A 60,948-nucleotide genomic window follows, 5' to 3' on the forward strand; every position below is an offset into this window, starting at 1 on the left:
ACTACTCACCCCATGCTTTGTCCACACCGGGCGTCCTCAGTCTGAATGACGCCTGCTAATCCTGTTACACTGCTACGGCTTCTCATTCTGCCACTGCTTTGTGATCCACCGCACAATTTTGTCAGCATAAGGACAGTGCTGAGGTGCCACAAAAGTCAAAAGCTAACTACATTTGATTAAAAGAAAATCTAATTTTATGCCTGAGTTGTCTTCAAAGACATGATCACAAGTGGTCACAGGAGGAGCACTGGAAAAGCCACTGCTGCCCAGATGGGTTCACCAGTTATCTTACCAATTACAACTGAAAGAAACTACAGCTAAAGAATGGCAAGAATTCAAATCTGGCCGGGCGTGGTGGCTTGCACCTAAGCACCACGCCCAGCCAGCACTTTGGGAGGCCAAGGCAGGAGGATCACTTGAGCCTAGGAGTTTACGACCAGCAACATGGCAAAACCCAATCTCTACAAAATAAATATCAAAATTATCCAGGCATGCTGGTGTGCACCTCTAGTTCCAGCTACTCAAGAGGATGAGAGGCGGAAGGATCACTTGAGCCTGGGAAGCATGATCATGCCACTGCACTCCAGTCTGGGTAAGAACAAGACCCTGTCTCCACAAAAAAAAAAAAAAAAAAAAGATAATTCAAATTTGAAGAGAATAGAACAAATATCAGTTCCTCCTACCTCATTGTCACTCTTTCTTGGGATCCCTGGGGTCCCCGCTCCTGCCCAGGGCCAGGCCTGGGGGCTCTTTCTCTATTCAGACCACGCCCTTGGGAAGCTCACCCACTCTTAGACAGCTTTAATGTCACAACCATGCCAACACCAAATTACCACCTCCATCCCAACCTCTCCCCCAAGTTACGTGGGTATGTACCTGCATGCCTAACAGGTATCTGTAATTCACCATGTCCAAAACTCAGTTCCTGATCTCCCCTCACAAACCCACTCCACCCACAGCAGCATCCAGGTGCTAGCAAAAAGCACCTGTGAATCATACCTGCTTTCTGGCTTCCTTGCACATCTCATAAGAAATCCCATCAGCTCTATCCCAAATATCAGAAGCCAACCAATTCTTTCCAACTCCAATAATACCACCCTGACCCAAGTTACCATCACCTCTTCCCTGGATTGCTCTAAAAGCACCCTACCGGTTTCTGCCTTACAAGAAACTGTCCTTCAGTGCTTTCTCAACCCAACAGCCAAGGTGATACTGAATTCTTAACACAGAAGGCAGACCATGTCACTCTTCCGCTCAGACTCTCGTCAGTCAGCATGTCCTTACAATGGCCTCAAGGCCCTACGCAACCTGACTGCTCGCTACCTTCTGCTTTAATCTCCTTTTCTCACTATGCACCACATGGACCGCCTCTCAGTCTTTCATACACCAGGCTCATGCGGACCTTCGACTTGAGCTCTTGTCTCTTCCCCAGATACCCACTTCGCTGACTCTCTCACCTCTTCCCAGTCTATATTCAAATCTCTCCCTCTCAATAAGCCCTATCCTGATCACATATTTAATTCTGCAACCAGCACTCCCCAACCCTAACTCCCAGCCTCCTTAATCTGCTATTCCACCTGTAGGGTGCCATCTTCTAACATAGGTCCGTGGTCTGTTAGGAGCTGGGTTGCACAACAGGTGAGTGGAGCGTCAGCCAGCAAATCTTCATCTGTATTTACAGCCACTCCCCATCACTCACATCACTGCCAGAGCTCCACCTCCTGTCAGATCAGCGGCGGCATTTGATTCTCATAGGAGGGCCCTACTGTGAGGGATCTAGGTTGCATGCTCCTTTTGAAAATCTAATGCCTGATGATCTGTCGCCGTCTCCTATCACCCCCAGATGGAACCATGCAGTTGCAGGAAAACAAGCTCGGGGCTCCCACTGATTCTACATTATGGTTTACTTCATTATATATTATAATAATAATAGAAATAAAGTACACAATAAATGTAATGTGCTTGAATCATCCTGAAACCATCCCCTCCCCTATCCAGTCCGTGGAAAAACTGTCTTCCACCAAACCAGTCCCTGATGCCAAAAAGGTTGGCATTTACTCACTCACACATTGTTTATGGCCATCATCTCCCTAGCAGAATGTCAGCTTCTCAAAGGCAGATATCCTCCATTGCTGCTGTTCAATGGTTATGTATCAAGCTACTAAATAATCCCTGACACAGAGTAGGCAATCAAGAAGCACTTGCTGAGTCAATGAATGTAGCATGTTGGGCATTAACCTCCAATGGAATTATAACAACCCCAGATATATCAATGCACCTGATGTGTCCATTGTGAAGTTCCAATTTCTGAGCCTCACTTGAAGCATTAACCATTGCACTACGGCTTTAAAAGCCCCAAACCTGAGGCCCTGACATCTACTCACATTAAAACATACTCATATTCATTTATACCCAAGTAATTCACTTTTAAAAATTCATCTCAAATACCACCACCTTTTTAGGATTGCTGCCATAAAGTATTTAAACCAGAATCTAATCATAAGGAAACAACTGGACAAATCCACAATGTAAGACATTCTACAACATGACTTAATTTATGTGAACTCATTTAAATATTAAAATACACACACACACAGCATGAGGGTGACTATTCTGAATTATTAGAGCAATATGACAAGTAATTACAATATATGATTACTGACTTGACAGTGATTGGAGGGCTGAAATTTTTCAAAAAAAAGTTTGGGAGGAAAAATTAATCTCAAAAAAGAAAACACACACAAACTTTGTTGCCTGGTTTAGGAGTGGGAAAAGACAATGAAAAACTCTAAAAATAGAAGATTCTTTTTGTAACAATGCTAATTTAACTCCAGATTTTTCTAAACCAAAAAAATAATTAGAAATTACCATATGGTTGTCATCATTTACTTCTTTAGGCAGAGTCAGGTATAAGGGAAACCGGACTCATAAGCCAAGTGTTGGTTACCAATAAAGGACTGAAATTATCAGCACAGGCCTCTTTCTTTACTGTCACTACAGCCCTGGGTTGTGAAGTCACAACCCAGCCAAGTGGGAATGCATGAAGAATCAACCAGCTATAGCTGATACTAGACTAACACAAATGTCTTGGTTCTTTCACTTCGTTGCAAATTCTAGGTTATCCACAAGCTTTGAAAGCATTTACCTATTTAATGCCAGGGGAGCAAAATTGCTTTTTAAAAACCTTCACACCACAAGCCCAAACATGTGGCTGTATTCCTCTACATATACCACAAGACAAGCACTGGGTAAAGATGAATATTTATTCACTTTACAAAGAGAATGGTATTAAATTGCCATAAACAGCTCCATTTATAGACAAATAACTGTACATTACACCAGCAGCTGGTTCAAACTTGCTTTCCCAAGATGCTTATATGGCTCTGGCTCTTAAGTTGAGCACACAAATCTCCATTCTGTCATTGGTATTAAAAACTCCCTCAAAGATAATGGTTTTGTTTTACATATTCACAGGTGGGAAAAAATAAATCCATCTGCCCAGCCCTTTCTTAGAGGTGAGCTTCCATGTGCATGTCCCCTAGTGAGCACTAAGCCAATATCGGCTCATTCTTTAAAAAAAAAAAAACAAAAAAAAAACTACTGATAATTTGCAAAGGCTTTTGTAGCACACCAAAATATTTATACATACATAAAAAATCTTGAGTGAGATTTATCATTTTAAAGGTAAACAGATACCCTAACACTGCCAAGAGTAGGTAATGAAAAGGAAGAAAAACATTAATTTATTTAATTATAAAAATATTTTCTTTGGAAAAAAAATTCCAACAAGGTTATCATTAATATCTAAAACCAAAGAGAAAAAATAAACAATTGTTCTTTGATCCATTAGTAATTTAAATAAAAATGGAAACCTCTTCAAAAGCAGCTATAACTGAATTTTTTTTAAAAGTTGCAGGTAATGAGCACTTCTAATCTATATACTGATGATTCTTTAGAAGTAATTTGCAGTCAAGAAAAATCCTTAATATGGCTAATTCTCTAGTTTTTTAATGATCATAATTTTTGTTTTGTTTTAAAAAAATACTTCACATGACAGCTTAAAAAATAAGTGGTTATTCTGGGGAAGCACTCCAAATATTCAATCTGACTCGAGTCAGATTATCACAGTTAATAGACAAGCTAGGGATACTGAGGATTTTTTTTAATTACCATCATTTTTACTCCAGTTTGTAGTTATCCCTTCATATTTTATGAAAATGTACCAAATTAAATGTACTAAATTAAAAAAATTTTCACTAGTGCTGCTTTGCATCTGGATTTGATGAAAGACACCAACCTGAGATAAGAGCTGACTTCTTCACAACAGTCCAGTTCTTGAACTCCTATGGGAAAGGTCTTTATCTGCACTTGTCAATTCTTGATATAACCAATCATACTAGGATATTATATTATAAAAATATACCATATATTGGACACTGATGTCAGTACATTGCAGAAAATGTGTCTATATACTGTGTAAAGTTTATTAACATTTGAATGAAACACTCTTATTTACACAGTCAAGTCTGGGGTGCTCAGGACAGCAAAGTGGCATGGGATCCACTGCTGTGAATTTGGAAATGTGCAGCGGTCCTTGGCATCCTGGCACAGAGGCAGCCCTCACCACTGGGCAAGGTGAGCCAGAGTTTATATAGTTTGACCGGCTTGCTTTGCTGTCTTCATTCTTCTTCACTTTCATTTTCAGGATCTAAGTCAGAATCTCCATTTAATTCTTTTTCACTTGCTGTATCTCTGTCCTCGCCATTTTCTTCATCTTTTCCTTCGGCATCCTCATCTTCCTCCTCAACGTCCTCATCTTTTTCACTTTCACTCTCCTCATCTTCATTCCAATTATCCTAGTCGAAATACCAACAAGGAAAGCATTCATGAAGGCCTCATTCTTACAGAGTATGAGGATATAAAGGCCAATGTATATACAGGGAACAAATCACTCACTTCAGAATCCTTATCTGCTATTTCATCATCAGACTCCTCTTCAGAAGACTCTGTAAGGGGAGAAAGAACCCAGCCTTAATTTTAGAACAAAACAGAGGGTACAGCCTGGAAATTAAGCAGAACCAGATTCCTGAATTTACTTTTAGAAATATTATTTATATTTAGCAATCATCCAACTAAGAAATAACATTATTATTATTATTATTTTTTTTTTTTTTTTTTTTTTTGCAGGCTGGAGTGCAGTGGAGCAATCTTGGCTCACTGCAACCTCTGCCTCCCAGGTTCAAGCCTCAGGCTCCTGCCTCAGCCTCCTGAGTAGCCACCAAACCCAGCTAATTTTTGATAGAGACAGGGTTTCGCCATGTGGCCCAGGCTGATCTCAAACTCCTGGACTCAAAGGATCTGCTCACGTCTGCCTCCCAAAGTGCTGGGATTATAGGCATGAGCCACCACACCTGGCTAATTTATTCTTACATGTATAAAAGTATATTCATTACATTATTCCTTCAAGATCTCACTGGTCCAAACCAACTAGCCAAACCCTTAAAAAAATCTCATCTTTAAATACTAAGCCCTATCAGGGCCACCAAATAGCCCCAGTGGATGAGGAAAAATTCAACACAGAAAAGCTGGCTTATAAATGAAATGGAAGAATTAGCATTATTTAACCCATAAAGTACTAATAATGAAATATTAGCAACTGATATATTAGATGTATGATTGTTGGGGGAAAACATGCAAACGTTAAAACAAAAATTAACACAGCTAGATTATTTTCTAAGCACTAAGGAAGATATATCTCACAATGGAGAGGAAAAAACTGTGAACACGCACAATGTGGTTCTTGGTGTGATGCAATATGAACGATCAGCATTGATGCAACCCTCCGAAAATAAAATCCAATCAAACCTTTAGACCTCACATCCAGTTTAAAGGAACTGTAGCTTAGAGGAGCAAATTAAAAGAAACCAAAAGGAAGCAAATCCACAACCATAAGGTGGGGCATTCTGTGAAATACACTTCCCAGTCTCTTCACCAAGTCCATGTCATGAAAAAGGGAGTTCTTAAAGACTAAAAAGAATCTTCAGAAACACGGTAGCCAGATTCAACCCCATGATGCAAACAGCTTTAAAGGATATTTTATGGATAACTGGAGAAAGATGAAGATAAACTGGGCATTGGATAAAACTAAGGAATTGATTTCATTAGGTGTGCTAATGTTATCCAGTAATACAGAATGGGATTCCTATTTTTTTAAGATATTCTAACATTCTTCTTCTATCTACTTTTTCTTAAGAAAATAAATCATTATCTCCAAATGAAGTTCCCTTACATGCCCATCTCCCTAAGCCCATTCCCCAAAAGAAACTACTATTGTGAGCTTCTCATTCTCCAGTATGCTGTTATAACATACACATCATACTACCCATGAATTACACATGTACATATTCATGAAAGACATATGCAGCAGTTCCCCCAATATGCGTTCCTTTTCCCCAGTTTCAGTTTCCCCTGGCAACTGCAGTGCAAAAACATTAAATGGAAAATGTAACAAATCCAGGATCCCTAAGTTTTAAATCGCGCCCTGTTATGTGCAGCGTGATGAAGTGCCGTGCTATCTGGCTCCGCCTGGCCGGAGAGGTAAATCATGCCTTTGTCCAGCTTCGCTGTCTACACTAACCACCCGTTAGTCGTTTAGTAGCCACCTCAGTTATCAAATCGAATGTTGCAGTATCGCGGAGCTTATGTTCAAGCCACCCTTATTTTGCTTACTAATACAATTACACGATGCTATCCAGAAGGTATCATTTTTTGACTTGGTTTTGTAATCAAACTTATGCGTGCTAACTCGACCTCGACTCCAGGCACTCTCACTAATGTAGTGTTATGCTAAAGGAATAAACCATTTTAAACATGCTCCCACTAATGAAGAATTATGTTGTTCACAAGTCTTTTTCTTAATTATAAAGGCTGCAATGAACATACTTATATAATCTCTTTACATATATGTTTTAAAGCTATGTTGTCAAGCCTTTTAGCCTTAAAATGCTTTCACATTCTTAAAAAACTGAGGGCTCCAAAAAGTTTTTGTTTATGTGGGAAAAGTCTACCTATATTTATCACATTCAAATTCAATTTCTAAATTTAAGAATATTTAATCTGTTTACAAATGCCCATCCACTACATGTTAACACAAATCATGTTTTAATGAAAAACGGTATTTCTGTGCTCTCTTCGGCAGCACATACACTAAAACTGAAAAATGGAATTTCCAAAACAACAACAAATTCTACTAAGTAGAGTGGCACTATTAAAAACTTCTCATATCTGCTTCTCCGTTCTATTTTTTGGATATGTTGTTTTATTTGAACTATATGAAGAAAATCTAGCCTCCCGCAGATGACTGATTGAAAAGTGGAGGACATCATGAGCCGCTCAAAGAGTCCTGGGCATCCCCACAGGTCCTCTGTTCATACTTGGAGAAGTATTGGTCATTGGGATACACACAAGCACTTTGGGATCACTTTGGGACTGCACTTGATGAACGGAAGGATATGCAAATTGTCAACTTTGAGATTACAAAGTTGCTCTCTAAAAAGAATGCACACGTACTCCCACCACAGCATGAGTTCCCATTTCCCAAATCATGGCCAACACCTGACCATTTTCACTCTTTCAAATTTATCCATTTCTCACAATATGGAATGTGATGTGTGATGTGATAATGGTAAAATTTTTTGTTCCATATAAATTATCAGTGTTTCTAACAACTTACTGAGCAGGCTATCTTCTCCACAATGATACAATACACACCACCAATAAACACACTAAGAGTCCACAGAACTACGGGTTTTTCAGGGGTAGCTATGCCAATCTATTGGTCTAGCTGTCTATTATTGCACATTAACTCTGTAACCCTACACTTCTATAATCAATTTGCTACTCAGAGTATTTGAGGATGATCTAAAATGTTCCCTTTTTGACATTTCCAGGTTTTGTTATCAAGATTATACTTGGCTCATAAAATGACTAAATTGCTAGTACATGACAAAAAGGACAGCCCAGTGTTGTGGGTCATGCTTCTATTCCCAGCACTTTGGGAAGCTGACGCGAGAAGACCGTTTTTGAGGCCACGGTGTACAAGATCAGCTTGGGCAACAAAGAGACCTCATCTCTACCTTTAAAAAAAGAAAATTAGCCAGGCATGGTGGCTCAACAGTCCCAGCTACTCTAGAGGCTGAAGCAGGACGATCGCTTGAGTGTAAGAGTTTGAGGCTGCAGTGAGCTATGATTGGCCTCGAGCCACTGCACTCCAGCCTGAGCAACAGAGAGAGTCTGTGCAAAAAAGAAAAGAAAAGAAAAGAAAAGATTTGTTCTTTGAAGGCCTGATCAAATAACCTTCAAAATATCTGGGCATATCTTGTGAGAAGTTTTATAAAGTCAATTTTAGAGCTACTGGCTTTTTCAAACTTTTTCTTTCTTTTAAAGTCAATTTTGGTCATTAATGTTTCCTTAAAAATTAACTATACCACCTAGACCTTTAAATGTCTTTACACTAAGTTTGTTCATATAATGTTCTTCTATTTAAATATTTTCCATACCTGGCCAGGCATGGTGGCTCACACCTGTAATCCAAGCACATTGGGATCACTTGAGCCCAGGAGTTTGAGACCATCCTGGGCAACATAGTGAAACTCTGTCTTTACAAAAAAATACCAAAGTTGGCCAGGCATGGTGGTGCACGCCTGTAGTCCCAGCTACTCAAGAGGCTGAGACAGGAAGATTGCATTGAGCCCAGGAGGTCGAGGGTGCAGCAAGCTGTGATCACGGCACTGCACTACAACCTACGCAACAGACTGAGACTGTCTTTAAAAAAAAAAAAGAAAAGAAAAAAAAATCTTCCATAACTAATGCCCTTTTTTGTCACTGTATTATACTTGTGCCTTTTCTTTTCTTATCTGATGAATTACAGATTTTTGCCACGGACTTGCCTATTTTAATTAGAGGAGGCTTGCCAAAGGAAGATCTTACGTTGACGTTTTCAAAAAGATAACAGAACTCAGTCACTGAAAACTGAATGTTATAATTCTAGACTCCATCCCATGCCCCCAATCTTTACCTTCTTCATACACCAACTTTGCCTTCTGTCCAGGGGAAGTTGCTCCCTTTGTTTTCTCTGATGCTGTTACCTGGAAGAAGATAAAGTACTGTTCTGAAGTAGAGTGTAAACATATCCCAAGTATCACGACCACCAGCATACCCAACCTTCCCCACTGCTTGCTGCTAACTCACCCTCCACCACCACAATGGAGAACCTTCATACAATACAGAGCAAAAAAATCCTTCAAATACAAGAGGGAAAGAATTACTCTGTAAAGCTGAAAAACTCTGAGGTGATTAAAATATCTTTCTGTGCCAAAATTTTAACTGTATAAATATCCTATAACTTACTAACTGTGTAACAACTGAAACATAATGGTGAGAAAAAGATTTGAGTGAAAGTTGAAACAGACACAACTAAACTTTCTTACTGTCAAATTGATAAGCTTTCCAAGTTAAAGACTAGATCCTGATTTACCAATTTCTTACTGAAATAGGGAGCTCTCAGCCAGGCGTGGTGGGTCACGCCTGTAATTCCAGCACTTTGGGAGGTCAAGGTGGTAGGATCCCTTGAGCCTAGGAGTTCAAAACCAGCCTAGGCAACGCCATCTCTACGAAAATTTAAAAATTAGCCAGGCATGGTGGTGCATCCGTGTAGCCCCAGCTACTTGGGAGGCACTTGAGCGAGGCTGCAGTGAGCTATGATCATGCTACCGCAGTGCAGCCTGAGCGACAGAGCAAGACCCTGTCTCAACATGATCCTTATTCCTCTCTCCATTCCTACCATGTCCAAAAGTTTTAGCCCAGAACAATATGATTTACTCACTTGTGTAATTAGAAGAATAAGCTTTCCATGAAGGTGTGAAAGTTTCTGAAAAGTTTTGACTCTGCTTTCCATTAACTGGTAGAGTGTCCCCAGCTGGGGTACCAGGTCAGGCAACTAGAGAAAAAAATGATCATTTGGCAATATTAACATATTAGAGATGACAAACATGCAAATCATGCTCAGCTATGCCTCAGTATTTAGCCACTGCACCACACACATCTGCTTACAAGTACTTCCAGTGGCAGTGGCTACTCGCAATACAGCCTAACAACATCACGAATTTTCACAGAAGACCCTCAATGTCCTAAGAGGAAAAAATAATAGTCTTATTTTAAAAAATGATATAAGGGCAAGAGAGTGAAACTGCAAGGTGGCACTTTTCTGTATTGATCAAATTATTTCAGATAAGGCCAATATCCAATATAAAGTAGACAGGAAATTAAAAATGCCTCTACCACGTATCTCCAGGCTAAAGAGGCTTTCCTCTGAATCTTATCCTCTGATGCTAGCATATTATCTACCCTTACTGTAAGGCCCCAAAGAGGTATAGAAGCCTTTTCCCAGCTCCCAGAGACCAGCAGAACAAAGTACAAAGTTGACCTTTTGCATTTTAAATATACTTCCTGTTAATGAGTCCTCTGAAACATATTTAAAAAATCAAAGTAGGACATTCTCTTTTTTGCTCCCATGTTGCTCTCATCAGTCTTTTGTATTGAGAATATAGCTGTTATATTTGGAACACAACACGACTGATAAAGGTCTGGCTCCTCCAGGTTCGTTGAGGAATAAAACAATGGTAATTTGCCTTTCTCATAAAATCTTAAAGCCCCCTTGATCATTTTTAACAATATGAAAGGAAACCATGATGGCCATAATTTTTCTATCCTAGATCAACTATAAAAAGCAACTGGAAGAATGTAAATGCCTCTTTTTAAAGAAAGCCATTTGGAAGTCCAGAACAAGCCTCTTCCTGTCCCACTGCCTTCAAATACCTGCCTCTGGTTAATTTTCCTCCCATCTGTGGGCTCTAAGAACGCTGGCAGCTGGGCACGGTGGCTCATGCCTGTAATCCCAGCACTTTGGGAGGCTGAGGCGGGCAGATCACCTGAGGTCGGGGGTTCAAGACCAGCCTGACCAACATGGAGAAACCCCATCTCTACTAAAAATACAAAAATTAGCCAGGCATGGTGGCATGTGCCTGTAATCCCAGCTACTCGGGAGGCTGAGGAAGGAGAATCATTTGAACTCAGGAGGCGGAGGTTGCGGTGAGCCAAGATCATGCCATTGCACTCCAGCCTAGGCAACAAGAGCGAAACTCCGTCTCAAGGAAAAAAAAAAAGAAAAAGAACAATGCTGGCTTCCCCACCTCACCCCCTACCCCCGTGATATTCTGATATTCTTTTATCTGTCCCTGTAGCACTACAGAAAAGGGGACTCCACTCTTTTTTTTTTTTTTTGAGATGGAGTCTCGCTCTGTCGCCCAGGCTGGAGTGCAGTGCCATGAACTCTGCTCACTGCAAGCTCCGCTCCCCCAGGTTCACGCCATTCTCCTGCCTCAGCCTCCCGAGTAGCTGGGACTACAGGCACCTGCCACCACGCTTGGCTAATTTTTTGTATTTTTAGTAGAGACGGGGTTTCACCGTGTTAGAAAGGATGGTCTTGATCTCCTGACCTCATGATCCACCCGCCTCAGCCTCCCAAAGTGCAGGGATTACAGGTGTGAGCCACCGTGCCTAGCTGGGACTCCACTCTTTACCTCTGATTAGCCTTTACCTGCACTCCTATTTCTAATACTTTAGCAAAAAGGTGTTTCATTCAAATGTTAACTTTAAACAGCAGACACAAAAATTAGTAAAGCAAGGTTTAAGGTCACTGCATTCCAATTTATCACCTCCCTTTTGTGTCCCTGTTCAGACTATGAGCTCCAAGAAGATGGGGACCAGAGTGTTTTGTACATTGCTGAATCCCCATGCCTGGCATAGCCCTTGGCTTAGAGAAGGCACTTAAAAATATGTGCAAAGGAAGGAAGAAATGAAGGAAAAGAGCGAGGAAAACCATGGTTTCCTTGATAACTGCTATGGGCTGAGAGAGGCCCTCCCTATACCATTCTTTCGTCTGTTCTGCCATGACCTTAAATGTTACACAACTACTCTGGTTATATCTCAGGAGTTGATTCCAGAAAAGATTTCACTAAGGTCTCCTGGGTCTCTCCTCACTTCTAAGCAAGTAACTGAGGCCACATTAGTGTCGCCCCATTTGCCATCCAGATTCCTAAGATCTGATGTCTGCTGGGATCGTTCATGCAATTGCAATGCCCCTTGGCCACCCTCTCACCAGTGCTCCCAAGTCACCTCCCAAAACCCCTCTCACCAGTGCTCCCAGTCCACCTCCCAAAACCCCTCTCACCAGTGCTCCCAGGTCACCTCCCAAAACCCCTCTCACCAGTGCTCCCAGTCCACCTCCCAAAACCCCTCTCACCAGTGCTCCCAGTCCACCTCCCAAAACCCCTCTCACCAGTGCTCCCAGGTCACCTCCCAAAACCCCTCTCACCAGTGCTCCCAGTCCACCTCCCAAAACCCCTCTCACCAGTGCTCCCAGGTCACCTCCCAAAACCCCTCTCACCAGTGCTCCCAAGTCACCTCCCAAAACCCCTCTCACCAGTGCTCCCAGGTCACCTCCCAAAACCCCTCTCACCAGTGCTCCCAGGTCACCTCCCAAAACCCCTCTCACCAGTGCTCCCAGGTCACCTCCCAAAACCCCTCTCACCAGTGCTCCCAGGTCACCTCCCAAAACCCCTCTCACCAGTGCTCCCAGGTCACCTCCCAAAACCCCTCTCACCAGTGCTCCCAGGTCACCTCCCAAAACCCCTCTCACCAGTGCTCCCAGGCCACCTCCCAAAAGCCCTCTCACCAGTGCTCCCAGGTCACCTCCCAAAACCCCTCTCACCAGTGCTCCCAGGTCACCTCCCAAAACCCCTCTCACCAGTGCTCCCAGGTCACCTCCCAAAACCCCTCTCACCAGTGCTCCCAGGTCACCTCCCAAAACCCCTCTCACCAGTGCTCCCAGGTCACCTCCCAAAACCCCTCTCACCAGTGCTCCCAGGTCACCTCCCAAAACCCCTCTCACCAGTGCTCCCAGGTCACCTCCCAAAACCCCTCTCACCAGTGCTCCCAGGTCACCTCCCAAAAGCCCTCTCACCAGTGCTCCCAGGCCACCTCCCAAAACCCCTCTCACCAGTGCTCCCAGGTCACCTCCCAAAACCCCTCTCACCAGTGCTCCCAGGCCACCTCCCAAAACCCCTCTCACCAGTGCTCCCAGGTCACCTCCCAAAACCCCTCTCACCAGTGCTCCCAGGTCACCTCCCAAAACCCCTCTCACCAGTGCTCCCAGGTCACCTCCCAAAACCCCTCTCACCAGTGCTCCCAGGTCACCTCCCAAAACCCCTCTCACCAGTGCTCCCAGGTCACCTCCCAAAACCCCTCTCACCAGTGCTGCCAGGACACCTCCCAAAACCCCTCTCACCAGTGCTCCCAGGTCACCTCCCAAAACCCCTCTCACCAGTGCTGCCAGGTCACCTCCCAAAACCCCTCTCACCAGTGCTCCCAGGTCACCTCCCAAAACCCCTCTCACCAGTGCTGCCAGGACACCTCCCAAAACCCCTCTCACCAGTGCTGCCAGGCCACCTCCCAAAACGCCTCTCACCAGTGCTCCCAGGTCACCTCCCAAGCCTCCTGCAGGCTGGGACACCCAAGATCTGTTGTTTGTCTCGACCCCATTCCAGCATCTTAGCGAGTTCTCCCCAAACACACAAAGAACAAACTGCTGACCTCGAAGCAGATTAACCAAGTTTTCCCTAATTCAAGCCACTGAAGGCAAAGGAGTCAGTGACAGAGAACAACGGACTGTGACAAGGCAGGAGTTGGGTGAGACTGTGTTAAGAAGAGCTACATTTTAAAGAACAATTCAGGATTTTTTTCAACTGTCCACTAAAAACTTAAAGCTTAAAGTAAAGCACTAGATAAAGAAAAAAAATTGAATACTTTTATTTCCAGCTTAAAATATAATGGATGTAATGATGTGGCAAAGAACCCAACTCATGAATACATTTTTTTTTTTCTGGTGTTGCTTTCCCTCTTCTATTTCCATAGGTAATCAAGAGCTGACAGCAGCACCAGCAAATTGTCAGGTAGCAAATATTTATGTTACTGTTACCATTAACTACATTTTATCCTCCTGGGACAAGGCAGGACAGACACATTAGCATGTATAAAAACATTTAAAACCTGCCGTGTGTGTGTGTGTGTGTGTGTGTGTGTGTGTGTGTGTGTGTGTGTGTGTGTGTGTGTGTCACATCTAAATCCTAGTATGTCATTATATAACTTTTCTCCTTTCTGTATTTGTAAAGATCTCTATATTTTTACATCTGGGGGGCGGAGGGGAAGACCAATTTATAAAAAGCCACAGCAGTGACACCATGAAAGGGCTCATGTCATTGCACCTGGGGTAAAACAAAATCTCTAAAGGAAGCATCTAACGGCTAAAGGATAGATGGGGAAAGGATGGTTTTGTTCAGCCATACTTGTCAAAGTTTACAATCCTTATCAAAGCCAAACTACTCATACTCGGCAACAGAAGCTGAAAAGACTCACCGTGGACAGGTATGATGCATGAACTGTTAACACACATTTTAGCCACTGAACCATTAGCACAGCACTGGAAAAAAAAAATCCAAGTAAACTAATGTTCACAAATTCAAAAGTAAATTCAACTGAGCTATTAGAAAACCCAGACAGACAAGTGAAGATCTATAAATGTTGCTCTGTGAAAATGACTGTAATAAATATATCACTGTGTATATATCACTTTCCGTTTTTTCTTTCAGATTATCTGAGCTCTGTGTCATAGACCTTGGGCAGGGACTGGGGGCCACATCAGAAAACAGGACAAAACCCTTCCTCTAAAACAGTTCAAGAACAAAACCCGTGCTTTACTTCATAATTAACTGATATGAGGGCAGTAATCTTCATCCAAATTGAGTTCGACTGGTTTTGCATTTTATGTTAACGATAAACATAAAAATCTATTCTATCAAGAATAGCAAAGTCCCCCATTAACATTAAAAGGCAAATATAGACCAAAAATGTGCAAAAAAGTCATAATTAATGAATTATTTAGCTTTCCTCTTTTGTGAGCTCAGAAGGCTAATGCACCCCATGAGAAAAAAAAATTTTTAAAGAAAACCTACATATTTTACTATCTAGATACTGATGATAATATACTATAAGCTTAGGATCTTTAAGATGTCATGTTATTTAAATGTTTGATCAGATTATCAAGAAAAAAGACAAAATTTAGTCTTTTAGCTAAAACATATTTTTACAGAGTCTTAAGCAGCTATCAGAGGTTCGGCAGGTACTATAAGCAGCAGTTTTACGATATCAACACTAAGTTATTAAATAAGACTAATCATTTAAATGACCTGCTAATAAAGCTAAAGTACCAACTTAGGAGTTTTCCAAAAGAAAACTATAATAAAACGCTAAGAATAACAATCACTCAACTTAAAATAAGGGAGGTGGCGAGGGGCTAATATTTGACACTGAAAGAGTTTTATTAGTTAGAAATCAGAACCACCTAATATTTAATTTCATGCTGTCAGACAACACTGTTTTTAAGTCACCTGTTTAATCTTACCTATTAGGATGTCCTTGTAACCTCTTTGTAAGCTAAGGGAGAGAAAAACACTATTAACAACAGCACTTCAGAGGCAACCAATGCTGTCAATTCCTATGATACAATGACAATATTGAGAAATTATTATTCTAATAAGTAGTCTATTTTAAACCAGCATAATACAGTCTATGAATACATTCCCATAATCAGAGTAATTAGCTGATAAAAGTCTAGGATACGACTTATATGAAGGAATGTCCAGAACCGGCAAAATCCACAGACAGAAAATAATTTAGTGATTGCCAGCCAACTGGGGAGAAGGAAGAATGGAAAGTGACTGCTAATAGATAAAGGATTTCTTTTTGGGGTGACAACTGTACAACCAGCAAACATACTGAAAAACACTAAAATGTAAAATGAAAAACACTAAAAGAGTTAAATTTTATGCTACGTGAATTGTATCTCGATTTTTAAAATACAAAGAAAAAAATCAAGGTTAGGCAAATTTTTATAGTAGGCAGTATTACAAAAACATATGACCACCCTTTTCTATACAAGACACTGCTTTTTTAAGTACAGAGTTTTCCCTTACCAATAATGGTACACCAGCCCACACTGTTAATACCGTAACTATACTTGCAAAATACTTCAGCAGCATGTTAGATAAATGGAATCCAGGTATAATTTCTAATTACAAAGAATACACTCTATTTTTAGGCCTAATTTTTAAAAATTTATACCCACCCTTGTAGGGCAAGTTTCAGTGAAATTATGTATACTTTTTTTTTTAAAGACGGGGTCTTGCTATGTTGCCCAGGCTAGAGTATAGTGGCTATTTAAATGTGCAATCATAGCGCATTACAGCCTTAAACTCCTGGGCTCAAGCAGTCCTCCCACCTCCAATTCCATACTGCCAGTCACAGAGATTAACAACCAATCTGTGATTAAGAAAATCAATACATATAAAAATGGTTTCAGTGTTAGGTTAAGGTACCTCACAGGACATAATGGGAAAAACCAAAATGAGAATTTGGGAACTTTATGTTGGGGTGTTTACAACAATTATTCCCATGTAGATGATCCTGTACATACAGCATTCTGTGCCACAAGTTCCAAGTGCCTCCAGGTAAACAGACACACAATAGCCATTAGCAGAATAAAGGTAAAACTGCCAATGACATTTCCTTTCATTGCCCCAGGAATTCATTTCACCTTTTTTTTTTGTTTTTTTGTCTAAAGTACGTTCCTCCATCCATTACTCACTCTAAACGCCATGTGTCCTTACGCATTACAAATCCATTTCTCTAACTACTGAATTTTCCATTTAACTCATGGCATTAGGACGCTGAAATGAAAAAAACAGTCAGTTACCTCTTGTAACAACGGAATAATAGTATGCAGGGGCATCCTTAATACAGTCTTCTTTATAAGGTTTACATTCCTAGTTTGAAGTACTTTCTGTGAGAAAATAAAAGGATTATTAAGATGAGCATACTGACAAACCAAGGACATCACAGAAAAAAAAAAAGTCTGTAAAAATGAATTCTTTAAATCATTTAAGACCAAGGCAATAAACTACAAACTGAATTTAGCAAAAATAAAGGTTGGAGGGACTGAATGGATAATGTTATATTACGTCTTGTGCTTAACAGACAAGCACAGTCTTTGGGTATCAGTAAATTTACTTCATTACTGAAGTAATTTTACTTCTTTGTGTTTTATTAAAACATCTCTAGACATTTGAATACAGACATATGCCACTTTAGAGATGTTCCCAAACCTCCATTTTATGAAATTTGGGTCGTATCCACCCTAGAGTGAGCAAAACAGTAAAATTACTTAGAAAGCAAGAAATCCTTTTAAAGTAGGTGTCAACATTTTGGTAAAATTTTATGCCAATCAAAAGATGACATAATGAGAGCTTGAATCAAAACCCTTTAAGGGTACATCTACGGTAGAGACCCAGTCTCCACACTGGGTTACAGCAAAGGACACAGAGCAGATCAGTTCTGGTCCTTCCCCTTAGAAGCACACCTTCTGGGACAGGTTGTTCAACTTCTTCAAGCCCCACATGCTTTACAGAAGTAGAAGGTGAAAATTAGGGTCCTTTTGAAAGGGTTTAGTTCCAGAGAGTCTTTCTAATGGTGTATGTATTTGTTGGTGATGGTTGTTGCTATAAATATGCTCAGAATAGAAACAGCAGTGGCACCAAAAGGCAAAAACAGAGGAAGTTAGTTTCCAACCTATTAATGTATTTATTTGAAACAGGGGCCTCATTCTGCTGTCTGGGCTGGAGTGCAGTGACATGATCACAGCTCACTGCAGCTTTGACCTCCTGGTCTCAGTAATTAGTAATGATTTTCTAATTTAAAATCAGCAAATAAAAATACGTTATCCCAAACTAAGTGAAATGATAATAAACAGAGGAGTCAGCCTCATTAATTTCCATCAAGGATGTATGTAAAGAAACAAACCTATAAGCCATGGTTATAACTACTAAGAAGGTGGTGTTGAAGACAAGATTTTTCTTTTACAACTTTACTGCAGTACAAATGAAGCGTAATAAACACCATATATTTAAAGTGTACTGCTTGATCAGTTTGACATACTCTTTACCCATGAAACAAATACTATGATATGACAAAAATAAACACTGTATCACCCTCGGTTCTCCTTGGGTCCCTTTAAATGTATCCCTCCTTCCACCCCGATTCCCAGGCAGCTACTGAACTATATATTGGTCTGCTTTTCCAGAATTTTTTATATAAATAGGAATTTATATTACTTTTTGCTTGGCTTCTTTCTCACAGCCTTAGTTTGAGATTCATGAATACTACTGGTCTATTAATAACACATTACTTATATTGCTAGATGAACAATTTGTTTCTCCATTCACCTGTTAAAGGACATATGTGTTCTTTCCAGTTTAGGGCCATTACAAAGAACATTCATGAGGAAGTCTTTATATGAACGTATGTGTGTTATTCTCCTGGTAAATATCTAGCAGCAGAATGGCTCCATCACATGGTGGATACATCCTCAATTTTTAATAAACTAATTGTTTTCCAAAGTAGTTATACCATTTACATTCCCACCAGTAACATACTTGAATTTCAGCTGCTCTACATCCTCACCAACAGATGGTATTATTGTCTGTCTTTCTCATTTTTATCAACCTGTAAGGGGTGCATGCAAGCTTTATTTCACTGTGGTTTTAATTTGCCTTTATGTGATAATTAATAATGCATAATACCTTTACATGTGCTTACTGGCCATTTGAATTCTATTGTGAAGTGTCTGTTCAAACCTTTACCAACTGCTTTTAAGTCCAGATACAAATCCTTTGTCTAACATGAGTTGCTAATATTTTGTTCCCAGCCCTCAGCTTGTTTTGTTATACTCCTAACACTGTTTTTCCAAGAACAGAAGTTTCTAATTTTGATAAGGTTCAAATGACCAATTTTTTCTTTACCATTTCATGCATTTTGTGCTACATCTAAGAAATCTTTCCCCACTCTTGTTCACAAAGATGTTCTCCTGTTTTTTCCCAGAAGTTTTGTAGTTTTAGGTTTTACAGTCAAGTCTATGGTCTATTTTGCATTGATTTTTGTGTAAGGTGAGATAAAACTGAGATCCATTTTTTTCCAATTGCATGTGGTTTATTTCTGGACTCTGTTTTGGCCCCTTAATCTATATTTATTTTTTCACCAATATCAAACTATCTTGACTACTATAGCTTTATTTTGAAATCAACTGGGTGATTCCTCCAACTTGCTCTTTATTTTACCATTTCTTTGGTTATTCCATGTCCTTTGCATTTCCACATAAATTTTAGGATAGGTTTGTCAATTTCTACAAAGGTGGCTGACAAGGACTGCTGGAATTTTAATTGAGAATGGATTAAATATATAGATTATTTGGGGAGAATTCTTGACCCCAAAATACAGAATATTCTAACCCATGAACAGGGCTTAGATCTCTATTTACTTAGGTCTTCATTAACTTCTCTCAACTGTTATAATTTTCAGTGTAGAGACAGTTACCTGTTTTAGATATACCCTAGGTATTTTTTGGTACTACTATAAATGGAACTGTTAAAAAATATTTAACTTAAATGCTTTTTAAAATATTTAAAAATATCCCCTATGGATGCCATGAATTACATAAATACGCTTCTCTTTTTGCATAAGCTACACACTAATTCATTGAGTTACATTTCCACCTTCCAAACGCCATTAATGTCAATGTCAGGTTTTCTATGACAGACAGTATTAACCTCTTGGAAGCTCCCATGTTGTATCCCTGTCACTGCTCACATTCTTCTTTTGTTCCTATTTTTAATATCCTCATAACTATGTATCCTCATAAGGCAGCTTTTGGGAAGGGGGAAAACGTTTTTAGAAGGAAAAATGTTACTAACCTCTTTCTTTTTAGAGTACAGAATATATAAATGCATAATCTCCTAGGTAATACATTATAAGAACATCCATTCTTTTCTTTTTTAAAAAAGGGTTTACTTGGCTGGGAACGGTGGCTCACGCCTGTAATCCCAGCATTCTGGGAGGCCAAGAGGGGCAGGTGACCAGAGATCAGGAGTCTGAGACCATCCTGGCAAATGCAGTGAAGCCCTGTCTCTACTAAAAATACAAAATTAGCTGGGTGTGGTGGCGCACAACCATAATCTCAGCTACTTAGGAGGCTGAGGCAGGAGAATCGCTTGAACCTGGGAGGCAGAGGTTGCAGTGAGCTGAGACCACACCACTGCACACCAGCCTGGGCGACAATCGATCAATCAATCAATAGAATAAAAATTTTCTGAAAGGGCTATTCTATGCCAGCACTTTGTGAGGCTGAGGCAGGAGGATTACTTGAGAACAAGACTTTGAAACCAATCTGAGCAACACAGCAGACCCTGTCTCTACCAAAAAATTTTAAAAATTAGCTGGCTATGGTGATGCGTGCCTGCAGTCCCAGATACTCAGGAGGCTGAGGTGGCAGGATCACTTGAGCCCAGGAGTTCATGCAGCGAGCTACAATTGCAACACTGCCCTTCCAGCCTGGGTGACAGAGTGAGACCCTGTCTCATTTAAAAAAAAAAAAAAAAAAAGGCGGGGGGAAGGGCATGTGTATTTTATGCTCTTTACTAACTTTTCAAGCACACAATTTTTCATCATTCAACCACTTCTCTATTATTTCTATCTAAGTAACCTATACAATTTAAGAAGTGTTTTCATAAACAGCATTTTATTTTCCCTTTCAACACCTATGACACTTAATGAAAGTTACATATTAACATCTTTGAAATGTTCTTGCAAAAAAAAAAAAGATTTTAAACCGAATCTCTTCTAGCTTCTAGATCTAACCAGATCTAGATCTAGATCTTCAAGCTTCTAGATCTAACCTATATAAAGAACAAGATAAACAGAGCAATGTGTTAAATGATACCACAGTGATGCAGTATGCAAAATCTTGAACATGGAACTCTCTACTGGGCAAATAACCTAACTTTTCCAAAAAACTAAATTGCAAGAGACAGAAGGGGCATACCAACTAAATACAGTGTAGACTCTGTTGGAATCTTGTTTTAAAGAAAGCAAAAATAGGCCGGCACAGTGGCTCACGCCTGTAATCCCAGGACTTTGGGAGGCCAAGGCGGGTGGATCACGAGCTCAGGAGTTCAAGACCAGCCTGGCCAACATGGTAAAACCCCGTCTCTACCAAAAATACAAAAATTAGCTGGGCACGGTGGCACGCGCCTGTAACCCCAGCAATTCGGGAGGCTGAGGCAGGAGAATTGCTTGAACCAGGACCTGGGAGGCAGAGATAGCAGTGAGCCAAGATTGCGCCACTGCACTCCAGCCTGGGCTACAAAGCAAGACTCTGTCTCAAAAAAAAAAAAAAAAAAGGCAGAAATAAAAAAAAGTTTGAGACAATCAGGGAAATATAAACACCAACGATATTTGATAATTTTTAAAGAATTACTTTTTTGAGGTGCAACAATGGATTATGGTTATTTTTTTAAAGGATGTTTTAAGTTGAATGGGGCATATTTATGGATAAAATGATATGTGATCATCTGAGATTTGCTTCACCATAACTTGGGGGGACAAGTGAGACTATCAACAAATCAACAGTTGACTGGCTAGTATTGATAATTTTTGAAACTAGGTAATGAGTTCGTGATGGGCCACTGTACTATTCTAAATGTTTTGAACTGTTTCTTAATAAGAAAAAGAAAAAATTTGTACTTGATTCATTTGTACCTACTGAGGAAGGTTTCAAAGCATAATTAGAAGGCAATGAGGGCAGTTAAGTTATATTCCATTTCAAAAACACTGTCAATTGTTTTCTACAGATTTTTCACCAAATCTTCACCCAGGTTTCTATGCCATGGTAAACTAAAATCTACCTCCACAATACACACATTCACAAACTATTTTAAAAGTAATTTTAGGATCAATGTACCCTAAAAAACTGGATCAAATAAAATGAGACACACTATTCATAGGTTATGGATTAAATTCACATTGACACTCACTGAAATCACAACACTGCTATGAGTCATTAAGAATAAATGCATTAGCAAATGTAAACTGCTTTAATCTGATCAGGCAGTACTTGAATCGAACTGTTTTTCACTTAAATGTTCTAGATAGAATGCTGTCAAACTGTAGAATTTAAGAGAATCAAACTGAGTAACTTCATACAAGCAGTCACCAACTTACACAGAAATCATAAATGCCTCCCTTTATACAAAGTTTCTAGTACTTTTACCTCTACATATTTTACAACATAACCCCCAACCCTCTTGAATTTTCCCCCAAACCTCCTACCCATTGCCAAGGTTCCACCTCACTGCCCCCTCTCACGGCCAGGGGGAAATAAGTTTCTGGAATCCAGAGTAAAAACTCAGGAACGCATTTTCCTACAGAAAAAAATATAAATTGTGATCTAGAATGCTGAGTATTATCATTCAGCTACACTATGTTTATAAAGGCTTTTATGAACTAAAGCCTAATAACCTAATATTTCAGAACAGTATTTCTATGAGAAAATGCATTCCAGGTTCAAAATAACTCAATGCAATCCCGTTGTAGGTTGGTGACTGTCTGTATAACGCCACCAAGTGATACATGTTTGACTAAACTCATAAAACATTACATTCCAAATGGCTCTGTAACATGATGGCTCACAGCTGTGAATGTGCTATGTCAATCATTTTCTAAGAAATATTAACCATGTTAATTTAGTTAAAAATTGCTATATACTTACATTTAGCATTTCAAAATCGTTACTTTCTAAGCCCTGGGTAAGAAGAACTGGAAAGCTATTCGTCTGGAGGTCTTCCTTTCCTTTTTTGTGTGTGTCTATATCCATTGCTCCCAGACGTTCTTCAATGCTAACCTACAGAACAGAAAGGATTGTTAATGTGTTACCAGACAAGACTTAAAGTAGTTTGGAGACAAAAAAAATAAAATAAAATAAAATAAAATAGGATTTACACCTCAACCCTAGAAAACACTAATATGCTCATTCTTATTCCAAGAGAACCTCATTACCATAATGCCAATGTTGGAGACAAACGTCTGCAATCCAAGCTTCCAGATTCTAGTGAAAAAAACAACGGCCCAAGAAGCACATAGTTTGAAAATGTTCATTCATAAAAATCCTTCTAAATGAAGATTCAGAAAAGGCAAGGACCTGGCATCTGATTCTAGAACACAAGACTTAAGATCTATTCTCACAGAAGCTTGCCCCACTATAACTATCCCTTGGTGTCACTCTCAGATCTGCAGGAGGAAACAAAATATTATTAAAAGGGCATAAAGAAATGTTATGTTCCCAAAACAATTTTTTAAAATGTCTTCCTGTTTTTAACAGTGAGCTCCAAATGATGATTTATTAGCTAGAATATGCTATACTACAACTAAGTGTCCTTCCTTGATAAATACTTAACATTTATGTGTAAATAAACATGATGCAATTTGCTATACAAAAACTCAACTGTGGTCTGGGTGTGGTGGCTCTCACCTGTAATCCCAGCACTCTGGGAGGCTGAGGCAGGCGGATCACTTGAGTCCAGGTGTTCGAGACCAGCCTGGGCAACATGGCAAAACTCTGTCTCTACAAAAAAATTAGCCAGGCATAGTGGCATCCATCTATGGTCCCAGCTACTCAAGAGGCTGAGGTGGGAGGATCACTTGAGCCCAGGAGGTGGAGGTTGCAGTGAGCCAAGATCAAACCACTGCAACCCAGTATGGGTGACGGAATGAGACCCTATCTCCAAAAAACAAACAAATGAACAAAATCAACAACAAACACCCTCAATTGTATAGAACTGATTCCTGATTAAATCAAGTCTAACATGTTCTGTCAGCCTCTTGGTTATCAAAAAGAAATTTGTTCTATGACTAACATAGCAAACTGATGTGCTTGGTTTATCCTAACACAAAAAAGATTAAAAAGGACATGGGGAAATTAAAAAGTTGAAACTAGGCCAAGCCAAAGAAAGTTGGCACTTTATTTTTAAAGTCAGCTATCATGTAACTGAGGAATAACTTTTATGAACATGTTATGAACATGTTTTATGAAGCTATGTTATCCCCACCCCACCACCCAATAAATGCATTTAAAATCAGCTAAATTATCCTTCAAAAATTGGACAAACGAAAAAAAAAGAATACAAATTAAAGTAAAATCAGCTAAAGAAACCTAGTATTTCTGTAAGAATGAAACAGTTAAAATTCCAGATTCCTTATGTAAGAGGGAAGAATGTGAATGGAAGATAAAAAACAACTCTGCACAGACATGTACAGTAACCACAAAGGATTTTGGGAACTGAGGGAAAAATGAAGATCATAAACACTTACGCAGTTATAATGACTATCACTTTTAGAGACCAACTGGCACTAAGTTAGCCAGGATTGCTCAGACAGCCAAGAGAAAAGAGGCATCACTGGAACTCAGCAACATGCGAAACCCAATGATAGTCATCACAGCAAGTCCTGGCTTGACTTATTCCATTTTATGTTACCCAGCTAACTACTAACTAATGGCCAAAACAGCACCCTCTTTAGTTACTGAAGGTTCCATCTTCTCTGTTAAACGAAGATGACAATCTAGAATTATGAAACCTATGATGGTGAAGATAAAAGAGAGCATAACAGGAGAAATCTCAGTAAATTTCTAAAGATTTAACTTTGGCTCTATCCAACACACTTGTTAGAATTTCCCAGTAATTTTAAATCACAAACTCAAATATCTGGTCAAAGTGGTTGCATTACCTCATTTCCCCCTGATTTCCTCTTGCTCTCTACTTGCTCAGTTTGTGGAGGAGCGGGCTTGATAGCTGCATGATGACCAGGAATCCCAGGCACCAGAACTTTTGCTTCAGAATTCATCACTGGTGTCCTCACCTGTTCAACAGGAATAGCCAAAGTGTGAAAAAGGAAATCATACCTTAGTCCTTAAGTATCCTCAATGAGAAAACAGCTTTTAAAGGGCTCCTCTATTAGAAAAATGCAATATAATTAATTTAATATGATATCAATTTAAGATATATTTTAAATTGAATGTTGACAAACTTTTTAAGTGACAATCTGAAAGACTGTGAATTTAAAGCTTAACAAATACCACATAAGAGTAAAATCCGACTGGCCTGACAGTAGTTGGTTATCAGAACTTATTAAATATTTAGTGTCACTAACATTGGTATACAAGCCCCCACTATTAAATTCAACTGGCTTTAAAAAACTACAGATTACATAAAGACACAATGATTTTTAAAAATTTAAAAAGTGAAGTTACACATTTTACAACTACCTCCAGAATTCAATCTCTGCCAGAAATGCTCAGACAGCCAAGAGAAAGGTGTCATCTCTGAAACTCAGCCAGCAGCGAAACCATATGGATGTCATCATAGCATGTCTTGGCTTTCCCTTTCTCACTAAACCACGAAACACGTCCCCTACATGTAGACACCAAGTTATATGCAAAATGGAGCACCATGATGATGCTCCTATGCTTTTGTGGTATTATATTCTAGCCCCATGACAGTTTTATTACACCCTGAAATACAGCATTCCTCTCAGCAAAGTAATGCTCTTTTAAGTACTGAGATTGATAAAAACTATCTACTGATAAATCTGATATTGATATTTATCCCTACATTCTTCCTGGCCCAGATGATCATGCATGGTGGGCAGGGAAGAACCACATCCAAGGTCTTCAACTGCTAGTCTTCTATTCATTCATTCACTCAACAAATCAGGAGTACAATCTTGACATCTAAAACCATAATCCCATAAAATTTATAAGAGAATAAAGATATTAAAGAATAAAAAACTCAGTTTAATCATAATACTAAGTAACAGTTCCATTCACCCAAATTCACCCAAAGAAATATCCTTTTTCTTAAAACTTCAAATTTGTAATGTGCTCACCTTTGTTATAGCTGTTTCTACTTTGGGGGCCCAGCAGTTTGAAATATCTCTTACTAAACACATATGAGGTTCTCTGGAGTTTAAAGCCTGAAAATATATTTTTTTTAAAGGGGAAGATGAGAGGAAAGAAAAAAAAAGAGTGTCAAACAAAGCAACTGGGAATGAGAACAAAATGAAAAATAAATGACTACTTGTGCATTTTTATAAAATATTAAAAAGTATGGAAGACTTCCACACTCAATTGTTAACCACGATCACCACTCAGACTGACGGCAGTTAAGAAAAACGGTAATTCTGAAGACACTGGGTACCAAGGTTTACTTTCCTCAGCTATGAACTGCTTGAATTTTTCACATTTATTTTTTAAAGGTCAACAGAATGTTTAAACGTAACAGGTTTTAAAGAAAACGTATCAGTTCATCATCCTTTTAAGAAACAGTCTGTGCTCAAAACAGTAAATGGTTCTACTCTTAACTCTCCTATTGTCCTTTCCATAAGCAAGTCAAAGGTAGCACTGTTGATTAACAAAATGCATCTGTATGTCCTGACACGATATTAAATAGGATCGGGGGAGTCAGACGCAGCAAACCAATAAAAGATTTAAAGTGATACATAATTCTATATGCCCATGTAATTAATCAATATCGGGAAAGACGCAAAAAAATAGTCAACAATGGCTGCAAACAGAGGCATGGAATTCACATATGGCAAGGAGCCATGTTTACAGCTTAACACCTTTTCTCCTTTTTTAATTTTTTTAATTAAACCATATGCATGTATGCTTGTGTGAGTATGTAATATTCCATTCATAGTCTTGCTGAGGATCATACTAAGTAAACGCATTTTAAATGCAAGCTTAAGAAATAACCTATTGTACATGCTTACGATAACTCACAAGTCTTCAAGAAACGTCTGTAGTAAACAATGTTAAATCATTGCACTGTCCATTACATTTCCACTTAGAAAATCCAATGAGTGCTAATACTAAGAGATCCTATTATTAAGTTCATATCTTCGTAACTAGGCAAAATTCAACGTAAGTCATACCTGTACTGACCAACTAGTAAGACACTAGGAACATGTGGCACTGAGCACTTGAAATGTGGCTAGTCCAAACTGAGATGTGCTAGAAGTGCAAAATACACACCAGATTTTTAAAACATAGTACTAAGGGAGAGGGCTGATATAAATAACTCAAACAATGCTTCAAACTGACCAGGTGTTAAATTATGTTGGATATAGAGCTCTCAAAATTAAATTAAACCACTCCATGAAGAAATCCTTTAATTAAAAAAGAATATATTATTTATCTTAAAGACCAATGTTGTTATTTTTAAAATCACTCTCTTCCATGGACATAGGGATGCTATATTGCTTTACTCCAGAGTAGCAGCTACGTACCACTCGCTCAATAGTAGGCTGAAACCAACTGCCATATACAAGCAACAATGACATTTTGTCTGAGCAAAAACCAGCAGCTAGAATAGGGATGGGTTTTGGTGTTGACTTCTTGCCTTTCCCAGGTGTTGCTATCTGAATTGTGCAGTTTGAAGTCAAAGGCTTTTTGCAGTACCTGGAAATGGAGGGGGAAATGAGATTAAAGAATTTGAAAAAACGTCTCATACTAACTCTCTGGAACTGACATCAAGTCACGAAATGTGACCCTCCTCTAGCCTCTATACTGCCATCAGGAGTCACCTGGGTCTCCAGAGCATGAGTACTCCTTTCAAGACCTCACCTACCTCTACCTATGCTCAAAACCTCACCACCAAAATCAGACTGGAGACCTACTTCCCCCTCTGTCCCATTTTTTCAGGCCCCGCCAAGAAGCCCCAAGCTGCCAAACGTTCTCTTGCCACCCTGTACTTCAGGTCCTGTATGGTGCTGTCCAAGCCCTGTTCCAGTCAGTCCCGTCTCCAGTTTCTCCCAACCCCCAAAAGCCTCAGCAAGCCTCTGGAGTGTAGTTCCAGCAGCAAAATTGTGTCCTCAACAGCTTCTCTAGGGGCTCTCTTCACATTCTTCCTCTACCCTGGCTTGTCCCTGCAGCACTCCCAACTTGTACCTGTTTTCTCTCCCATACCATTTGTGTCAGGGGCCTTGGACATGATATAAATGAGTTCCCTGCTCTTCACTGACACTTCAAGACAATAGTCTATCCCTTTTTCGTCCCTAAAATCTTTTCAATTGTTGTCACCAGATACCAGCTACCGCTCCCTCCTGCCGTCATCCAATGATCTCTGCCACCATCCACATTTCTTAAAGATTTCAGTGGCTTGAGGTCATTACTTCTAACATTACTCTAAATGAATTCCTTTCTTAGTGGTTTCCACACCCAGTGTCCAGGTTGATGGACACTTCTGACACTCTGACCTGTCAACTCCTTTCTCAAATGAACATGCCCCTCACTGTATTTCAGCCACAAACTCCTCACACCCTACGCATCTTATTACCACTTATTCTCCACAAGTGTACATCCTGCATAATATCCCAGGTGTAAGCATCTCATGATCCCTATCTTTCCAACTTACTCCTCCTATCATCCTGACTCCACAACTATCTCTAAACCCAGGATTTGGGGTCTCTACTTTAGCCTTTCACCCTCTATAGTCTATTCTCAATGAACGACGGTCTTAAAACTCAGGCCAAAGCTCATCTAATCCTCTGCTTGAAATCCTTCAATGGTTTGTCACTGCCCAGGGAGTCCTCACTGTGGCCAGCTACCTTTGGGTCCCACTTCTCCTGAGTCTCAATTATACATTCCAGGTACACACATCCTTCTATAAATAAAAGCTTCAAGAGTTACACACTAAAATGTTAACAGTTACCTATAGGAGCAGAACTCAATGGAGGGAGACTCGGGTTTTAAAATCAAGTGTTTGGGCATCCTGGGTGTTTTGAAATGAGTATACACTTTTTTCATAATCTGTTTATATTTAAATAAATTCCTATACTGGTATTTTAAAAGAAGGGTGCCAACTGACAACAAGAGGTTAAAACCATTTTAAAGCTTAACAAAATTTGTGTGCAAAACTGAGTCTCAGACCATGTTTACAGTATAATGACAAGGTTTGGCAAGTTTTCTGAAAAGGGCAAAATAATAAAAATTTCAGGTTCTCCAGACCACAAATGGTCTCCACTGAATGTGGCCTGCAAGCCAGTTTGCTGACTCCTGGTCTACAACTGCTACACAACCTGACAACAATACTCCCCCGTCTATCAAAACAACAGCACTGGCAAGGGGAAGTAAAGCACGCTCAAAGATAAATAAAACATCATCAAGGTTCACAAGTGAATCTCTCCAGCTTAGCCACTTTCTTCTGAAATGTATCATTAGAATTATCCAACATGTACTAAGGATACATCATAAAAAGCCACTCTCCTAATCACAAATATATAAATTTGACACCCAGTTTTAACTGGCAATGTATATAGTCATGTGGATAAAGAAAAATGCTTTCAAAATAATCTAGCTGAATAGTAATATGATGCAAAGAATAACCAGGTGGGAGTATGACCAAGTAACAAGTCAGGGAAAGAAACAAATTTCTTACTTGGAAAATTTCTTACTTACCCATTTAATATGTGTTCAAAAAGATGGACTTGACCATCTCTGCAAACAACAGCCAACTTGACAGGCTAAAAGAAAAATGTAACCAACATATTATAATGGATAACATACTCCAGTCCCCAATCTAACTTATGAAAACTCAGCTCTCCTTCCCACCCCATTACACAACCAGAAAAAAAAAAAAAAAAAAAAAAACACAGCAAGAATCCATTTAAAAATAATTACCTCTGTCAAAATAACCATTAGTGGTGGAGGTGTCAAGATTCTAGATAAATGTTTAAGCCAAGAAGAGAACAGTCAAGGAGAATGAGCCCTCCAAGTTAGATGAACAAAGTTACTACCAAGTGCAAAGACTGGCAACATGGAGCTGACATGCCCCTCTTGCCGGGAATACAGAAAAAGCCATTCTGCCTGTATGGCTAGGAAGGGGTGTTTTAAGACCTCATCGCCTCTCTTCCTCCATCCCCGGTCAATGTAAGTGGCCTAAGCTGTCTGGAGTTGCCCCTACCACCTAGAAAGGGATGTTGTAAGCCCTCACTGACTCTCTCCCTCCATTCACTATCAATGTGAGTGGCCTAGGCTCTCTGCATGCTCCTACCTACCAGACTCTTGCTGTCAGCCTCTCTAAAGCTCATTTTTTAAAGTTCTGGAACTTTCTTAAGGAAAGCTTAAATGAAAGCACTTCCAAAACACTGCTATTCCTACTCTAATTATAAAGGTAACGAGAGAATTCAGGGAGGAGCCAATACATTGAGAGAAAATGAAATATATAAAGTGTTTTAAGACTAACTTTGCACAACTATAATATATCAATTAAAAACTAGAAAAAAGAGACTAACTTTCATTGTGAAAAACAACTTTGAAAATGTTTAAAATTCTTTACTGGTGTATTTAAAAATAAGAAATCTCAGAAAGGAGAGATTTTATTAAAGAAAATTTCATTCTTTCTGAGGTTTAGTGCTACATGACAGTTGTCAGGGGAGGGCCAGACACAGTGGCTCAGGCCTGTAATCCCAGCACTTTGGCCAAGGCGGGAAGATAGCTAGAGCCTGGAAGTTCGAGACCAGACTAGGAAATATAGTGAAACTTCATTTGCACAAAAAATACAATAAAAATTAGCAGAGTATGGTGGGCACATGCCTGTAGTCCCAGCTACTCACAAGGCTGGGGTGGGATCACTTGAGCCCAGGGAGGTCAAGGCAACAGTGAGCCTTGATGGCACCACTGCACTCCAGCCTGGACAACAGGGTGAAACCCCATCTCAAAAAAGAAAAAGAAAAAGTTTAGGGGAAGAGATCATTTCCCCGCCATCAAATTTTCTAGTTCCCTGTTCTGCAACTCCAACTGACAGGCATCCAAATCTAACCTCTAACTGTCTATAGAAAGGTTGGTAACTTTTGAGGATAAAATAAGCAGATTATTCTGCAATATCATAATCAAAGTTTTGTTTTGGAATTTTAATTCTAACTTACTGCTGTTAACTACAATCTTACATGAAGTGCCAGAATTAGAACTTGGCTCCCTGATCCATCATTCCTAGTTTAGTATCTTAAAAAATCATTTAAAAGGCTGGGCACAGTGGCTCACGCCTGTAAACCCAGCACTTTGGGAGGCCGAGGCAGGCCGATCACAAGGTCAAGAGATCAAGACCATCCTGGCCAACATGGTGAAACCCTGTCTCTACTAAAAATACAAAAATTAGCTGGGCATGGTGGCATGCACCTGTAGTCACAGCTACTCAGGAGGCTGAGGCAGGAGAATCGCTTGAACCCGGGAGGCAGAGGTTGCAGTGAGCTGAGATTGTGCCACTGCACTCCAGCCTGGCGACAAAGCAAGACTCCGTCTCAAAAAAAAGAAAAAAAAAAAAATTTTTTTTTAAAAAGTTCTGCTCCCTTCTTTATTATCAACAATTTTAAATATAACGCCAATAGTATTCCAAGATAAACTCTGAATCAAACCTAAAGTTAAATCTAAAAGTAGCAACAGAATTCAGTCAGAAAAAGAGAAAGTAAAAATTCAGTCTTGCCCAGGCGCAATGGCTCACACCTGTAATCCCAGCACTTTGTGAGGCCAAGGCGGGCAGAACACCTGAGGTCAGGAGTTCAAGACCAGCCTGGCCAACATGGTGAAACCCCATCTCTGCTAAAAATACAAAAATTAGCCGGGTGTGATGGTGCATGCCTGTAGTACCAGCTACCCAGGAGGCTGAGGCAGAAGAAATGCTCGAACCTGGGAGGCAGAGGTTGCAGTGAGCTGAGATCACACCACTGCACTCCAGCCTGGCTGACAGAGGGAGACTCTGTCTCAAAAATAAAAACAAACAAACAAACAAAATCCCTCAGTCTATTCTCTACATAGACTAGTGGCAAGTTTTGCTACTCCAAGGAAAGTGATTTTTCTTCCATAAATTACTTGTATTTAAAGAACCTACCTCTAAAAATCGCACACACACAAATAAAGGTTTAAAACTTTTGGTTCAGTGGGGTGGCTTATGCCTGTAATCCTAGCACTTTGGGAGGCCAAGGTGGGCAGATCATTTGAGGTCAGGAGTTCAAGACCAGCCTTCCCAACATGGCAAAACCCCATCTCTACTAGAAAAACACAAAAATTAGCCAGGCATGGTGATATGCACCTGTAGTCCCAGCTACTTGGGATATTGAGGCAGAAGGATCATTTGAACCTGGGAAGCAGAGATTGCAGTGAGCCGAGATCGCACCACTACACTCCAGCCTGGGTGACAGAGCAAGACTCTGTCTCCAAAAAAAAAAAAAAAAAAAAAGAAAGAAAGAAAAATTTATTTTTATTTTTATTTTTATTTTTTTAGAAAGTCACTTCAAGTTAAATCAATCTCTTTATTTTACAGTCACAGGGGGCCAGGCACGGTGGCTCACACCTGTAATTACAGCACTTTGGGAGGCCGAGACAGGCAGATCACTCAAGACTCAAGGCCAGGAGTTCGAAACCAGGCTGGCCAACATGGCAAAACCCTGTCTCTACTAAAGTACAAAAATTCGCCAGGCGTGGTAGTGCAGTCTATAATTCCAGCTACCAGGAAGGCTGAGGCAAGAGAACTGCTTGAACCCAGGGGGCGGAAGTTGCAGTGAGCCAAGACTGCACCACTGCACTCCAGCCTGGGCGACAGAGACTCTGTCTCCAAAATAAAAATAAAAATAAAAATAAAGTTATAGGGGAAAATACCAAAATGTTTCTCATCAGTTCCCTACGATCAGAACATCCAATCATCAGAATAGTGAGGGCACTGATCACACTGAATGTACACAAGCATGTCCAACTTTATAATAACATTAAATCATTATTGTAATTAAGTGTAGGATTCCCACTAGTTTGTTTTTTTTTTTGAGACGGAGTCTCGCTCTGTCACCCAGGCTGGAGTGCAGTGGCGCTATCTCGGCTCACTGCAAGCTCTGCCTCCCAGGTTCACGGCATTCTCCTGCCTCAGCCTCCTGAGTAGCTGGGACTACAGGCACCCGCCACCAGCCCCGCCTAATTTTTTGTATGTTTAGTAGAGACAGGGTTTCACCGTGGTCTCGATCTCCTGACCTCGTGATCCACCCACCTCAGCCTCCCAAAGTGCTGGGATTACAGGTGTGAGCCACAGCGCCCAGCCCCTACTACTTTTCTTAAAGACAAAAATCTTTATAGGGAATCACTGATCTGATCATCAATGGCCCCCATCTCATATTAGAAAGCCAAGTTTATTAGCAACAGAAGCTATATGTATTTATTTACTTATTTACTGAGACGGGGTCTCACTGTCACCCAGGCTGGAATGCAGTGGCAGGATCATAGCTCACTATAGCTTCAACCTCCCAGGCTCAGGCAATCTTCCCACCACAGCCTCCCAAGTATGTGAGACCACCAGTGCATGCCACCATGCACAGCTAACTTTTTTATTTTTTGTAGAGACAGGGTGTCGCTATGTTGCCCAGGCTGGTCCTCAACTCCTGGGCTCAAGTTATCCACCACACCCAGCCAGAAACATTAAACCAAAATTTTTTTTGTTTTAAACCAATGCTTTTTCCCCTGAAACACTTTTTTAAAGTATTAAAACATGATGATCATCTCTAAATCCTAGAGGTTAATGCAAAATATGCATTTCAAAACTAAATTGAGTTAAAAGTGAAATATCCTTAACTTGCATTAGAAACGTGGGATTCTGTGCAAATCAAAATCCTGCAAAGCTTCAGTCAAACAGAAACAGCAAGCACTTCAATGACAACAGGTTTAATCCTTTAATCATCAAATCCCTAATTTTTACATGAAAAATTCTTTTTTTATAGGCAGCAAACAAGAGGACGTCACTCTTATAAAATATATACATACATAGGCTGGGCATGGTGGCTCACACCTGTAATCCCAGCACTTTGGGAGGCTGAGGTGGGCGGATCACCTGAGGTGGGGAGTTCGAGACCAGCCTGACCAAAATGGAGAAACCCCATCTCTACTAAAAAATACAAAATTAGCCGGGCATGGTGGCACATGCCTGTAATCCCAGCTACTCGGGAGGCTGAGGCAGGAGAGTTGCTTGAACCCGGGAGGCAGAGGTCGTGGTTAGCCGCAACCGTGCCATTGCACTCCAGCCTGGGCAACAAGAGCGAAACTCCGTCTCAAAAAAATTAAAAAAAAAAAAAAGAGATAAAAAAAGAAATACACACACACACACACACACACACACACACACACACCCCTTAGTTAGGAGCTATCACCAACAATTTCATCTGATTAAAGAATCATATATACATACTCCTAGTAACAAAATCCACCTGAACAACTTTTCTTAATTCACATAATGAATTCCTGAATTTACTACCGTCCTGTACAAACTTTTCCCTTCCCCCATAAGAGATTATTACAGTGATTTAAGTTCCTTTGAACAGTCTAAAATTTGTTACAGTTTGTTGTTACTCCCTCAGGTCCTCTCTATTTCTCAAGTCATTAAATCATCAAAACCTTGACTGTAAAAATAACATCTGTGAAACCCAAAAACAAATTCTCAAAAATCGAGCCATTTACCTCTTCTTTGTTTTCTGACAAAGTTAAGTCAATATAGACAGGTTCATCGGTAACTGTAAATGACATCACTGCACTCTTTTCTTTGTTTTCTGATCGGACCTGCCTAGATAACAAAACCAGCAAGTTAGATAGCAAGACAGATTTAATTTTTTTCCTAAAAAGGCAAACACCTAAGGAGGCATGGAGATCAGCACATGAGATTCCCAATAGCTTTGTCGTCTTTTGAAAACTAGTAAAGTGACTAAAGATCAAAACAACGGAAGCATCCATGTCACTACCATATAACATGGTTGCTTGAGAAAAGAGAAAGCAATAATGCATTTGTGGCAGATTTAAACAATGAGTAACATTCTCTGTTTTTTTCTATTGATCTGTCTGTCTATCCTGACACTAATACCACACTGTCATGATTAGTGCCGCTAGATAATAGGTCTTGAAATCAATCTTAGTCTTCCAATGATTTTCTTCTTTTTCAAAATGATTTTGCCTATTGTCATTTGTATTTCCATTTGAATTTTAGAATCAGTTTGTCAATTTCTCAAAAAAAGCCTGCTAAGATTTTGAATGGGTCTGCGTTGAATCTGTAGGTCAATTTGGGGAGAATTAACATTATAACGGTATTGAGTAAAGAGCACAGAAACAGACCTATATATACACACATATGCAGTTGATTGTCATTATTCATGGATTCCTTATTTGCAAAGTCATCTTTTGCAAAATTTTATTTGTAACCTCAAAATTACTGTAACAATTTTATGCTCCTTCAGGGGTGTAGACTAGTGAAAAATCTGAGTTGCCTAACACATTCAATGTCTTCAGCTAAGGTAGCTACATTCTGCCTTCCCGTTGCCGTTCTCATACTATCAACAAGTAGTTCACCTAGCACCATGTTTTTTGCATTTTTGTGCTTTCTTGGAGATTTCACTAATTACAACGGCCCCCAAGCATAATTCTGAAGTGCTCTATGGTGTTCCTAAGCACAAGAAGACTGGGATGTGCCTTACAGTGAAAATATGTGTTAAATAAGCTTCACTCAGACATGAGTTGTAGTGCTCTGAATTCAAAGTTAATCAATCAAAAACATATGCATTAAATAAGATATCTTTAAATAGAAACAAACATAAAACAAGGTTTTATATATTAATGACAAAAATGTTACAAGCTGGCTACCTTTACAATATAAATAATATAAACAAAAAAATAAATAGATGAAAAAAATGTTACAACTGGAGGCTCATGGAAACCTAATCTATTTCCCCAAGGAATAATGTTATTGACTAAATCAGTGTTCATGGGGACTTTATAGGACTTAACAATTATAAATAACGAGAACCGATATAGGGATAAGCGTGTGGGTGCAGGGATGTGTGGGTGTGTGTAGGTGTTCGGGGTTATAGGGGGAGGGGTATATGCAAAACCAAGTTAGCAGAGATAATCTTTTCAACAAATGATACTGGGATCCCTGGATATCCATAATGCAAAAACATGAATCTTAACATCCCAGCCATTAGAGAAAGCCAATTTAACAACACAAAATACCACTACCCACCTATTAGAATGGCTAAAATTAAATGCTATACCAAGTGTTGATGAGGATGTGAAGGAATTTTCATTTTTATACACTGCTGGTAAAAATGCAAAATGCTACAACCATTTTGAAAAAAAAATCTGGCAATGTCTTGAAAAGCTAAACATACACCTATCATATGATCCAGCCATTACACTCCTAGGTATTTACCCAAAAGAAATGAAATCACATGTCCATATAAAGACTTGTACACAAAAAATGTCCATAGCAATTGTATTTGTAATGGCCCAAAACCTGTCCACAAGTCTCTGAGAGATTACAAGAAGACATGAGGAAACATATTCATTACCTTATTTGTGGTGAGGGTTTCACAATGTATATGTATGTTACAACTCATCAGTTTGTACACTCTGGTATGTGCAGTTCATTACATGTCAACTATACTTCAATATAGCTGTTTTTAAAATTTAGGTACAAATTTTAAAAAATAATACTTAACAAACATGATTTACAAACATGATTCAAATCAGCTTCTTTGGAGTTCAGAAGAAAAGAGTTGATCTGATAAATTCTAAATGTTTTCACGCAAAAATTCTTAGTAAGATTCATTCTAACATGAAGTCATTCATGTATGCTCAAAATCTCTGCCATCAGACCACCATGCACAGTATCTTAACCAATCAATAGAAGATAGTACTGGGGTTTGATTTATCTTTTAATCTTCATTCAGCAAGAAGCCTTCGAATGTTATATCCACAGAAATGTGTCTTTCAAAGGAAATTATCAGGGAACTTTAGGCCCGCTCTACCTATCCCCATGCAAATTTACACAGCTCATTGGGCAGCTTTTCATTATGGGTTTTAACATTTTTCTTTTGTGTGTGTGGTTAATTTTAAGTTTACTTCCTTTATTCCAGGAAGCCCCCACATATAATAGACACTATTCAGGTTCTTAAGATTAACGTAAAGCAACTTTTATTTTATTTAATGAAATTTTGTAGCTGGAGACTCCTAGGTACGAGGAAGCCTAAGCAGTAAAACATTTGAGATTGAAGCAACTCAGTAATGCCAGGGGACCCTGGTAGTAGATTTTAATTTTTTAGCACTACTAATTTCTTATGTAATTGTTAGACCCTCTAAAACTAAAAGAATTTATCTCCATTGGCTCTTCTCAAAAATCAAACACGAAACAAAACCAAATCCGTTTAATTACAAGAGACATAATTAGGAATTAGGGTTTTGCTGGTGGTTTTGAAGGTAAACAGAGGTCCACATTTTGACTTCTGACCCCCACACAACTACCTTTTTAAGGAATACATATTGGATGAGTCCCACTTCTAAATGAGTATTATCTTGTATAAATTCATAGTAACTTTATATGGTGAAGAGCATGCTCAACTAATTATTACTAAGACGAGAATTGTCCATAAACAGCAGGGTGGTTTTTTTTTTCAAGCCAACTTCACCATCAGATGCTGCAATAAAATCCAGGAAATTTCTTTAAAAACTTTTTGATGACTTTGTATCACCAAATTTTTTTTTTTTGAGATGGAGTTTCGCTCTGTCGCCAGGCTAGAGTGCAGTGCCACGATCTCGGCTCACTGCAACCTCCGCCTCCTGAGTCCAAGCAATTCTCCTGCCTCAGCCTCCCGAGTAGCTGGGACTACAACAGGCACGCGCCACCATGCCCGGCTAATTTTTGTATTTTTAGTAGAGACAGGGTTTCACCATGTTGGCCAGGATGATCTCTATCTCTTCACCTCGTGATCCGCCCGCCTCGGCCTCCCAAAGTGCTGGGATGACAGGCGTGAGCCATGGCGCCCGGCCTGATTTTTACTTTTAAAAGAGGTTTCAAAGGGAACTAGTTAATAGCAGCTACTGCAAAAAGGAGTTACTGGAAATTCTGAGACAGCCAAGCAATTTTATGCCCTCCATAAACAGACACTACTGCATTAACCCAGTGGTGCCATATATTTCACAATCAAAGGTCGTTCTAAATTTTTTAAAAGATATTCGAAATTGCCCAACCACAAAAATATTCAGTCCACTGTATCACTAAACAAGCACAGGAGGCTTTATTACATAATGCACTTAATTTTTTCTCAGAAAGATCTGTTTTGTAGGCAGGCTCAATTTTTTATTATGACTCAATGTAAATCCAACATTAGATACAACAAATAAAGTCCCATATTCATAATTTACATTAACTACATAAGCTCTGACAGATTCTTTCAATGCTACCTCCCAAATCCAAAAGAACTACATACCAGACATTAAGTAACCGGTCATGTACTGCTCCAGATAAGAAATAAAGGCCTGTAATTCCATCAAAGGGCTGGCTCTCATTAGGAGGTCTGATGGTAGTGAACATCAGTGACGAAACTGGCGTTGCATGTCCTGTGAAATGCTAGAGAAAGTTAAATCTCAGTTAGGAGAGCAGATTCAAAGCAGGGACAAAAATTAATAGTATATATTATCAAAATAAGCCATATGTGATACATATCGGAAAGGAGAGCTCCACGATGAAGTAACTGTTCAATTCAATTCTAAGCAAATAAGGTTATTTGTGCTATAATTCTCCCACTTTTTAAAAAAATCCATCTGAAAATACTGAAAATTTAGACATTCCTTCTAACTCCCATGACCCTACCACTCCGCACCTTTATTTCTTACATTCTTGAATTAAAGATTCACTTAATTCTATCCATTTTAAAAGGCGTACTTTGGGTGCTCAGACACAGCCAAGGAATTGTAGGTCCTCATTTTACTCTCAGTGAGTCGAAACCACAATATTAAGGCATCATCACAGCACCAAATATTCCGTAAGCCCTGAGTGAAAGCTTTTTCCTCCTCCAAAAATATAATACTAAATCTCCACAGTCAAATACAGTAAATGGACTAAATGCTGCATGTAGGCTAGAAATCAAAATTACCATAATCATCACATAGTAAAAACTTTTGTATTAAGAAAATCTTTTTTGAGCTAGGCCTGGTGGCAAGCGCCTATACTCCCAGCTACTCAGGAGGCTGAGGTGAGACATCGCTTGAGCCTGGGAGGTCAAGGCTGCAGTGAGCTATGATGGCGTCACTGCAGTCCAGCCTGGGCGACAGAGAGAGACCCTGTCTCAAAATCTGTTTTGTTTTTTAAAAGGTAACTTTCTTTTTTGTGGATACATAGTTGGTGTATATAATAAAATTTAAATTTTAAAAAACCCTCGTTTCGGCTGGGCACGGTGGCTCACGCCTGTAATCCCAACACTTTGGGAGGCCGAGGCAGGCAGATCACGAGGCCAGGAGATCGAGACCATCATGGCTAACACGGTGAAACCCCGTCTCTACTAAAAAATACAAAAAAATTAGCCAGGCGTGGTGGCGGGCGCCTGTAGTCCCAGCTACTCGGGAGGCTGAGGCAGGAGAATGGCGGTGAACCTGGGAGGGGGAGCTTGCAGTGAGCCGAGATCACGCCACTGCACTCCAGCCTGGGTGACAGAGTGAGACTCCATCTCAAAAAAAAAAAAAAAATATTGTTTCTTGAATATTGGTTCTGTTCATTTTTCCAATACATTTGAAGTAGACATGTCTAGTCTCTTTAACATCAACAAATCAGATAAGGAGGCTAACTTTTATTCACTAAACTATTTGATGTACCTGACAATGAAGAATCTGTATTCTTAAAATAATATCTTATGGTTCAAACTTCTGCCTTTCTCTGTGTTTACTCTATAATTTTTATGCTTACAAATAATTTGATTCGCTCACCCTGTAGATTTCTTTGGTCTCCAAAACCCATAGTTTGATTGTTCGACCAGCTGAAAGCAACATCTTTCCATCTGGGCTGATACACAGGGAACTGACACTGCTATTGTCACCTTTCCATTTGCTATATTGTGAAGAGAAAAAAAAGCATCTCAATACATGAGAGAAAACTTTACTCAGAGCAGAAAATAACAAAAAAACAAACTGAACAATCATTAAAAATATCGCCTCAGGTCCTGTGACAATTACATTCCCTAAAAGCTTGTCTCAGGTAACTAACCCTGGACATACCACTGTGATAAAAGCTTCATTGATTGCGTTCCTTAACACAGCACAATCTCCCTTTGGCAGGCATGGGATAAAGATTCTCAACAAGCATCAGAAAATGAGTGAGTGAGAGTGATAAGAATGTAAAATGGGTAGTTGTACATCCTGTGACCCAGGAGATGAACTTTGCGAATGTCCGGGAAAGTTCCATACTGGCTAGACCTCCCCAAGCCCATCCTAAACCTACCTCAATTCTCGCTTTCTCTGGAAGGCTGGCCTTTAATTAATTCCCTTAATAACACAAACGATTTCTCTAAAGTTGCAACCCAAAAAGGTTATTTCTACCCTAAATCCACATGAATGCACCCCAATCTGACAGGTAAAAATTAATTAGGTACAAATGACTCCTTTTCACTACCTCAAATATGATTAGAAGCTTGAGTCTTTGCTGTTTGTTACTCATATTAATGCTGTCATAGGCAATAGGGAACTTGGCTATTCACTTATAAGAAGTAACAGCAGGGGCGGGGCATGGTGGCTCATGCCTGTAATCCCAGCACTCTGGGAGATTGAGGTGGGCAGATCGCCTGAGTCCAGGAGTTCGAGACCAGTCTGGGCAATACAGCGAGACCCTGACTCTACAAAAACTACAAAAATTAGCCAAGCATGGTGTAGTAGTCCCAGCTACTCAGGAGGCTGAGATGGTAGGATCGCTTGAGCCCAGGAGGCAGAGACTGCAATGAGCCAAGATCGCACCACTGCACTCCAGCCTGGGTGACAGAGCAAGACTCTGTCTCCAAAAAAAAGGGCAAGTAACAGTAGGAACCTTAATAACAAAAGAGGTTATTAAGAGGCTGGGCGCAGTGGCTCATGCCTGTAATCCCAGCACTTTGGGAGGCTGAGGTGGGCGGATCACAAGGTCAGGAGATCGAGACCATCCTGGTTAACATGGTGAAACCCTGTCTCTACTAAAAATTCAAAAAAATTAGCCAGGCATGATGGAGGACGCCTATAGTCCCAGCTACTCAGGAGGCTGAGGCAGGAGAATGGCATGAACCTGGGAGGCGGAGCTTGCAGTGAGCTGAGATTGCACCACTGCACTCCAGCCTGGGCAACAGAGCAAGACTCCGTCTCAAAAAAAAAAAAGAGGTTATTAAGTGGAAGAAAATGTATGGTTCTGCCAGTCAACAATAGAGTAAGTCAAATCAGTCATCAGAAAAACAAAATTAGATTCCTACATTATGCCACACATGCAAAAAAATTAACTGATTAAATTTAAAAGTATTTAAACAGGGTATGAGAATGTTTTTATAATCCTGGGGTTAAGAAAGATCTTCCGCAGCAATTACAAACCAGAAATTATAAAGAAAAAAAAAAGACCTGATTTAAGTACATAAAACTTCTGCTCCACAAATAAGTCATAAAATTAAAATATAAGTAAAAAGTGGCCAGGCGCAGTGGCTCACATCTGTAATCCCAGCACTTTGGGAGGCCAAGGCAGGTGCATCACTTGAGGCCAGGAGTTCAAGACCAGCCTGAACAACATGGTGAAACCTTGTCTCTACTAAAAATACAAAAATTAGCCAGGGCTGGTGGCAAACACTTGCAATCCCAGATACTCGGGAGGCTGAGACGGGAGGATTGCTTGAACCCCGGAGGCAGAGTTTACAGTGAGCTGAGACACCACTGCTGCACTCCACCTGGGTGACGGAGTGAGACCCTGTCTCAAAAAAAATAAAAATAATAATTATATATATATATTTACACACACACACGCACGTATGTGTATATATATGTAAAAAGCTAGAAAAAAGTATCAAATATATATATTACAAAGGATTAATACTCACAATACACAAATAGCTCCTTCATATCAATAAGAAAAAGAGCTCAAAATAAAAACAGACAAAGGATATAAACAACCAAACAGGCAATTCATAGGAAAAATACATTGTTGATAAACACGAAACATTCAACCTCACTGATAATCAAAGAAATGCAGCTATAATGTACGAGAGAACTTTTCCTTTACCCTTACCAGCTTCTGAAATTTTTGCCAATTTATCGATTCCCACATCTTCAATTCTCATTTACATTCAATATTCAACATATATTCACTATGTTGATACATATATAAAAGACACAATCGCCATCCTGCCTAGACGAAGCTGATAACCTTCCTTAATCTACTTCCCCACTCAGTATTGAAAATGCTACTTAAGCTAATAATACCTTCTATCCTCCCCACACCCGAATCCCTCAGGAGCTTTCTAATTCAAAGCATAAATCAGCATGATCTGTGAACTTGTGAGAATTATGCACTCTCAAGCTCTAACCTAGTTACACCTACTAAATCAGATCTGTATGCACAAGTTAAGATGTATGTACATTTAAGCCTTAAGAAGCACTAGATGAAAAAATTCCTCTCTGGGAAATGTAACTGGTTCCAGTGGAATGATCTACACATATTGGTATTTGACGGCTTCCCAATCACTCTATAAATGAAGCACAACAATTGAAAAGTCACACACTCACAACCAAGCCTTCCAATCAATATTTCTTCCCCCAAACAGGGTCTCACTGTGTTGCCCAGGCAGAGTACAGTGGCAAGATAACAGCTTGCTGCAGCCTTGATCTCCTTAGCTCAAGTGACCCTCCTGCCCCAGCCTCTCAGGTGGCTGGGACTACAGGTACACACCACCACACCTGGCTAATTTTTTTCATTTTTGTAGAGAGGGGGTTCTCACTATGTTTCCCAGGACAGTCTCGAACTCCTAAGCTCAAGCAATCCTTCCACCTCAGCCTTCCAAAGTGCTGAGATTTTAGGCATAAGCCACCACGTCCAGCCACCAATCAGCTTTTTAACGCTTGTTTCCAAATAGCAACAGGCAGCCCAGGATCTCCAGTGATTTGAAGGATGCCTTAAACATAAAAGAGGCCAAATCAAACAAATCAAAACACACCCACAATAGACAGGATGTAAGGAACAAAAGAAGATAATTCGTGGCCAGGCATAGTAGCTCACACCTGTAATCCCAGCACTTTGGGAGGCCGAGGCGGGTGGATCACCTGAGGTCAGGAGTTCAAGACCAGCCTGACCAACATGCTGAAACCTCTACTAAAAATAAAAAATTAGCCAGGCATGGTGGCAGGTGCCCGTAATCCCAGCTACTCGGGAGGCTGAGGCAGAAGAATCACTTGATTCCGGGAGGCAGAGGTTGCAGTGAGCTGAGATCGCGCCATTGCAATCCAGGCTGGGCAACAAGAGCGAAACTCCGTCTCAAGAAGAAGAAAGAAAAGAAAAAAAATCTCGGGATAATCATCATTCAGCAGAACTTACAAGACAGAGAAGTTTTCCAAGAAATGAATAAAATTGACTGACTGATGTGTCCAGAAACAACTGAGAAGATTTATACCACTAATAGAGAATGACCTAGTAACTAATGAAATGAAAACAAAGCAATTATAAACCCTAAGAAAAGCAAAATTTTGTACAAAAAAAATATATTAAACATAGGAAAGTCTAAGGCTCAGCTGTAACAATAATTAACTAGTCATAATGTAAACAAATTCTGCTGATCAAACACTGTGATACAACAATATTGAGAGAACTGGAAGGGGGAAAAGAAGGTAAGAGCTAAATCCTCATCTTCCACAACAGAAAATCAATACATAGCGTCTGGAACAGAAAACAAAATCAAGTAACGGCAGCATAAGAATGCTAACGATGAAGCTGGAAACATAATGAAATTATGAGACAACACAGTTTAGTGTATGAGAGGTCAGGCTCTTGTTTAATCTACTTCAAAACAGCAAAGTGGGGCTGAAGTTCACCTCACAGGCTTATGATTACACACAATAAAGCGCACGTGTTGAATGGCTCTTTGAACACTACTAGTCCCTATGTGAAGGACCTATCTTTGTGACCTCTCATCCAGAATACAGTAACACAGGCCCTACCCCAGACCTACTGGATCAGAACCTCTGCAGGCATTTCTAACAGGTTACTAACATAGAAACTACTGTGTCTGCTACAAGTAAATGGAGCACAAATACTCACTGAGCCATCAGGGAGATGATTTACTTACCTGCATCTCCAACCCCAAACCCCTACTTAAATCTAAGCCTCTAGCACCACCCTGTCTGCTGGGTCTTATCTTTCACATAATGTTATTTCAAAGCCAACTTGTCTAAAAACCCCAAAACCATGTATCTCTTCTGAGCATAATTTCTATCCTCTACCATGCATTATCCCCCTAGTACATCCTCCCACTAAATTGGTTTACTTGCCTAGCTAGCAAAGCTGAAAACTAAACTCAATATCCCAACTCAATGATTGCGATCATTCCCATTTTAACTTCCCACACTTACCATCCTACAACCAGATTACAGTAACAATCTGCCTTCTCTGCCTTTAACTAGCTCCTTCCCCTAAACTCTACACATTGCTGACAGATTACTTTTTCCTAAACCATTACTCTGAATACTCTATCCCAGAGACACTGACCTGCAGTGGCTTTTTTTTTTTTTTTTTTGAGACGGAGTCTTGCTCTGTCGCCCAGGCTGGAGTGCAGTGGCGTGATCTTGGCTCACTACAAGCTCCGCCTCCCAGGTTCACGCCATTCTCCTGCCTCAGCCTCCCGAGTAGCTGGGACTACAGACGCCCGCCACCACGCCCGGCTAATTTCTTTTGTCTTTGTAGTAGAGATGGTACCCCATGTTAGCCAGGATGGTCTCAGTCTCCTGACCTCATGATCCTCCCGCCTTGGCCTCCCAAAGTGCTGGGATTACAGGCGTGAGCCACCGAGCCCAGCCTTTTTTTTTTTTTTTTCCTTGAGACAGCGTCTTGCTCCATCACCCAGGCTGAAGAGCAGTGGCACAATCATGGCTCACTACAGCCTCAACCTCCCAGGCTCAAGCAATCCTCCCACTTCAGACTCGTATCTGGGGCCACAGGCCATGCATGCCACCACACCCAACTTTTTTTTTTTTTTTTTTTTGTAGAGAGGTGGTTCTCACTATGTTGTTCAGTCTGGTCTCAAGCAATCTTCCCACCTTGGCCTCCCAAAGTGCTGGGATTACAGGCATGAGCCACTGCACTTGGCCAATGGCTCTCTCTTGCATACCAGACAGAATCTAAAATCCCAACTGTACCAGAACTAAAAAGAGCAGGATTAGAATCCCTTCTCTGGCAGCTGCAGGACCATGGGCATCATTTTCCTCATGAGGGTCCTCAACTACACAGCAGGTGGAACTATATTCAACAGCCCACATTTATTAAGCATCTCCTATATGGCCAACCTCAGGATCAGGTGGTTGAACTATAATCAATGGTCTATAATCTTTATCTATGACACAAGGCCAGGCTCTTAGGATCCTTTGACCCATATCATCTGCCATCCATTATCCCCTAGTATGTCCCTCCTCTGAATTAGTTTGCTCTGTGCCAAGTCAATCTTTTACATTCCTGTCTCCCTCCATTTGTTCTTGCCATCTCCCCAACTTCTTTTCTCCACCCTTGAAAGCATTCTCCCACCCTCCTCTATCCAAATCTTACCTGTCCTAGAAGGTCCAACTGAAATCCCTTCTCCTCCTCCAGGCCTTCCCAACACTACTGTACTCGGCTGACAAATAGTCACATGCTACCTTGTGACATCTCTCATACAGTTGCTTTATTTTTGTACCATTTTTAGCTTTTATGTATTTTATGTGTTTTAGTATTTTATGTATTAAAATCTTGCATGCTCAATTTGATTAAAAGTTCTTTGTAAATGGAACCTATAACCTTATTAATGTCTGCATTCCCCACAAGTCCAGCATTTATCCACGTCTACTGCATTTCCTGATACCATGACTGTTACTCACCACTTTACTTTGCATGTCTGTACGTTCCATTCCACAATATGTTTATCATCTGAACAACTATATAAACAGCCACTGTCTTGATGCCACTGTATGCAGTTGACTCTGTTGTCATGTCCACCACTCTGTAGATTTAAAAAAAAAAAAAAAATTTAAGGCTGGTCTCAAACTCCCGGGCTCAAGTGATCCTCCTTCCTCGCTCTCCCAAGATGCTGGGATTACAGGCATGAGCCAGTGCTCCTGGCCCACACGTGGATATTTCAGATCAGTAGAACTAGATAGAGCCAATGGTGTATTTTTTGAAAAGGTTCCACCGGTGATCTGAGGCCAGTCATTGGCAGAGGATGTGAAAGGCAAATAGAGGCGACCATGTTAGAGATGTAGTTAATAATATGTAGAGGTAGGAGTCAACTCTTCTTTTTAACTGACAAATGAAAATGAATATATTTATGGTGTACAAAAAAAAAATTTAAGAAGAAAATAAAACTTGTCTTATATATTATGATAATACGAACCCTAGAGTCATTACCAAATAATTAACTGTTAGGCCTTAACCTAACTAAAAGCTTTAACCTTTATCTATCCTTTTGAGTTTTCCAACATCAAAAATGAGATAAACAGGGCAGGTGTGGTGGCTCACACCTGTAATCCCAGCACTTTGGGAGGCTGAGGCAGGCGGATCACCTGAGGTCAGGACCAGCCTGACCAACATGCAAAACTCCCATCTTTACTAAAAAAATACAAAATTAGCTGGGTGTGGTAGCACACGCCTGTAATCCCAGCTACCTGAGAGGCTGAGGCAGGAGAATCATGTGAACCTGGGAGGCAGAGGTTGCAGTGAGCCAAGACTGCGCCATTGCCTCCGGCCTGGGCAACAACAGTGAAACTCCATATCCAAAAAAAAAAAAAAAAAAAAAAAAAAAAGAAGAGAGAGATAAACAGCTAGAACTTCAAAATGTTAACTTTCCTTCTGTTTAAAAATAAATAAATAAATAAACTACTTCCACACCCCAAGTCAGCATTTAAGGTAAAAATCAAGTATAGTCAAAAATATCCTCGAAAAATCTCTTGTAAAAAAATGTACCAAAGCTATGTCTCAAAACAAAAATCACTGTTACTTCAGGTAAACACTAAATGCTTCCTTGTACTATGGGGCCACAGCATATAAACAATACTTATACATTTACAGCATAGCAAGATGCCCACTCACTAAGAGGCACGTAGGAATAGAAACTGAGAAGAGCTCATTCATGTTTCCCATCTCACAAACATTCCAGGACTAACTCACTTAGCAGAACAAGGTGCTAAATCACCCACACTGCAAGCATTTCATTCTTTCTACCTGAAGTCACATTTATCCATTATCCATTATCCCCTAGTATGCCCCTCCTCTGAATTAGTTTGCTCAGTGCCAAGTCAATCTTTTACATTCCTGTCTTCCATTCCTGTCTCCCCTCATTTGCTCTTGCCATCTCCCCAACTTCCTCTCCTCATCCTTGAAAGGATTCTCCACCCTCCTCTATCCAAATCTTACCTATCCCAGAAGGTCCAAATGAAATCACTTCTCCTCCAGGCCTTCCCAACACTGCTGGAACTCATCTGACAAATAGTCACATGCTATCTTGTGACATCTCTCCTACAGTTACTTTACTTTTGTACCATTTTTAGCTTTACGTATTAAAATCTTGCAGGAATAAAGTAAATACATATACAATGAAACACCACTATGTACATATCTAAGCTAAGAATAAAAGTGATTACTCAAAATTACTAAAGCTACTTGGAAATAACATTGTTACCACTTCAAAAGAAAAATATTTTAAAATGTTACATTCAGTTACTTTCCTTCCTTCCTATCAGCTGTGTACTCCAAGAACTAAGTCTTATATACAGGCAAGTAACTAAAGGATATGAACAGATACATTCCACAGAAAGAATTCAGTTAGAAAATATACCAAAATATTCAACCTTGTTAGTAATCAAAGAAATACAAACCAAAACAAAGTCGCATTTTTAGTCTGTTCCTGTAGCAATGTGTTTAGCCTTATGATGCCCATGCTGGTGAGGTTACATAATACTATTGCCAGCAGCAGTATAAACTAGCATACCCTTTTGGAAAGCAATTCAGCAATGTGTTCACTCACTTGTTCACTTACTCATTCAACAAATATTTACTAAATACCACTTACAAGCCAGGCACTTTCAGTACATTATTACATTTAAGTCTTAATAAAATCATGCAAGGCAGGTTGTTAATACCCATTTAAGGGATGAGAAGTTAAATTATTCACACATGATCATACAACTAGTAGGATTCAACCTCAGGACAGACTAGCTCCAAAGCCTGGTCCTTTTCCACCTTACCATACCATCCCAGTACCCCTCACCCTGACCCTCTTGACTCCTTTTTGATAAATTCATCCCTGTCGAAGATGTATTTACAATCTTGTAAGGTTGTGAAATGATATAAAAAGGAGTTCTAGGCTGGGTATGGTGCCTCATGCCTGTAACCCCAGCACTTTGGGAGGCCAAGCAGGCAGATCACACGAGGCCAGGAGTTCAACACCAGCATGGCCAACATGACAAAACCCCATCTCTACTAAAAATACAAAAATGAGCCAGCTATGGTGGTGCACGTCTGTAATTCCAGCTACTCAGGAGGCTGAGGCACGAAAATTGCTTGAACCCAGGAGGCAGAGGTTGCAGTGAGCTGAGACCGCGCCACTGCACTCCAGCCTGGGTGACAGAGACTCTGTCTTTAAAAAAAAAATAAGTCTAGGCTCCAGCAGCCACAGCAGCTGAGCAGCTATCACACTGCACAAGATGCTAGGTACCTGCTGAACACAAAAAACCTATCCAATTAAAGGATAGGCTCCTACCTATAGTAGGTGTAAGAGCTCACCTGAGGACCACACTCGACTTGGAGGAGGGGGGAAGAATATAGGGAAGAATGCTTTCTTGAGATGGATCTCTGAATGCTTTAAAATTCATTTATAGTTGAGTATTATTTTTGTAATCTTTAATATAAAAACAAGTAATACATTCCTAAATGCAAACTTAAAATCAGATTAAAATGTTCCTCTACCAAATTACCTGTTTCTTTGTTGTCGTTGTTGCTGTTTTATTGGGCTATTCAGTAGTGGTAATGATACTGCTGAGATAAAGTACTTATCTCCTATCACTGATATTAAGCATAAATTAGTAAAAATTATTCCAGAAAGTATTTTTATACTACATATATAGCAACCCTTTGGCTCACTAATTTTAGGTTAGTAATTCTGTGAATCCATGTAAGAAAAAGAAATTGTTTTACAACAATTTAAAAATCTGGAAACCCCTAAATGGTCAACAAGTTAAGTAACATAATGGACTATCCCACTTGTTGGGATTTTAAGCAGTCATTAAAAATCTCTATAACCAGTTATTGACAAATATAAGATAGTTATGTTGTAATCTAATGAAAAAATCAGGATACAAACTAGATGAACAGAAAGCCAACTATATTTTTTTAATGTATGTATAAAGCAAAGAAATATACAAAGTATTAAGAGGATCTCTCGGCGACAGACTTAGGTATAAATTTTTTTCCTTTTCAACTTTATGTAGTTACAAATTTCCTATAGACAAATGTTATTTAAAACAAAAAACTTAAAACACTCCTATATACAGAAGTCCAGCGAACAAAAACACACTGCAATAGATATTGTCTGAACCTACTAGACCAGTTTGGTTACTGTCTTCCAATGCCAAACCCGCCCTTTATATTCTGCTGTGATGCTGGGACTCAGCAACCTGATTTCTGATTTCCCAGCTCGATCCATAGGTTCTACCAATAGCAACTGCTAGAGGGAGACAAGGATGGAGAGAGAAGGGACTTGTTCCTTCCTGTCTCTTTATTTGCATCACCCCAACAGTGGTAATGCCCAACAGCAGCAGCTGAACCCAATATCCAATTTATCCAACCCTAGGAGAACCAGTCTCATCATCACCATCAGAGACACTAGCACCAGGCAGCTGGAGCCTCCTTCTCAGTTTGAGGTCTCGATCCCATGCCCATGGGGCCACTCTTCAAGAGACAGCAACAGCAGCACAACACTTGCCCCTAAAAGATCTCAGTGTTAGCAGTAACTCCAACTGCCTCCTTTATTCCCCTAGGTCAAGAGGTGGGGAGCTGCTTTCCACAGCTGCTATCTATGATTCCTTAGAGTTCCTGTAACCCTTCCTTATTTTAAACCTAGTCAATAAGTCTTCATACTCTGACCCATAATAAGGACTGCTGTTAACTATTATAGCTTTTATCAAATATTACTATTCAGTTATTTAAACGTAGATGAGACTGAAAACTGTCCCTACAGCACAGATCCCATCACATACCTTGAAGTGTTTTAAAATAATCTCTAATAATCAGCTTCCCTGTCACATCACTTTTAAATAAAATATACACACACTTACTATTAATTTACTGTGTAATTCTCCTTTTACTGTGCTGTATAATAAAATGCTACCAACTGCTGTGCCAAGAGCCAATAAGTCAGTCTGGTTACTCGTTCCTACAGCTTCTGATTTCCTTTTTTTCCTCTGGGGACTTTCCTGGAAAAAGAGAAAAACAATGTTTTTATTTAGTATTGCAAATACTAAAACATCGTTAATGAACAAATACAAATGCCCACCAGCCCACAAAAGACATTTTAAAAGGGGGGAAGAGAGAAGCTATTGGGTCATTTACTTCTCACTACTTTAAAAAGAAATCCCTCCAATGGGAAGAGAAACTCGTAATTCTATGTCCCCTGTCTCCCACCCCTATGGAAAAAAGGCAGCAAACAGGAAAACCTAGTATGTTCTTGGTACTCTCCTAACAAGTCCAAGAAGCCTCAATGCTGTTTCCACTTCTCAGAAACAGGCTGCCCCTCCTGACAGGTCCAACCTAAGCGAAGCCTTCATTCCCCAACCAAAGAGATTCATACCCAAAAATCTACGAATCCGTAAGTCCATATCTAAGCAGCCAACTCTCCTTTTCCTCTCCTAATTTTTCCACAAATTCTAGCTTAGTTGTCAAGAAAAGAGCCTCAAAAGTTTTTACCTTTATAAACGTGCATTAACTTCAATTTCAGTCAACAAATAGCTTTAACTAGTAGAGCAGCTCACAGCACACAAGAGAGAAGTTGCCCCAGTGACTGGTCAAGGGCTGGCTCAGTGATTCAGTGACTTCAGAGACAAAAGTCTCACTCAAGTGGCAAATGCCACAAGACTTCTTTCATTTCAAAAGTGATGCTAACAGCTCATCTCTACCCAACAAAAAGACAATGCCCGTAACTTAAAAGCACTACATCAGTTTATAATGCTGAGTATTTATTATGATTTCAGAACTTCTCTTCCGTGTTTTTTTAAATTACAGCTCACCAGCCTGTATGTTTTTAGCATAAAGTTCTGAGAAATCCATTCTTTCACTGTAAAACAAGCCAATACCATAGAAAAAAGTGTATCTTCTTAATAGTGCAGGATCTTAGCTCTACAGCACGCATGGGCACGCACACAGCCCAAGACACCTAAAAATCTGTCTTAATTCAAGAAAAACCAATGACAACCACAACGTTACCAGTGCATAAAGAGTGTCAGGGAGTAGACTTAAAAAGCACTTTCCATTTTTTTCTTTTAGTTATCCTAGGGGGATTTTACATTTAAAGAATTTGATTCATTGGACACAGATGAAATATAGTCTAACAAAAAAAGGTAACCTACTTACAGAAAAAAATAATACACATCTTGCAAGTCCTTAGAAATATATCTTGCAAGTCCTTAGAAATGTACTAATAAACACAAAAGAGAAGTTACAATTAAAAGCCAAAGTACAAAGTCTGATGGTCTCATTTAATTTGTTGAAACATTGAAACCTCAATTTTAGGAGTGTTCTAGGTCCCCGTTTCAGTTACATGAATTTCTAAAGCTACCTTTGAATGATTCCAGGGGCAAAAATAATTTCTGTATAAGGTTATAAATACAAACACCTATTTCAGGCAAGGAGAGTTGGGGGAAGTACATTAACCTAGTACCATCTCAGCAGGAAAAGATTCATCTTTTTAAAAAGATTCCAAGAAGGCTGAGTGTGGCGGCTCACGACTGTAATCCCAGCACTTTGGGAGGCTGAGGTAGGTGGATCACGAGGCCAGGAGTTCAAGACCAGCCTGGCCAACATGGTGAAACCCCGTCTCTACTAAAAATATAAAAAAAATCAGCCGGGTGTGGTGGTGGACGCTAGTAATCCCAACTACTCAGGTGGCAGAGAATTGCTTGAACCCGGGAGGCAGAGGTTGCAGTGAGCTGAGATCCTGCCACTGCACTCCAGCCTGGGCGACAGAGACTCATCTCAAACAAAACAAAACAAAAAAAAGATTCCACGAAATCTTTCTTCTACTCTTGGTTTTCCCAAATAAAAACTATCTAAATGGAAGTTTCTCGATGTGTGAAACAAAGACAGGTCCAAATATGCGTATGCTTTATTGCCAATTTGAATTTCCATTAAAAAGCACAAAGAAATTTTAGAAATTTATATAGCCTATGTCAAGCATAACATAGTCAAAGCCTTAATTTCTGCATCTGCAAATCTCTGTAATTTTTGGTAGAAGCAAGCAGGGGCAGGCGGAAGGAATATCTACAGCTTTTATGACTAACTTTAAGGATAACTGGTCTAAACCTAAATATTACTCCAATTTATTAAACTCAAAGAACTCATGACTCATTTATTTTTCAGGTTGGATGGTCTTTATTCAGCAGGATAAGCATATTTAAAAAGGTAACACATCAGACCAGAAGTGTATATAACCAATGTACATTTTAATGAAAACTGATATTCCAAGTATTACCCATACTAAATATTTTTCAAACCAAGAGTTTAGTGCTACTGATTATAGATGAGAAACTTCTGTTGGCATTTACTATCTAAACATGTTATTCCTGTGATCAAAAAAACTTCAATGACTCTCCAGAGAATAAATCAATATAAACAGTTCTATGGCATTTAAAAGCATCCACAATTTGCCTTCAACCCACCTTCTCTAGTCTTATCTCCAATTCCATCCTTAGGTTAACACTCCCTATACACACATTTTCCTATTTTGCTTTTGCTTTTCCTTCACTTGGAAGGGGACCTTTCCTACTCACCTCAATTTTCACTGGTTAAAAATCCTATCCATGCTTTAAGGCCCACCTCAAATACCACCTCCTCCATGGAAACTTCTTTCCCTTAAGACACGTGTCATACCCTCCATTAGACATGGCAAATATGAAATGTATTTCTTCTTTTACACTTTAGTCACAGTCAGTTGTGTTTCCTCTTAAGTGCCCAGCACAGATTATACAGATAAATATATTAAGTAATAAAAAGGTAGGCTAAAAAATTTAGTTTATATATTTGTAACTGGAAAATCTCAATTCCTGAAGGCATCAGAAGTGAATACCCCAAGGAGGTGATTTCTCGGACTAAGGAGTCTTTTCCACCATGAAGGGCAAACTGAGTTAAGCAATGAATACTGAAACCTGTCTTATGAGAAAAGCTTATCAGTATTTGATCCATTATCAGCATTTGATCCCGAAACAATCAGAAGGCTGAGGGAGAATCTGAATGGCACATGTGCATAATTTATAAAAGCAAGGAGTTGTACAAATGGGATGAAGACAGAAAAAAGCATTCAGGTGATGAGAAGTCTGAATTTGTACAGTAATTAAAGTAATGACTTTTTAGACTAAAATCCCAGAAAAAGAGGAGTTTTACATGCAGTCACTACACTCTCATAAAAATACACATATAGAAACAAGCTTCACAGAGAAACTTCCCACAGCTAGTAGTACTCTGATACTTTCCATTCTATTTTGTTTTTTTTTTAATGTTACAATCCACTAAGTTTATTACATAATCCACTAATGGATCAAAATCTGCTCTGAAAAATACTGAACTCTAGACACCAAAAAGTATGCCAAGTTTCAAGTTTCATTCTGCAATTAGTCTCCTAATCCATTTCTTCATCTATCTCACTGCCACTGCATGTGTGTAAGTTTCACAGATAACAGTGAACAAAATGTATTCATTTTACAAACAATCACATACAGTATTTATAACAAATCAATTAAGTCCTAATACACAGAAACTTCTATTTCTGCCAATCAGATCTATCTGCAACCTTTACTTCTTAGGAAGTTTAACTGTTAGCAAGACCTCAAGACAGACCACTGCACAGCACATGTGAACTGCCCTACATCTCTAAGGGATGGTAATGCAGATACCCAACTCAGACACCCTGTCCAATGTCTGAAATGCCATGTGCTTCATTCAACAAGTACTAAGCTGTATAGGGTCATCTTAATTGCAGTGACAGCAAAGCAGTATAAACACATTTACTGTGATAGCCAATAGGAGACAAGGTCTGTTAGAGAAGGAAAAGCAGAAAAGTCGGAAGACTTTCTAAAGTTTGAAGACAATCAAACAGCAGCATCAGTTCCTAGGTGGCTCAGTCACTTTACTATGTGGCTTTGGTAGAGAATATAATTAACATTTCTGCCTCAGTTTACACACATAAACTTGAGGAACTCTTAAAAACAGCATCCATCTAGATAGAGTCCATCCATTTGTATTTTTGCACTTTCCTATCTTCTTGTCCTCATTAAAGGTCCTCTTCCCCCAGGCTCCAAAGACCAAATGGAATGCTCAGCTACATAACATACAAAAACCCTCTAAAAACTATTGTGGCACGAATGCGAAGTATTGTAATCATTCTGTGACCAACAAGAGGTGACAATCTAATTTTTCTAAACACCTGTGAACCACAAACTTAACCCGTTACCCAAGAAACCCAGCACTAACTAATCTTTCTCCATTGATGAGTTATCATCACCACACTTTGTCCTTGCGTAGCAAACTGACAATTACTAAACCAAACGTAGAATACTTTTCTTACAAATTGATTTACCATATTAAATGCCATATTAAATGGTAAAATGAGTCCAGATTCACTCGATAATAACATTTATTAAGCCACTTATTACATATTAGGCCATGCTACACCAGTCACATACATTGCCTAATTTGATCCTGAGGATCCTAAAAGGTGGGTGATGATACTTCTATTTCAAATTTGAGAGTACTATATGTCATCATATAGCAGGACCTTAACAAAATGCTGGAAAGTGGGTTCAGAGTAACATCCTTTTCATGCCTCACACACTAAGCCTCAAAGATGTAAAATAAAAGGAAGGGTTTAATAAGATGAGAGCACCTTAACATGTGCCTTTTTTTTCTAAGATATCTTGTTACAGTACATATGACTTTTTAATTTTATACCATAATATATGTGCAAGTTTGTTTTAATACAAGAAAACTGTCTCTCCTTAGTTTATAAGTCAAACTGATGCTCCAAGAGGACACACCCTCAAAGTAGGGGATGTCTCTACATTCCTGCCAGCTCTCTCAGTTCTGTGACTCAAGATTGAGAGTAACAAAATCGGGGCACTTGACCAGGAGTTCGGGGCACCATGACTCTAGAGGCCACACTCCTTTATTGGTTATTAAGGCTTGAGTCAAGTCATTTACCTTTCTTAGCTCTGATTTTCAATCAGTTTTTTAAAAATGCAATTAACTTCAGGGGATTCCATAGTCATGTGGTTAAAAGGAGACAGTGCAGGTAAAACGATGCTGAAACCTAGAAAATTTTGTTTAATGTAGCTCAACTCTCATTTGTCAATGAGGTCCTCAAAATTAAAACAACTTGCTCAATATGACAAAGTAAGTTTTGAGTCTTGGCTATGAAACCAAATCCAGTTATTTTTCTAGTTTACCATAGTGTTGCACATAATCCAAAACTATGACTTTTAATATGAGATTAGGAAATTTCTCTTGGGCATACAATGCAACTGAAAGTCAACAGAAAAGCAAAGTGGGTGACATTTTTTCCAACCTAATATTAACTATCTGTTGCAGATAACCAAGAACTGAGCTCTTAAGGACCTGAGTTCTAATCCTGGTTCCATTTTTTACTTTATTCAAGTTGCTTAGTTTCCCTGAGTTTCTGTTTCTTTCCCCCAAACAAGGCAGAAAGTTCCTTATCAACACTTCAGGACTAACCACACAAATATCAGATATTAATAATACTTAACACTTAAAGCACTTACCTGTCAAGAACTATTCTAAGTGTTCTCTGCATTATTAAATATATTAATCTTCACAACCACTCTATGAAGAAGATATTATTATCCTCATTTCATAAATGAGGAACCAGAGGGGCAATTACCACTATGAAGCAGAGGCTAGAATCAAATATAGACAATATAGCCAGCTTGGGTCCACGCACCTACCTAACCACTGCTCCGTATTTCTCTCAGCATTAGTATTACTATCACTTTACAGGACTGTTAAAACACAACCATAGAAAACTTTGAAAATAAAAGATAAGCAGAGCGCTGTAATTTTAACAATAAAAACTGATTTTTTTTTAGTTTTATGTTTGACTTATAAGCTCTGATACGTTTATTTTATGAATCAACAGGATAAACTATGAAAATGTAGCTTAAAATTTGAAAAATATCTAAACATGCCCAAAGTATAGCAACTTACATGTATCCCTTCTCCCAACCCAAAAATTTAGCAGGTTTCCCAGGTTGTCAGAGAGAGTAAGATCCTAAATAGCTTTTACAGTTCTCCACACTGAAACAGCTCACATCACACACCTCAGGATACCTGATGTTTCCAAATCACTTTGCAGTGATTCGGTTTGGCTACTCTATAAATGCAATAACCACGTGCATGCTGAGTTACAGAGATGTAGCTGAGTGACTCAACAGTGAAGGGCATTTACCTGACACGGGTCCCTAACAATGAAAAGCTCTGCCTAACTCGGCAGTTTTCCATCTAAGGGTAACTTCATCTGGACTCATAAAACATACACTAAATCAAGCTACTACTTCACTTAACCTCCACATCCTAATACAGACTTCAGATTGGGGTGGGTGGGGAGTAGTGTGATGGGCTTGAAAGCGGGGCGGGAGGGGCGAGCAGATGTTAAAATCAAAAAGCAGTGAGTTCAAAAAGCTGAGAATGTAGAAGTGCCTGGGAAAAGCAAAAGTTAAGAGTTGAGAGTCCCACAACCTAGACGTGGACGAGAACACGTGGTGAGCCGGCACCCAAAGGGGGGGCAGGAGGGGGAAGGCCCGGAAGCAAGTACAGACTAGTCCATACCAACTGCCCAGGGCAAAACTGATGAGCCGGATCACAGACAGAGGAAAGTTAGATACTCCCAAGATGGGGCTCTGTCAAAAACCAGAACTCTGATGAGCCAAGGCCCGGCAGAAGGAAGCCGCCCCAGGGGCACTGGGGGACTTGGGGAACATGGCTGCCCGTCAAGAGTGGGGCCCAGGCCTCATGGGGCCAGCCGGCAGGGCTCGGATACGCGGCCGGCAGGGCTCGGATACGCGGCCGGCCGGGTCGAGCTGCGCCCTCCCTCACTGCCCTCGCGGCAGGCCGCACGCGGGGCTGGCGGCTTGGGCCCTGAACGCGCCGACGCCGCCTCCAAGCCTTCTGGCCCGGGCCGCCGAGAGCCACGCGCGATGCCGGGCCACGCGCCACCCGGCCCGGAGGCCCGAAGCCGAGCCCGGGAAGGCGCCCCCCCCGCGCAGTCCCGCTCGCTTTACCTTGGCCTGCAGCCGCGCTGGCGCCCAGGCCAGACAGGTGCAGGTACCACTGAGGTGCGCGGAAGGCACGTACTCCTGGTGCAACCTGTTGTTGGCCGTCTCCCATACTCGTAGGTGGCCGTCGGTAGAGGCCAAAGCGAAGTAGGCCTGGCTGTGCGGGGAGAAGGCGCAAGGGACCCCAGCCGGGGCCAGGGGGTCGCAGCTACCGCCGCCGCCCGCCGCCATTGCTGCTCTGGCCCCGCTGCAGCCACGTGTTCGTCCGTGCGCAGGCGCACCAGCGCGGGGCGGAGCCTGGAGGAGGAAGTGAGGCGGAGGGAGCGCCGGGGGCTCAGGGGGTGGATCTTCGCGTCGCAGGAGAGCTTCTGGCGGATCCGCCATGTGGACGGTGGCCCGCTAGGGCCTGCCGCTATCTTGTTCTGGGGCGGGAGTGGGAGTATGGGAGAAAGTAATTGTAGACGCAAGATCAAGTCCTGTTCCTTTAAAAAAAAAAAAAAAAAAAGGGGGGGGGGCCGGGCGCGGTGGCTCACGCCTGTAATCACAGCACTTTGGGAGGCCAAAGTGGGCGGATCACGTGAGGTCGGAGTTCGAGACCAGCCTGACCAATATGTAGAAACCCCCGTCTCTACTAAAAATAAAAAAATTAGCCGTGGACTGGGCGCGGTGGCTCACGCCTGTAATCCTAGCACTTTGGGAGGCCGAGGCGGGTGGATCACAAGGTCAGGAGTTCAAGACCAGCCTGGCCAAGATGATGAAACCTCGTCTCTACTAAAAATACAAAAAAATTAGCCGGGCTTGGTGGTTGGCACCTGTAATCCCAGCCACTCGGAAGGCTGAGGCAGAGAATTGGTTGAAACCGGGAGGCGGAGATTGCAGTGAGCCGAGATCGCGCCCCTGCACTCCAGCCTGGGCGACAGAGCGAGACTCGTCTCAAAAAAAAAATAGCCAGGCCTGTGGCGCACGCCTGTAATCCCAGCTACTCGAGAGGCTGAGGCAGGAGAATCGCTTGAAACTTGGGAGATGGAGGTTGCTGTGAGCCGAGATCGCGCCATTGCACTCCAGCTCTGGGCAACAAGAGCGAAACTCCGTCTTAAAAAAAATAAATAATAAATAAATAACAATTTTTTTAAACTTTAAAGAAAATGATAAGGTAGAACGAAAGGTTTAAAGGAAATCTTCAGCCGAGCGCGGGGGCTTACACCTATAATCCCACTTTGGGAGGCCGAGGCGGGCAGATTGCCCGAGGTCAGAGTTCGAGACCAAGCTAGGCAAAATGGCGAAACCTTGTCTCTACTAAAAATACAAAAATTAGCCGGGTGTGGTGGTGTGTGCCTGTAGTCCCAGCTACTCGGGAGACTGAGGCAGGAGAATCCTTGAACCCGGGAGGTGGAGGTTGCAGTGAGCCGAAATCGCCACGCCACTGCACTCCAGTCTAGGTGACAGAGCGAGACTGTCTCAAAAAAAAAGAGAGAGAAAAGAAGTCTTCACTTTCAAATTGATAATGATTGTAACAACTGCTTCCGTTTCCCCCTATTCAATTCCAGGCTGTAATCATTTACAACATAACAATTTATTCAGTTATAATAATTTAAAAGTAATGATCAGAACGGCTATTCCCTCCTGTTTCTCCAGATTTATCTCATGTTGCTACATCAAATAGACATTTTTAGGCACACGCCCATAGTCTGGAGGCTGAGGGAGGAGGATGGCTTGAGCCCACGAGGTCGAGGCTACAGTGACCTATGACAGCTCCACTGCACTCTACCCTGGGTGACATAGTGAGATCCTGTATCCAAAAAATAAAGGGTAGATTTTTATATTTCTCCTAAATATTCACCAAATCAATGCATTCTAATTCAAGGAATGCTAGGTACTGTTCAGCCCACACAGAGCTTATTGCCTGCCAGGAAAAATAAAAACTACTCTCATGGCCATGGGAAGGCTCAAGCTTTTACAGCTACGGAACAGCATGGTAAGATTTGCATTTTATTGTTTTCTTGTTTGTTTTTGTGTTTTGAGACAGAGTCTCACTCTGCCCAGACTGGAGTGCAGTGGCACAATCTCAGCTCACTGCAACCTCCACCTTCCGGTTCAAGTGATTCTCCTGCCTCAGCCTCCCGAGTAGCTGGGATTACAGGCGTGTGCCACCACGCCTGGCTAGTTTTTGTATTTTTATTAGAGATGGGGTTTCACCATGTTGGCCAGGCTTGTCTGGAACTCCTGACCTTAAGTAATCCGCCCGCTTCAGCTTCCCAAAGTTCTGGGATTATAGGCGTGAACCACTGTGCCTGACCAATATTTGCATTTTAGAAAGATTACATGGAGACAGTGTAATGAATGTATTAGAAGGAAGCTAGGTTGGAGGCTCGAAACCCCAGGTGGAGATGATGGTGAGTGGCTTGGAGAAATAGCGATGCAAGGAAGTTTCAAGAGATGTTTATTATGTACAATGAGCCAGATTTCAAGTGGCCAAGGGAGAGATAGAGAAAGGGCCAAGGATTACTCATTGAGCTTTTACAGGGAGAGACTGGTTGGTGACCCAATTCACTTAGGATAGTGAATCCTGGAAGATTTTTGTGCAAGAAGACGATAGTGTCTTTAGTCTGGGAATGCTAAATTTGAGACATCTAATTTGGCACTTGGATTCCTTCAGTTACTCAAACAAACTGAATGCCTGCTATGTGCCAGGCACTGTTTTAGGGTACCAGGAATCTACCAGTGATCATGAGACAAGATTCCTGCTTTCATGAAGCTTACATTCTAATCAGGGAAACACATAATAAACAAACAAAGAAAACTCTATTTCAGCTAGTGCAAGCTGCTATAAAGAGAAATAAAGCCGGAGGAGGGAAAAGAGTTTAAGTATTGAAAGGAATTAGGGACAGCCTCACTCAGACCATGCAATATCAGAAGGAAGAGCAGTCAATGTGGGGAGAATAGCAAGTGCAAAGACTGAGGCAACAAAGACCTTGACTAATTGAAAGAAAAAGCTTTGGAGAAACTTAGGGTAGATAGTGACAACTAGAAAAATCAAAGGTAGTAGCTGAGTTCAGAGGGAGCCAGATTGTTTAGTACCTTGTAAATCAGAGTAAAGTATTTGGATTTTATTATAAGTATGATAGAAATAAGCCACTGGAGAGTTTTAATTTTTTTTTAAGAGGTGGGGTCTTTCTGTGTTGCCCAGGCTGATCTTGAACTCCTGCACTCAAGGAATCCTCCTGCCTTGGCCTCCCAAAGTGCTGGGATTACAGGTGTGAGCCACCACA

At 40.3% G+C, this 60,948-nt stretch overlaps 1 protein-coding gene and 3 non-coding genes across 4 annotated transcripts; all 4 read right to left on the reverse strand.

Moving 5' to 3' along the window:
• Nucleotides 1-3,249: 3,249 nt before the first annotated feature.
• On the reverse strand, nt 3,250-57,984 carry WDR43 (WD repeat domain 43). The gene is made up of 18 exons (XM_004029044.5): nt 57,686-57,984; nt 50,465-50,602; nt 46,016-46,137; nt 39,887-40,007; nt 38,395-38,534; nt 34,601-34,703; nt 29,570-29,634; nt 27,400-27,571; nt 25,999-26,085; nt 24,841-24,972; nt 22,829-22,960; nt 16,928-17,014; nt 15,578-15,609; nt 14,533-14,596; nt 9,884-9,997; nt 9,077-9,146; nt 4,957-5,006; nt 3,250-4,856 (listed from the first exon to the last, which is right to left on the reverse strand). The coding sequence occupies exons 1-18, from the start codon at nt 57,908-57,910 to the stop codon at nt 4,680-4,682; spliced, it is 2,031 nt and encodes a 676-aa protein (XP_004029093.1). The 5' UTR covers nt 57,911-57,984; the 3' UTR covers nt 3,250-4,679.
• LOC115933631 (small nucleolar RNA SNORD53/SNORD92) lies at nt 24,481-24,558 on the reverse strand. Its single transcript, XR_004069497.1, has one exon. It is a non-coding gene; the product is annotated as a small nucleolar RNA SNORD53/SNORD92 (small nucleolar RNA).
• Nucleotides 25,404-25,481, reverse strand: LOC115933630 (small nucleolar RNA SNORD53/SNORD92). Its single transcript, XR_004069496.1, has one exon. It is a non-coding gene; the product is annotated as a small nucleolar RNA SNORD53/SNORD92 (small nucleolar RNA).
• On the reverse strand, nt 38,855-38,939 carry LOC115933632 (small nucleolar RNA SNORD53/SNORD92). The gene has a single exon (XR_004069498.1). It is a non-coding gene; the product is annotated as a small nucleolar RNA SNORD53/SNORD92 (small nucleolar RNA).
• Nucleotides 57,985-60,948: the final 2,964 nt, after the last annotated feature.

Source organism: Gorilla gorilla, chromosome 12, assembly GCF_029281585.2.
Source record: "Gorilla gorilla gorilla isolate KB3781 chromosome 12, NHGRI_mGorGor1-v2.1_pri, whole genome shotgun sequence".
NCBI classification, from domain to species: domain Eukaryota; kingdom Metazoa; phylum Chordata; class Mammalia; order Primates; family Hominidae; genus Gorilla; species Gorilla gorilla.

Bases quoted from the DNA above. Each gene is read 5' to 3' on its own strand.
- WDR43 (XM_004029044.5), bottom strand. From the start codon at position 57,910: ATGGCGGCGGGCGGCGGCGGTAGCTGCGACCCCCTGGCCCCGGCTGGG. The intron at 38,535-39,886 runs GTGAGCGAATCA...AACTTTCTCTAG, and splicing joins AGACCAAAGAAATCTACAGG to CATTTCACAGGACATGCAAC. The intron at 4,857-4,956 runs GTGAGTGATTTG...TATTTCGACTAG, and splicing joins TAGCAGATAAGGATTCTGAA to GATAATTGGAATGAAGATGA.